This window comes from Haemaphysalis longicornis, unplaced genomic scaffold (genome assembly GCF_048455015.1).
Source record: "Haemaphysalis longicornis isolate Haplotype H1 unplaced genomic scaffold, Haemaphysalis longicornis Haplotype H1 scaffold_14, whole genome shotgun sequence".
Classification (NCBI taxonomy): domain Eukaryota; kingdom Metazoa; phylum Arthropoda; class Arachnida; order Ixodida; family Ixodidae; genus Haemaphysalis; species Haemaphysalis longicornis.
In genome coordinates, this window is record NW_027526245.1 from 41,298,730 (window position 1) to 41,370,818 (window position 72,089).

A 72,089-nucleotide genomic window follows, 5' to 3' on the forward strand; every position below is an offset into this window, starting at 1 on the left:
GCCAAGAAAGGCGAGAGTCACAGCCCCGAAAGACGACACATAAACAAACACACACACTCCAGTAGCTCTCACACTAAACAATGGGAAGAGAAAACATAATTCAATGGAACTGTAGAGGCCTTCTTAAAAATCTTGACGATGTATACGAAATACTGCATGCTAATCAGCCAAGTGTAATGTGGTGTTCAGGAAACACATTTGAATTCCAAGCACACAAATTTCTTGAATAGTTACATGGTCTTCAGAAAGGACACGGATGGCTGCACACACTCTTCTGGCGGTGTGGCCATAATTGCCCGGAAATCCTTAGCCTGCCACCCTGTCACTCTGAACACTATCCTTGAGGCTGTAGCAATACGCTTGATAATATTTAATAGGTTGTTAACGGTATGCTCCATATACATTCCTCCTGATGTTTCACTTTTAAGCTCTGACTTCGAGGCGCTGGTTGACCAGCTGCCCGAACCATACATCCTGACAGGCGACCTTAATGCTCACAACACTCTTTGGGGCTCTTCTCGCACGGATGCCCGAGCTCGCCTCATAGAGAAATTCCTTACATCTTCAGGAGCATGCCTTTTCAACAGTAAACAGCCTACATACCATAACATAGGACACAGCACATACTCATGTCTTGACTTGGCGATTGGCTCCGCAGTTTTCTTTCCTCTTCTCGAGTGGGGTGTGGGAACTGATCCATATGGCAGTGACCACTTCCCCACCTCACTTACATACATAGGTAAAGGCCCATGCAGTCCATCTTCCCATAAAAGGTTCAATGAAACGCGAGCTAACTGGAATACATTTACAGAGACATCCGAACTACACCACACATCCATAGGACACCTACACGTTGAAGAAGCTACCCAACTCCTCACGGCGCACATCCTCGACGCCGCCGAAAAGTCCATTCCCCACGTCTCTGGTGCCCCGCGCAACCAGCGGAGGCCGTGGTGGAATGAGGACTGTAGGCGGGCGCGAGAGGCCCAGAAGAAGGCGTGGGGTATCCTTCGTCGGTACCCCACGTCGGGCAACCTCCTCTTGTTCAAACGGGCCAAGGCATTAGGAAAACGTGTGCGCCGTGAGGCAAAACGAGAGAGTTGGCGTACATTCATAACATCAATAAACTCCTACACAGACACATGGAAAGTATGGACACGTATACGCAAACTCAAAGGACAACAGACACACAGCCTGCCCCCCGCACGGGGCACCTTGAGCAATCTTGGTGACGGTACTGGCGATACCGCGGACCCCGAGCCCCCAAACATACGCTGGATCCAACCGTGGCAATGTGTTTATAGGTGGAGGGTTAGAAACCACGAACGGTGGCCGTCGGAGCCTTGGTCAAGCTCCGGCCGATGGGCTCCCTGCCTGTCTACCAGGCAGGGAGCTCCGGGATCTCTTTGACTACCAGGGTAAGGTCAAAGGAGAAAGTACCCCCGTCTCCCTGCTTTCCAATGTATCATATGGCATCTTCAAAACCCCCCCCAGACGTGATCGGCCCCCGAAAAGGGGCCGCACCGAAGTTTCTTTTCCTCCTTTGCAATCGATCTCTTCCCCAAAGCCTGATAATTTCTCGCGGTTTCTGATCATGGAATCTGTTGACAAGACAAAGCCCATCACTTCCCAATCTGTGTTTCTAATCTCCAAGTTTCTTGAAAGCCTTATCGGAAAGTCGTATAAGGCTAAGAAACTCACAACGGGAGAAGTTTTGATAGAAGTAGAAAGCAAGCAACAATCCTCTAACCTCCTCAAGCAAACGCGCATGGTAGATGTTGACATCAAGATCACGCCCCATCGCAGCCTCAATAGCTGCCAGGGCGTGATCTCTGATCGGGATCTAATGAATGAGACTGAAGCAGATCTGCTCGAGGGCCTCCGAGATCAGGGCGTGACAGCAGTGAGGCGAATCACCATACGCCGAAATGATGAAATAATTCCAACTAAGCACATAATCTTGACACTTGACCGCTCTAGCCTTCCTGAGTCGGTCAATGCAGGTTTCTTGAGATGTCCAATCCGACCCTACGTGCCAAACCCACGCCGCTGTTTCAAGTGTCAGCGGTTTGGGCACGGCACAACGTCTTGTCGTGGTAAATTGACGTGCGCAAAATGTGCAGCACATGATCATCAAACTGACAACTGTAAATCCGAGAACTTCACCTGTGCCAACTGCCAGGGACCACACGCTGCCTATTCTAGGAGCTGTGAAAAGTTCAAACAAGAGAAACAAATCATTGCCTTGAAAGTCAACGAAAACATCACCTTCCCAGAGGCACGGAAGAGGTTCGCCTCCTTCCCTCTGGGCAGGTACGCCGACGCAGCTCGCCGGGGGGCGGAGCGGCGTCTGGTTTCGGCGAGGACCCAGTACCGCGAGTCGGACTTGGTCCCGCCCACGCCCCCCCCTGGGTTGCCTCTGGCGGCCCAACCCGCCACCGCACCGCCTGCTAAGTCAGCAGCGGCTGTGGTGGCATCCACGTCCGTTGGGGATGCTGCTGCACCCTCTGTTTCCTCCTCTCCACCGGCCCGAAGCACATGCGAGGGCCCGGAGGAGATGGAGCTGGAGGAAACTGCAGCAGTTCCCACCTCCGCCGCACCGCCTGTGCCACCCGGGGCGCTCCTGACGCCCTCGGCGGTCGCGGCCAAAACGAAGGGCACCGCAAAGGGTGCCAGGTCCGGGGGGTCCGGTACGCCGGGTACCCCTTCCAAATCAGATGATGACTTGGATGTGGGACCCTTCCTGTCTGCTTCGCAGCGGAAGGAACGGGTCCCTCCATCTAAACCTCCAGAGGAGGTAAAGAAACCCCGTCCAAGAGTCCAAGCCCCGAAAGACCCTACATAAATAGTCACACTCCAGTAGCTCTAATACATAATAATGGGAAGAGAAAATATCGTTCAATGGAACTGCAGAGGCCTAAATAATCTTGACGACGTCTATGAGATTCTGCATGCTAATCAGCCAAGTGTAATGTGTGTTCAGGAAACACACCTGAATTCCAAGAACACAAATTTCTTGAATAGTTACCTGGTATACAGAAAGGACAGGGTTGGCTGCACACACTCTTCTGGCGGTGTGGCCATAATCGCCCGCAAATCCTTAGCATGCCACCCTGTCACCTTGAACACTATCCTGGAGGCTGTGGCAATTCGAACGATAATATTTTATAGGTTGATAACGGTATGCTCCATATACATTCCTCCTGATGTTTCACTTTTAAGCTCTGACTTCGAGGCGCTGGTTGACCAGCTGCCCGAACCATACATCCTGACAGGCGACCTTAATGCTCACAACACTCTTTGGGGCTCTTCTCGCACGGATGCCCGAGGTCGCCTCATAGAGAAATTCCTTACATCTTCAGGAGCATGCCTTTTCAACAGTAAACAGCCTACATACCATAACATAGGAGACAACACATACTCATGTCTTGACTTGGCGATTGGCTCCGCAGTTCTCTTTCCTCTTCTCGAGTGGGGTGTGGGAACTGACCCATATGGCAGTGACCACTTCCCCACCTCACTTACATATATAGGTAAAGGCCCAAGCAGTTCCTCTTCCCATAATAGGTTCAATGAAGCCCGAGCTAACTGGAATACATTTACAAAGACATCCAAACTACACCACACATCCATAGGACATCTACACGTTGAAGAAGCTACCCAACTCCTCACGGCGCACATCCTCGACGCCGCCGAAAAGTCCATTCCCCACGTCTCTGGTGCCCCGCGCAACCAGCGGAGGCCGTGGTGGAATGAGGACTGTAGGCGGGCGCGAGAGGCCCAGAACAAGGCGTGGGGTATCCTTCGTCGGTACCCCACGTCGGGAAACCTCCTCTTGTTCAAACGGGCCAAGGCATTAGGAAAACGTGTGGGCCGTGAGGCAAAACGAGAGAGTTGGCGTACATTCATAACATCAATAAACTCCTACACAGACACACGGAAAGTATGGACACGTATACGCAAACTCAAAGGACAACAGACACACAGCCTGCCCCTGGTCAGTACAACAGGGGACACTCTGGAAGACCAGGCTGACACACTCGCACAACACTTCCAACACGTGTCAAGTTCAGCACACTACACGAACACTTTCTTGAAACATGAAGCCTCTTGTGAAAAGAAGTCCCTACACGACAACAACAAATCACAGACTTCGTACAACTCCCTGTTTTCACTACATGAGCTGAGGGCTGCTCTGAGCACGTGTAAACCCTCAGCTCCAGGCCCAGACAACATTACATATACAATGATACAGAACTTACACACAAACACTCTTGTAACACTTCTTCACCTTTTCAACAAGATATGGCTTTCGGGGCACATTCCAAAGTCTTGGAGGGATGCCATAGTTGTAGCATTCTTGAAAGAAGGGAAGGACCCTTCTTCTCCCGCTAGCTATCGACCCATTGCCCTGACCAGCTGCCTGTGCAAGCTTCTCGAGAAGATGATAAACCGGAGGCTCGTGTACTTTTTGGAGTATAACGGCCTTCTCGAGAGCTGCCAGGCAGGCTTCAGGGCGGGGCGATCCACGAATGATCAACTCGTAGCTCTTGAATCTTACATTAAGGATGCCTTCGTGCATAAACAGTATGTCGTGACTGTGTTCTTTGACCTCGAGAAGGCCTACGACACCGCTTGGCGCTACGGGATCCTCAGTGACCTGAAGTCATTCGGTGTGTCTGGTAATATGTTTAACACCCTTGCTAGCTATTTGTCGGAGAGAACCTTTTGCGTCAGAGTTGGTTCTGCACTGTCAAAGGTACACGTGCAAGAAAATGGCGTTCCGCAAGGCGGAGTTCTAAGCTGCACTCTCTTCATAGTAAAAATGAACTCCCTTGGGAAGTCACTGCCGCCTACAATTTCTTACTCCATGTATGTAGATGACGTGCAGATATCTTTTAAATCATGTAATATGTCCATCTGCGAACGTCAAGTCCAGCTCGGCGTCAATAAGCTTGCCGGCTGGGCAGACAAGAATGGTTTTAAAATTAATCCCGGAAAGAGCTCTTGTGTTGTATTCTCCAGGAAGCGTGGGGTCCACCCGGACCCAGACATCACTCTTGCGAATGTGCCAATTCCTGTAAACAAGGAGCACAAGTTTTTAGGCATTTTATTCGATGAAAAACTTACATTCATCCCTCATGTCAAACAGCTCAAATGTAAATGCCTAAAGGCAATGAATATTCTTAAGGTTCTCTCACATCTATCTTATGGGGCCGACAAACAACTCCTGCTGCGCCTGTACACAGCATTGGTGGGGTCCCGGCTCGACTACGGCAGTGTCGTGTATGGGTCGGCAACAAAGACCGCACTGAGAATGCTCGACCCAGTGCTGCATCTTGGCCTTCGCCTCTCATGCGGCGCTTTCCGCACTAGCCCTGTCGAAAGCCTTTATGTCGAGTGCGACAAGTGGTGTTTAGGGCATCAGCGGGAGTATGTTGACCTGCTGTATGCATCTAAGATTGTGTCCCTTACCAACCATCCTTTTAATCCCATCATGAACAATACATCAAACTTGCAACTCTTTTTAAATAGGCCATCTATTTCCTTACCTTTCTCTCTCAGAGTTAGGGAGGAGGCTTCTGCACTCACGGTCCCTCTTTCAGATACGCACAAGACACCCATCCATAATTTAATTCCACCATGGCATCTACATCCTATATCATGCGACCTATCATTCACATTAGTAGAAAAAAATAGGGTACCAAGGAGTGCAATTCTGCAGCACTTCCTGTTCCTGCAGGACAAGTACAGGCGCGCAGAATTCTATAGCGACGCGTCGAAAACTGGTTTTACTGTATCTTGTGCAGCACACGGACCAAATTTTACCGTAACTAAGACAATGAATTTTCATACCAGTATTTTCACGGCAGAAGCCTATGGCATATTACTCGTTTCAAACCACATCCTCGAACATAAGATTCCAAAGTCCATCGTCTACACAGATTCTCTAAGCGTTGTGCAGGCATTGTCATCAGGAAGGTCGTCAAAAAACTATGTAATCAATGTTCTTTTAAAGGTCATAATGACTGCATATGCTTCAGATTTAGAAATAACCATATGCTGGGTACCAGGTCACTGTGGGATCCCTGGCAATGAGACCGCTGATCAAATGGCTAGTGCTGCTGCTCTCATGACCACAGTTGACATAACAACAGTACCTTACACCGACCTAAAGACACACATCAGACGACAGCTTCGTAACACATGGCAACTACACTGGAGTCAACAAACAGACAACAAACTACACGTAACAAAACCGCAACTGGGACGCTACATAACTGACTCACACAACAGATACACTGAAGTTGCCCTGGCTAGGCTGCGGATAGGTCACACACATGTGACGCACTCCCACCTGCTCACTGGAACTTCGGGACCCACGTGTAGCAGGTGTGGAAAGGGCCTATCCGTAGTCCACATACTAATCACATGCAAGGCACTTGACACAACACGACACAAACATTTCCCTGAATTATACAGACGACACATTCCTTTGCACCCATCATACTTTTTAGCCGACGAACCCATGTTTTCTAGTCAACGTGTTTTTAAGTTTTTAGCTGAGGTAAACTTTCTGCAGCTCTTGTCATACCATGTGTAATCACCCTGGCCCTATACACCAGCCATCTCCATTGTCTTTTGTTTTGCATCACCTTTACTTTTAGTCAGATATTTTAGTATGTACGTCTCATCATAATTCAGTAACTTCTTCTTTGGCGCTCTTTGCCCATAGTCGGCCTTGCGCCAATAAAACCCAACCATCATCATCATCACACAGCCTGCCCCTGGTCAGTACAACAGGGGACACTCTTGAAGACCAGGCTGACACACTCGCACAACACTTCCAACATGTGTCCAGTTCAGCACACTACACGAACACTTTCCTGAAACATAAAGCCTCTTGTGAAAAGAAGTCCCTACACGACAACAACAAATCACAGACTTCGTACAACTCCCTGTTTTCACTACATGAGCTGAGGGCTGCTCTGAGCACGTGTAAACCCTCAGCTCCAGGCCCAGACAACATTACATATACAATGATACAGAACTTACACACAGACACTCTTGTAACACTTCTTCACCTTTTCAACAAGATATGGCTTTCGGGGCACATTCCAAAGTCTTGGAGGGATGCCATAGTTGTAGCATTCTTGAAAGAAGGGAAGGACCCTTCTTCTCCCGCTAGCTATCGACCCATTGCCCTGACCAGCTGCCTGTGCAAGCTTCTCGAGAAGATGATAAACCGGAGGCTCGTGTACTTTTTGGAGTATAACGGCCTTCTCGAGAGCTGCCAGGCAGGCTTCAGGGCGGGGCGATCCACGAATGATCAACTTGTGGCACTAGAGTCGTATATTAAGGATGCCTTTGTGCATAAACAGTTCTGTTTAACTGTGTTTTTCGACCTAGAAAAGGCCTATGACACCGCTTGGCGTTATGGGATCCTTACTGACCTGAAGTCATTCGGTGTTTCTGGTAATATGTTTAACACCCTTGCTAGCTATTTGTCGGAGAGAACCTTTCGCGTCAGAGTTGGTTCTGCACTGTCAAAGGTACACGTGCAAGAAAATGGCGTGCCGCAAGGCGGAGTTCTAAGCTGCACTCTCTTCATAGTAAAAATGAACTCCCTTGGGAAGGCACTGCCGCCTACACTTTCTTACTCCATGTATGTAGATGACGTGCAGATATCTTTTAAATCATGTAATATGTCCATCTGCGAACGTGAAGTCCAGCTCGGCATCAAGAAGCTTGCCGGCTGGGCAGACAAGAATGGTTTTAAAATTAATCCCAGAAAGAGCTCTTGTGTTGTATTCTCCGGGAAGCGTGGGGTCCACCCAGACCCAGACATCACTCTTGCGAATGTGCCAATTCCTGTGAACAAGGAGCACAAGTTTTTAGGCATTTTATTCGATGAAAAACTTACATTCATTCCTCATGTCAAACAGCTCAAATGTAAATGCCTAAAGGCAATGAATATTCTTAAGGTTCTCTCACATCAATCTTATGGGGCTGACAAACAACTCCTGCTGCGCCTGTACACGGCGTTGGTGGGGTCCCGGCTCGACTACGGCAGTGTCGTGTATGGGTCGGCGACAAAGACCGCACTGAGAATGCTCGACCCAGTGCTGCATCTTGGCCTTCGCCTCTCAAGCGGCGCTTTCCGCACTAGCCCTGTCGAAAGCCTTTATGTCGAGTGCGACAAATGGTGCCTAGGGCATCAGCGGGAGTATGTTGACCTGTTGTATGCATCCAAGATCGTGTCTCTGACCAACCATCCTTTTAATCCCATCATGAACGATACATCAAATTTACAACTCTTTTTAAATAGGCCATCTATTCCCTTACCATTCCCTTTCAGAGTTAGGGAGGAGGCTACTGCACTCAATGTCCCCCTTTCAGACACGCACAAGACACCCATTCATAATTTCATCGCACCATGGCATCTTCGTTCTGTATCATGCGACCTGTCATTCACTCTTGTAGAAAAAAATAGGGTACCCAGGAATGCAATTCTGCAGCACTTCCTGTTCCTGCAGGACAAGTACAGGTGCGCAGAATTCTATAGCGACGCGTCGAAAACTGGTTCTACGGTATCTTGTGCAGCGCACGGACCAAATTTTACCGTAACTAAGACAATGAATTTTCACAACAGTATTTACACGGCAGAAGCATATGGCATTTTACTCGTTTCAAACCACATCATCGAACATAAAATTCCCAAGTCCATTGTGTACACAGACTCTCAAAGCGTTGTACAGGCACTGTCATTAGGAAGGTCATCTAAAAACTATGTCATAAATGCTCTCTTCAAGGTACTAATGTCTGCTTATGCCTCAAATCTTGGAATAACTATATGCTGGGTACCAGGGCATTCTGGAATCCCTGGCAATGAGGCCGCCGACCAAATGGCTGGTGATGCTGCTCTCATGACTACAGTTGACGTTACAACAGTGCCTTACACCGACCTAAAGACACACATCAGACGACAGCTTCGTAACACATGGCAATTACACTGGAGTCAACAAACAGAAAAGAAACTACACGTAATAAAACCACAACTGGGACGCTACATAACTGACTCACACAACAGATACACTGAAGTCGCCCTGGCTAAGCTGCGGATAGGCCACACACATGTTACGCACTCCCACCTGCTCACTGGAACTTCGGGACCCACGTGTAGCAGGTGTGGAAAGGGCCTATCCGTAGTCCACATACTAATCACATGCAAGGCACTTGACACAACACGACACAAACATTTCCCTGAATTATACAGACGACACATTCCTTTGCACCCATCATACTTTTTAGCCGACGAACCAATGTTTTCTAGTCAACGTGTTTTTAAGTTTTTAGCTGAGGTAAACTTTCTGCAGCTCTTGTCATATCATGTGTAATCACCCTGGCCCTATACACCAGCCATCTCCATTGTCTTTTGTTTTGCATCACCTGTACTTTTAGTCGCATGTTTTAGTACGTACAGTCTCATCATAATTCAGTAACTTCTTCTTTGGCGCTCTTTGCCCATAGTCGGCCTTGCGCCAATAAAACCCAACTATCATCATCATCATTCCCTTACTTCAAGGTTTTCTGGTGCAACCGACAGATAAGGCTCTGCCTAAACAGCTCCACTGTTAAAAGAGAAAAGACACAGCACAGTGGCCAAGGCACGCTGCTGAGCTCAAAGACACACGTACGATTGTGCAACATGAAAAAAGCAGTATGTTGATATTGTGCTGTACATGGTAAAGATCCCTAGGTGGTCAATGTCCCCGCACGGGGCACCTTGAGTATTCATGGTGACGGTACTGGCGATACCGCGGACCCCGAGCCCCCAAACATAAGCTGGATCCAACCGTGGCGATGTGTTTATAGGTGGAGGGTTAGAAACCACGAACGGTGGCCGTCGGAGCCCAGGTCAAGCTCCGGCGGATGGGCTCCCTGTCTGTTTACCAGGCAGGGAGCTCCGGGACCTCTCAGGCTATCAGGGTAAGGTTTGAGAAGAAAGAACCCCCGTCCCCTGCTTCTATACTATGATGTATGGCATTCTCTAAACCCCCCCCCAAACGTGATCGGTCCCTGAAAAGGGGCCGCACCGAAGTATCTTTTCCATCCCTTCCAACAATCCACAGTCCGAAACCTGACAACTATCCTCGATTCTTGGTTATCGAGGCAGTTGACAAAACAAACCCTGTTTCTTTAATGTCCGTATTCCTGATCACTAAGTTCCTGGAAGGCATCCTCGGAAAATCGTTCGATGCTAAGAAACTCCGTACCGGAGAAGTCCTTGTCAATGTCAAGACGCAGCAACAAGCCACTAACCTCCTGTCGCAAACCTGCATGGCAGATCTGGCCATCCGAGTCACTCCCCATCGTAGCCTCAACAGCTCTCAGGGTGTGATCTCGGAGACCGATTTGTTGAATGAGACCGAAGCTGATCTGTTGGAAGGCCTGAAAGATCAGGGTGTAACTGCAGTCAGGCGTATCACCATCAGACGAGACAATAAGGAAATCCCCACAAAGCATATAATCCTGACATTCAACAAATCAAAACTTCCTGAGCACATCAATGCTGGCTTCATTAGGTGTGGTGTACGTCCGTACATACCTAACCCGCGCCGCTGCTACAAGTGCCAGCGATTCGGGCACGCTACAACTTCTTGTCGCGGCAAAACGACCTGCGCGAAATGCGCCGCACATGACCACCCTACTGAAAACTGTGACTCTACTACCTTCACCTGTGCAAACTGTCAGGGGCCGCACGCAGCATGGTCCCGCAGCTGTGAAAAGTTTCAATTAGAAAAGAAAATCATTAACATCAAGGTCACTGAAAACATCACCTTCCCAGAGGCGCGGAAGAGGTTCGCCTCTTTCCCTCTGGGGAGGTACGCCGACGCAGCTCGCCGGGGGGCGGAGCGGCGCCTGGTTTCTGCGGGGACCCAGTACCGCGAGTCGGACTTGGTCCCACCCCCGCCCCCCCCTGGGTTGCCTCAGGCAGCCCAACCCGCCTCCGCACCGCTCGCTGAGTCAGCAGCGGCTGTGGTGGCATCCACGTCCAGTGGGGATGCTGCTGCACCCACCGTTTCCACCTCTCCACCGGCCCGAAGCACGCGCGAGGGCCCGAACGAGATGGAGGCGGAGGCAATCGCAGCGACCCCCTCCCACGCCTCACTGCCTGTGCCATCTGGGGTGCTCCCCACGCCTTCGGCACTGGCAGCGCAGGCAAAGAACACCCGAAAGGGTACCATGTCAAGGGGGCCCAGTCCGCTGGGCACCCCCTTGCCTTCAGATGACGACATGGACGTCGAGCCCTTCCGGCTTCCATCGCAGCGGAAGGAACGGGCTGCGACGTCCAGGTCAGTAGAGAAGGTCAGAAAACCCCTTCCAAGAGTGCAAGCCCCGAAAGACCCTACATAAATAGTCACACTCCAGTAGCTCTGAACACATAATAATGGGAAGAGAAAATATTGTTCAATGGAACTGCAGAGGCCTTCTGAATAATCTTGACGACATTTATGAGATTCTGCATGCCAATCAGCCAAGTATAATGTGTGTCCAGGAAACACATCTGAATTCCAAACACACAAATTTCTTGAATAGTTACCTGGTATACAGGAAAGACAGGGATGGCTGCACACACTCTTCTGGGGGTGTGGCCATAATCACCCGGAAATCTTTAGCATGCCACCCTGTCACTTTAAACACTATCCTTGAGGCTGTAGCAATACGCTTAATAATATTTAATAGGTTGATAACGGTATGCTCCATATACATTCCTCCTGATGTTACACTTTTGAGCTCTGACTTCGAAGCGCTGGTTGACCAGCTGCCTGAACCATACATTCTAACAGGCGACCTTAATGCGCACAATTCTCTTTGGGGCTCTTCTCGAACGGATGCCCGAGGTCGCCTGATAGAGAGGTTTCTTACATCCTCTGGAGCATGCCTTTTCAACAATAAGCAGCCTACATATCATAACATAGCACACAACACATACTCATGTCTTGACTTGGCTATTGGCTCCGCAGTTCTCTTTCCTCTTCTCGAGTGGGGTGTGGGACCTGACCCATATGGCAGTGACCATTTCCCCACTTCATTAACGTATATAGGTAAAGGCCCGAGCAGTCCATCTTCCCATAATAGGTTCAATGAAGCACGAGCTAACTGGAACACATTTACAGAGACATCCAAACTACACCACACATCCATAGGACACCTACACGTTGAAGAAGCCACTCAACTCCTCACGGCGCACATCCTCGACGCCGCCGAAAAGTCCATTCCCCACGCCTCTGGTGCCCCGCGCAACCAGCGGAGGCCGTGGTGGAATGAGGACTGCAGGCGGGCGCGAGAGGCCCAGAACAAGGCGTGGGGTGTCCTTCGTCGGTACCCCACGTCGGGTAACCTCATTTTGTTCAAACGGGCCAAGGCGTTAGGAAAACGTGTGCGCCGTGAGGCGAAACGAGGGAGTTGGCACACCTTCTTGACATCCATTAATTCATACACGGACACACACAAAGTCTGGACACGTATACGCAAGCTCAAAGGACAAAAGACACACAGCCTGCCCCTGGTTAGCACAACAGGGGACACACTTCAAGACCAGGCTAACACGCTTGCACAACACATCGAACACGTGTCCAGTTCAGCACACTACACGAACACTTTCATGAAACACAAAACATCTGCAGAAAAAAAGCCCTTACACGACAAAGACAGATCAAAAACTTCTTACAACTCTGAATTCACTCTCTATGAGTTGAGGGCTGCCCTGAGCTCGTGCAAACCTTCAGCTCCAGGCGCAGATAAGATTACATACAACATGATGCAGCACCTACACCCAGACACTCTTGAAACACTCTTACACCTATACAATAAAATATGGCTTTCGGGGCACATTCCACGCTCTTGGAGGGAGGCCATAGTAGTGGCTTTCCTAAAGGAAGGGAAGGACCCTTCCTCTCCCGCCAGTTATCGTCCCATTGCCCTGACAAGCTGCCTGTGTAAGCTCTTCGAGAAGATGATAAACAGGAGACTTGTGTACTTCTTAGAGTACAATGGCCTTCTCGAGAGCTGCCAGGCGGGCTTTAGGGCGGGGCGATCTACCAACGATCAACTCGTTGCATTAGAGTCTTATATCAAAGATGCTTTCCTCCACAAGCAGTACTGTATGACAGTCTTCTTTGATCTTGAAAAGGCGTACGATACTGCGTGGCGGTACGGCATCCTTAGCGACTTGAAGTCCTTTGGCATGTCGGGTAACATGATAAACACGCTTTCCAGTTACATGTCCGAAAGGACGTTTCGCGTGCGACTTGGAACTGCACTCTCTAGCGTGCATGTGCAGGAAAATGGAGTGCCACAAGGTGGAGTTTTAAGTTGCACCCTTTTCATTGTGAAAATGAATTCCCTGAGGAAGGCATTGCCACCGTCGATTTCCTGCTCAATTTATGTAGACGACGTACAATTATCCTTTAAGTCTTGTAACCTGTCTGTCTGCGAGCGCCAAGTCCAGCTTGGTGTTAACAAGCTAGCTGGTTGGGCAGACAGGAACGGTTTTAAATTTAATCCAGGGAAGTGCACTTGTGTCTTGTTTTCCAAGAGGCGTGGCATCCGGCCGGATCCAGACATTCAACTCCACGGTGTCTCGATTCCTGTCAAAAAGGAACACAAGTTTTTAGGTATAATCTTTGACGAAAAGCTCACATTCATCCCACACATAAAACAACTAAAACATAAATGCTTAAAAACAATGAATATCCTGAAGGTTCTCTCGCACATCTCTTTTGGTGCTGACAAACAGCTTCTGTTGCGTGTTTTTGCCAGCCTGATAGGCTCACGATTGGACTATGGCAGCGTTGTCTATGGGTCAGCCACTAAAACATCCCTCAGAATGCTGGACCCTGTGCTTCATCTAGGGCTCCGCTTGTCCTGTGGTGCCTTTCGGACTAGTCCAGTAGAAAGCCTGTATGTAGAGTGCAATAAATGGAACCTGCAACGTCAGCGAGCATACACAGACCTTCTTTATGCTTTTAAAATTTCATCCATGCCTCACCATCCTTTTAAATCAGTTTTTCATGATACCTCCATGAGTGAACTCCTTTTAAATCGACCATCTTTCTCTGCGCCCTTCTCTTACAGAGTTAGAGAGGAAGCGTCAGAGCTTGCTGTCTCCTTTTTAGATACCATCCAAAGTTCTGTAACAGATCTCATAGCACCATGGCATCTCCGCCCTGTCTCATGCGACACATCATTCACACATGTAGATAAAAACCGAGCTCCCACATGTGCAATTCTGCAGCATTTCTTGTATTTGCAGCAGAAGTATGAGTGCTCTGAATTTTATACGGATGCCTCTAAGACTTCCACCTCTGTGTCCTGCGCGGCGCATGGGCCCGGCCTTAGTGTCACCAAAACTCTGAATAGTCATACTAGTATATTTACGGCAGAGGCTTACGGTGTACTTCTTGTTGTCAATCATATCCTTCAATGTCACATCCCAAGATCCATTATATATACAGACTCACTCAGTGTCGTGCGGGCGTTGTCGGCAACAAAGTCTTCAAGAAATCACGTTGTAAATCTAATAGTCAAGGGTATTATGTCTGTGTATGTCCACAAATTTGAACTAGTTCTTTGCTGGGTCCCTGGCCACTGTGGTATAGCCGGGAACGAAGCAGCGGACCGAATGGCTGCTGCTGCTACACTCACGAATACAGTAGACATAACCACATTACCCTACACCGACGTGAAACCACACATCAGACAACAACTTCGCAAAACATGGCAAACACACTGGAGTGAACAAACAGACAACAAGTTACACGTAATAAAACCACACTTGGGACCATACACCACCGACACACGTAATAGATACACTGAAGTCGCCTTGGCTAGATTACGGATAGGGCACACTCATGCAACGCACTCGCACCTTCTCACGGGGTCTCCAAGACCTCTGTGCAGCAGGTGCGGAGAGGCCCTATCCGTGATCCACATCCTTATACAATGTAAGGCACTTGACACAACACGACACAAATACTTCCCACAACTACACACGCGACATATTCCACCACACCTGTCATACTTCTTAGGAGATGAAGCCATGTTTTCAATAAAACGCGTTTTCGAGTTTCTTACCGACGTAAAATTTTTACATCTCATTTCTTATCATGCATGTTGACAACCTGGCCCTTTACACCAGTCATCATCTTCATTACGTTGTCTTTTACTTGGTTTATTTTTACTGAAATGTTCTACTTTTACTTCCATGCCACTTTCATTTAATCACTATTGTTTGGCGCTCTTTGCCCTTTGTCGGCCTTGCGCCATTAAACTCCAAACATCATCATCATAGGTGGTCAATGTTCATGGGCCTCCAATATGATGTGCCTTTTAGCCCAAGTGTGTAGCTTCCGCCCGTAAAACCCCAAATTCTTTTGCAAAACAGTCAAGTGAGTTTGCAAGCAGAAGTATGGTAAGAAGCTTGTGCCAGGGCATTGCCTGTTATCTTGTCTGAGTGAAGAGGTCACGGTGGCACCTAATCTTTGAAATGGCGAGGGTGCGAGAGAACAAAAACAAATTACCCTAAGCGGAAAAATTGCAATGATGGCTGGTGCCGAGGCTGTTAGTGTTGACACTAAATACATTTAGTGGTCTTCGATTCTGCATAAGTTTTTACGAGTGCCTTTCCATGTGCATGAGTTGACTGGTCACGTCTAGCTGGCCAGGTTGGACACGAGCTTCTTATTTTTGCAGCTCAGCACCTTTCTGAAATGCCGATATGATGTACCTTTTATCCCAAGTGTGTAGCTCCCGCCCGTAAAACCCCAAATTATTTTGCAAAACAGTCAACTGAGTTTGCAAGCAGAAGTATGTTAAACAGCGTTTTCATTTATAATTTGTCCAAACAGCTAGGCATGGTTCTTGCCAACCACCACTGCTTGCAGTCGTCAGTGCTCACACCCGCCGCGGTCGCTCAGTGGATAAGGCATTGTGCTGCTTGTTCACTCAGAGTCTTTCAAAAGGAGAGATATTCCTGCCACAAGAAGGCTCCAGTGCTGCACGTATGCGCTATCTAGGATACCGCTGACGCATGGTATGCTGTAGCGGAGTAACCAGCCTTGCCATTCTGAGGCTTTCCAGTTTTTTATCGTTTCGAGAGCCCTTGGTTGGTGGTTTACGCATTCTGACATTTTTATGGAGCACAGCCTTTGGGAGATGATTGCTACTGGTACACATTCTTGGTCACAGTAGTAGTCGCCGCTAGCCCCTAGCCATAGGTCAGTCATCTGCCTACTAACGCCGAGGAGAATACAGTGCATGTAGTCGTGAGACCATGCCCATGCAGGGCTGAAACCTGGCAGGTTGATCAACGGGGAGGCTCCTTTAACACCACGGACAGTGCCTCCTTCCACACAAGCGGCTCTCATGTCGGCCACAACTTCTGCATCCGTTCGGTCAGCATACGGTTTCCCCAAACTGTACTTCACAGTACCTAAACTAAAAGTGGCAAAAGCAAAGAGAAATTTATAAAGCACTGGGGGATATATCTGGATAAATAAAGTGGATACACTACTGTCTACATATTTTTACAGCATTACACAGGCCACAAACTTGAGATACAATCAGGTGTACTATTCAGAGCCATGCCAGGAATGTGCTGGCTTAAATGGACTGCAATGCAGAATTATATACGGATGAGTGTACCAAGATCATGGATATATACTACGTGCACATTGCATCCATTCACAAGGTGTTCCGATATTTCTTGCTAATAAAACGTAAAATGCACTATTTTACAAAAACTGTCATCCCGTAACAAAAAGACAAGTGAACCTTACAGCTGCAAACGTTCCATGAGCACTTGTTAATGGCAGAGACTTACCATCAACGTTTTTTTCCAGGATGGTAGGCCAGCTGCAGCCGAAGTAACCTTTATACTGCATCATGTTCTGCATTGATGTTTTTGCTGGGGCATCTGCACAGCAGCAAATGCAGAACACCTGAAAAAATAGGGGTTACAAAACATTTATACACCTTTGAACTGAGCACTATAAGATTTACATTGTAGGGCATCAAAAAATTTTACCTTTGAGCATATCTGCTCATCTCCAAATGTCCAGGCGACGCCTTTCTTGTTGAGCTCCCTCATCTGTGACAGAAATGCTTGGAGGAGCAGAGTCATATTAGGGTGCTCATTCCCGTACCAAAGCATCGGCATCAGTACATTCTTCCACCGCAGGCGGGGAGGCAGCTCATTAATGGTGACTTGTACGGGCCATATGCTGTACTTGGAGGACCTAAACACGGGGCTGCCGTCTGAATTTATAGGGTGTATTCACAGGCACTCGGCCGCGCGGCGGCGCTACCTGCGCGGCGGCGCCGACTCCATTTGTGCGGTTGAGTTGTTTCGCGACGGCGCAGTACGGCAGGGCGACTGACGTGGTTTTCTTCGCGCTGACTCGTTGTATTTGTTTATTTCTTGTGTTTGTTCGAACTACCGTGGCTGACGTTACATCCACGCGTGTCTCAAGTGTGATGCGGTGGTGTGTGGGACCACCGTATCGCCCACGTTTGCGGCGTGCTTGTGGATTGTGCGAGAGGGTGCCCCGCGTCGAGCTGAATGCGTGACCGTGCTTTCAACAGTTGCCTACCGCTATGAAGCTGAGTGATTATGCGAAGGTGCTGGGGGGAGACGATCGCGACAGATACGTTTACAAAATTAGAAGGTGCGGCGGCGACGACCCACTGACTTGGGGTGAGGAAGACTTGACCGATGACCTTCAACTGTTTCCCATTGTGGACGAAGCTGACATCAGAGACTACCTGGTTCACGGAACTAGCTTTATTACTAGGGAACAGTTGAAGGCCAAGATATCCTTGGACGCCCACAATTACCTCACCAGTGGCTTCCGCCGCATGGACAACGACGACTTCACACGCAAGCCAAGTAAATGTGCCAAACACCCACCTACTGTCCCCACACGAGACGAGATGCCAGTTTTTTATTCTGCTTTGAGCAAGTCAAAGCGTCGCCCTGCGCTCTTAGCCTTGCACCCAGATATTTCTGAGCCATATCTTCCTTTGGCCACCAAGTTTCCACAAGTACTACTGCAGAACCTGTACCAGGACGACTGCCCAGAGTCATTGAAGGAGGTTTTGGAGGAGTGCCTGAAGGTGTCCGAGCAGCTCGGGGCTGATGCCGAGGTAAGCCTGCAATTCTTTTATCCACCCTGTCTAGCTACAGGTCAAGAATGACAGAAACTAGGCACCGAATTGTGATTACATTCAAACCATGCAGTAGATTCCATAATGAGCACCTGACCTGGTTTACTCGTGACACTTTTCATTTCGAATTTGCTTCACTTGCCCATACAGTTGAAGCACAGTATGATTAGCTGCAGTAGCATTTCAGTTGGATTCTACTGTCAGGACAACGTAATGTTTTTTTTTTTTAAAAGCAGCTTTTGATGTGCTGTTACTGTAAACAGTCGATAAAGGATGGCATTTGCTGACAGGTGTGCGTGCTGGTGGAAAAGCAAACAAGGGCGCAAGCAGCGTCTACCAAATGGCACCACTTTCGGACTGGGCGCATCACGGCATTCAACGCAGGAGCAGTGCGTGCCACATTGATTGGGAAACCCTCACAGTCTCTTCTTAAGAAGATCGGCCACCCCGAGGACTGCAGATTTAGCTCGCAAGCTACAGACTGGGGGGAAAAATGAGCCAAAAGCTAGAGACGCCTATGTAGCAGCCATAGCAACCCAGCATGTGGACTTTCGCTGCAGTGCGTCAGGTTTGCACATAAGCCCCGAGTTCACATTCCTGGCTGCCACACCGGATGGGCTCATCGTTTGTGCTTGCTTTGGTGGTGGCGTGCTGGAGGTGAAGTGCCCGTTTTCTGCTAAGGACTCGTGCATCGAGCAGCTTTCACAAAAGAACACATCGTGTCTCATCCCTGAAGCTGGAGACGCAAGACTTTCAAGGAGTCATCATTACTACACCCAAGTGCAAATGCAGATGTTTGTTTGCAAGCGCAACTACTGTGACTGTTGTGTGGACAGTGGAGGACATGTTTGTTGAAAGGATCGCCCTGGATGAAAACTTCTGCTCCATGATGCTGGAGAAGTGCACTCTCTACTTTCAAAAAGTGCTTACTGCTTCCCGAACTCCGCTTCGGCTACTGGAGCAAAACCTCTCGGGCTGCACAGGCGCAGCTCGATGCTGTAGTGATGCAGGGCGACACCCTGAAGAGGAGCTGTACTGCTACTGTGGGGAGCCTGAACATGGTGATATGGTGCAATGTGACGGCAAGCGATGCGAGAGGAAATGGTTCCACTTTGCTTGTGTAGGACTAAAGAGGCCACCAAAGGCCAGAAAATGGTTAAGCAAAGAATGTAGGCAACAAGGCTCGCAGTGAAGTTGACCGAATGAGGCCAAAACATGAACTTTATTGTGGAATGTGCTTGTATACAATTTAGGCGACAGTTTAATGTTGGTCAATTAGCAGAAGCAAATATGCAAAGTTAGGCAGCCATACTTCTTTTTCGTTCCTAATCAAAGGGCACAACAGAGTCGCACACATTTGTCAGGGCAGCACTGACGAACACGATTCTATCAAGTGTAGTCACCTTCTTTCCGTGAACTTCTTTGACGTGCAGTAGATCGAGGGGAACAGTGCTTTTAAGTAATGATTACTTGTTTCGCAGTACTCCAATTACCCGCTCTACGTGAATGTTCACATTTGCCAGCTTTTGTGTAGCCTCAGTAGAATACGCAGACAGCTGTGCTTTCCCTTTCGTGAAAGCTGGAATCTCCAGCTTTGCTCCACACATGCCAACAGCATCCACTATCGTGAAGCCTCGGTCGGCTAGGACAGAGTCCCCAGGCAACAAGTTCTTAAGTATGCCACACGACTCAGTGAGTAGCTTATCGCTTGTGCGGCCGCACCACCCTCTAGAAATGTATGTAATTACTCCTTGTGGAGCAATCCCTATCAAGTACTTCACCGTATTGTGGTGATTGTACGCGGACCATGTCAGTGAATGTGGCTCCATTGAAGACGGCCTGTCCAAAAAAATCTCGAAGCAGTCGAGAATTACTGCAACTTTGTTGCCAAAGGTGCTTTTGAAGGCCATTGGCATCGTTTTCTGAAGCTCCTCCCTTTCGGGCCACGAAACTAGCTCTGTGAGCCTAGTGAAGGCTGCGTCAAGCCACCTGTCTATGATACGCGTCACGGTGGCCTGCGAGACATGGAATCTGGAAAACAGAAGTAATGAAAATCATTACGCTTGATGCACTACATATCATTGTAAGGATGGCCACGGCTAAAAGGTGAAGCTAACTGCTGGGTGTACATGCAATGCAAGCTCCAAAGTGTTTTATGATCACTGCTTAAAGCGCATTTCTATAAATGATAAGTGTAGCTAAAAATCAGCTGAGTCATAAACACTAAAGCTTTAAATGATAACCATTGCAGTGGTGAAGGTAGCAGGAAGTAGGCAGAGAAGCGTAGCAGCAGAAAAAAATGGTCCATGCACATATGAGAAATGGAACCTTAAGCTATGTCTTCTAAATGCAAGTTTAGCCTCAACCACATCAAGAAAACAACCATTTCTTGAAACTTTGGTAGGCAGCTCCGGCTAGTGTGGTGCACATCTGGTTCTATGAGGTCATATACTGCCTTTAAAACCTCATAATTTGGCAGCCCTGTATAAAAGGCTACCATGCCTTCATTGAGTTTTAGTATGCCCTCGGCCAGGTTTTTCTCTGCAAGTTGCTTCTTTAGCGTGTCAACCTCTGATTGTAGGCGGCCGTTCTCTTGTTCAAGGGATGCGATGCGAGCTGCCTGGTCTGATGCATCTTCTTCACCTTCAAGCCCTGCATGGTCAACTTGATGGATGTCACGTTCCACTGCACTACAAACCTTGCAAAATGATTGTTTAATAAACAGACACTCTGAGACTGCTCGTGAAAATCTTACCATCTGGTGCAGCCATCCCTGTTTCATTGTCTGATAGCTCCCAGAAAGACGAATGCCAGCTGAAAAAAAAGTATTGTCAAGCTATGTGGTGCTACGCAGCAAGATGTCATAATTGGTAAACACTTCTGGGCTTACTTGTGTTGGCCCAAGATTGTGTTGCCAGTGGTCCCACACAGCACGGCCTGCTAGCAGCTGAAGTGTAAGTGGAAAGGCATGCTGTCATAGTAACTCAATGCTGTTCCACTGCTGTAATGTAGTAGTCAATGTGAACAACGGGTAACATACCTTCATGCTGGGCTGCTGGCTCTTCTTGGCATGAAGACTGCTCAGCAGCTAAAAAAAAAAGAAACCGAAGATGAACAACTTGCCGCGTGAGCTCATCACTGTTAAATGTAGCAGCCTGAAAACTTCAACTACAGGTGATGAAACGCACTTTCGTATCGGTCAGTCTCTTCCTCCTCGTACAACAGGCCGTTAGTGCCTAAAAAAAGTAGTAAAGTGATTGATCCAAGGTGCTCACTAGGCTACGGTCATACCTAGAGAACCTCCACTGGCGACTGGCATCACGTTCGTGTCTTGGGGACCCAGTACGTGACATTGACGCAGGGGTGAGACAGCTGCGCATACTGCGCATATTTGATACGAATTTGTTTTTCTGCGCCAGACTGCTCCAAAAGCTTGAAAAGTGCAAAAATTGTGCCAGACTGCTCCAAAAGAGTCCGAGAGCCAAGGATTATAACCCTCCCGTCAGTTTCGTCGGAGAAAAAGGCTTACTGACGGCATAATTTTCCAGCACCCCCAAGGTGATGCTGTTTGTAAAAGTTTAATTGATTGATAAGATAATTCATTAAGAAACCTGCATAAAAGTGTCCCCGAGAGAATTTTATCGAAAGTCACAATGTCGCCTGCAACGCAGCGCAAGGAACGCGTCCCGACGCCAAAGCCTCCCGACAAGCCAAAAAAGGCGAGAGTCACAGCCCCGAAAGACGACACATAAACAAACACACACACTCCAGTAGCTCTCACACTAAATAATGGGAAGAGAAAACATAATTCAATGGAACTGTAGAGGCCTTCTTAAAAATCTTGACGATGTATAAGAACTACTGCATGCTAATCAGCCAAGTGTAATGTGTGTTCAGGAAACACATTTGAATTCCAAGCACACAAATTTCTTGAATACTTACATGGTCTTCAGAAAGGACAGGGATGGCTGCACACACTCTTCTGGCGGTGTGGCCATAATTGCCCGGAAATCTTTAGCATGCCACCCTGTCACTCTGAACACTGTCCTTGAGGCTGTAGCAATACGCTTGATAATATTTAATAGGTTGATAACGGTATGCTCCATATACATTCCTCCTGATGTTTCACTTTCAAGCTCTGACGTCGAGGCGCTGGTTGACCAGCTGCCCGAACCGTACATTCTAACAGGCGACCTTAATGCTCACAATTCTCTTTGGGGCTCTTCTCGTACGGATGCCCGAGGTCGCCTGATAGAGAAATTCCTTACATCTTCTGGAGCATGCCTTTTCAACAGTAAACAGCCTACATACCATAACATAGGACACAACACATACTCATGTCTTGACTTGGCGATTGGCTCAGCAGTTCTCTTTCCTCTCCTCGAGTGGGGTGTGGGCACTGACCCATACGGTAGTGACCACTTCCCCACCTCACTCACATACATAGGTAAAGGCCCATGCAGTCCATCTTCCCATAATAGGTTCAATGAAGCACGAGCTAACTGGAATACATTTACAGAGACATCCAAACTACACCACACATCCATAGGACACCTACACGTCCAAGAAGCTACCCAACTGCTCACGGCGCACATCCTCGACGCCGCCGAAAAGTCCATTCCCCACGCCTCTGGTGCCCCGCGCAACCAGCGGAGGCCGTGGTGGAATGAGGACTGTAGGCGGGCGCGAGAGGCCCAGAACAAGGCGTGGGGTGTCCTTCGTCGGTACCCCACGTCGGGTAACCTCATTTTGTTCAAACGGGCCAAGGCGTTAGGAAAACGTGTGCGCCGTGAGGCAAAACGAGAGAGTTGGCGTTCCTTCATAACATCAATAAACTCCTACACAGACACACGGAAAGTATGGACAAGAATACGGAAACTCAAAGGACAGCAAACACACAGCCTGCCTCTGGTCAGCACAACAGGGGACACACTGGAAGACCAGGCTGACACCCTCGCACAACACTTCCAACACGTGTCCAGTTCAGCACACTACACAAACACTTTCATGAAATACAAACAAACGGCCGAAAAGAAACCTATACTAGATAACAATAGGTCAACATCTTCTTATAACTCAGAGTTTTCACTGCATGAGCTGAGGGCTGCTTTGAGCACGTGTAAACCCTCAGCTCCAGGCCCAGACAACATCACATACACAATGATACAACACCTGCACGCAGACACTCTTCTAACACTCTTACACCTATATAACAAGATATGGCTTTCGGGGCACATTCCAAACTCTTGGAAGAAGGCTATAGTTGTTGCTTTTCTGAAAGAGGGAAAGGACCCGTCGTCCCCCTCAAGCTACCGTCCTATAGCCCTGACGAGCTGCCTGTGCAAGCTCTTCGAGAAGATGGTAAATCGCAGGCTCGTGTACTTCCTCGAGTACAACGGTCTTCTCGAGGGCTGCCAGGCAGGCTTTAGGGTGGGGCGATCGACGAACGATCAACTGGTAGCTCTTATTTCGTACATCAAGGATGCCTTCGCGCATAAGCAGTATTGTTTAACTGTGTTTTTCGACCTTGAGAAGGCATACGACACCGCTTGGCGTTATGGGATCCTTAGTGACCTCAAGTCAATCGGTGTTTCGGGTAACATGTTGAACACTCTTGTTAGTTACTTGTCAGACAGAACGTTTAGAGTAAGAGTTGGTTGTGCACTCTCAAAGGTTCACGTGCAAGAAAATGGCGTGCCACAGGGTGGCGTGTTGAGCTGCACTCTCTTTATAGTAAAAATGAACTCTCTTGGTAAGGCACTGCCACCCACAATCTCTTATTCCATGTATGTAGATGACGTCCAGATATCCTATAAATCATGTAATATGTCAATCTGCGAACGTCAAGTCCAGCTTGGTGTCAAGAAACTTGCCGGCTGGGCAGACAACAATGGTTTTAAATTGAATCCTGCAAAAAGTTCCTGCGTTGTGTTCTCCAGGAAGCGTGGGGTCCATCCGGACCCAGACATTCATCTTAATGGCATGTCGCTTCCTGTGAACAAGGAGCACAAGTTCTTAGGTGTGGTGTTTGATCACAAACTCACATTCATTCCCCACATCAAGGAACTTAAAAATAAATGTCTCAAAACAATGAATATACTTAAGGTTCTTTCCCACCAATCCTATGGTTCCGACAAAGAACTCTTGCTTCGCTTGTATACTGCTTTGGTTGGGTCTCGTTTGGACTATGGCAGTGTGGTATATGGGTCGGCGACTAAGACAGCCTTGCGAATTCTTGACCCAGTGCTACACTTGGGCCTTCGTCTTTCGTCGGGTGCTTTTCGCACTAGCCCTGCTGAGAGTCTTTATGTCGAATGTAAAAAGTGGAGCCTTGAGAACCAACGAACATACATGGACTTGCTTTATGCTTTTAAAATTTCATCGCTGAATAATCATCCTTTTTATCCTGTCTTTAATGATACATCAACATCTCTGCTCTTTGTAAATCGCCCATCCGTTCCTCTGCCCTTTTCACTTAGAGTGAGAGAGCGAGCCTCGGATCTAAGTGCTTCGTTTTTAGACGAGTACAGGTCATCCTTTTCTAATAGTTTACCGCCTTGGCAAGTTCGCCCTGTGTCGTGCGACCTTTCTTTTATGAGACTTGACAAAAATCGTGTACCACGAGCTGCAATACTGCAGCACTTTCGCTCTTTGCAGTTTAAATACACATGTGCAGAATTTTATAGTGACGCTTCTAAAACCTCCACTATGGTGTCGTGCGCTGCTCATGGTCCAAAGTTTAATGCAGCCAGAACCATGAGCGTGCACACAACAGTTTTTTCAGCAGAAGCGTATGGAATTTTACTGATTGTACGACACATTCTTGAAAATCAAATTCCCAATTCCATCATCTATACAGATTCTTTGAGTGTTGTTCGTGCACTGTCATCGCATACACCCCCGAAAAACCACATAGTTAATCTTGTATTTAACACTATCATGTCCGTGTATGCACAAAAGCATAAGCTGGTCCTCTGCTGGGTCCCAGGACATGCAGGGATCGCTGGGAATGAGTTGGCAGACGAGAGGGCCGCGCTGCTGCACTCAGGAACACTGTAGATATTACAGCGATACCCTACACAGACCTCAAGCCACACATAAGACAACACCTGCGCAGAACGTGGCAAACACACTGGGACGAACAGACAGACAACAAACTACATGTAATAAAGCCACACTTGGGACGGTATACATCTGACTCTCACAACAGACACACGGAAGTCGCCTTGGGTAGGCTGCGGATAGGGCACACCCATGCGACGCACTCGTATCTGCTGACGGGATCTTGTAGACCCCAGTGCAGCAGGTGCGGAGAAGCCCTATCCGTAGTGCACATTCTAATCACATGCAAGGCACTTCACACAACACGACACAAACACTTCAGAGAACTCTACAGACAACATATCCCACTACATCCATCGTTGTTTCTAGGTGACGAAGCCATTGTTTCCGTGAAACGTGTTTTTGAGTATTTGTCGGACGTCAAGTTTTTAAACCTCATTTCCTATCACGCATCATGAAATCTGGCCCTATACACCAGCCATGCTCATTGTCGTTTTGTGATTTTACTTTTGTTTTTGTTGATTTTACTTAGTGTTTAAGGTATCACCTCTCATATACGACTATTGTTTTGGCGCTCTTTGCCCCAGTTGGCCTTGCGCCATAAACATCAAACCATCATCATCAAGTCACAATGTCGGGTTGCAGATGTTATATTCTGTGCGTTTTTAAAGTTTCCCCATCGAAAAGCATTCCAAAGTCCTGTAGAAAAAATACTTATGTGTATTGAGGCGTCAAACTAATTGTGCAAGTTGATTAACAAACGGCAATTTTTGGAACGCCGTATCTCCGGAACGACATTACTGGGCGCCGCAATCTTGGTGTGGTGAAGATGTGAAAACGTGGCCGTCGGGCGAAGCAGTTGCTTTTGGTTCAGGCAGAGTGCTTTTTGCCTATTTCTACCTTGGTTTTAGTTACCGCGATGGCCGGGTTTACATTTAGTCGTTTGATCTGTTGCGGGACTCCGAAGACGGGAGTTCGTCAAAAACATGGCGCCCTCCAATTCACCGTGTTTCGGCCTTGAGCGTGAGGTGTGGTACGTGCTTGGACTTATTTCGGAGTCATTGCGGTGTTATAAAATGCCAAGTTATTGCAGCTTTTGGCAGCGAGCTTGCGAGCGGTGGGATTGGGATGGTCGACACTGCAGAGGGGGCAGCGCAGGCTACATCGCCGCAAAATGTTCAAGCAGTGTCCGATATCAGGACGGGCTATTATTTCACACTACTAATAATGGTTCGTTTATCTGAAGTGAAATGTAATGCCCAGAGGGAGGCGGCTAAACATACCAACGTTACTCAAATTACGATCGTAGGGAACATGCACCTTGGGGATTGAAGTGGGAGGGCTGGTGGGGTGCGACGACTGTCACCTCGCTTTGCGCAACATGTGCCGAAAAGCCGAGTATGGGATTACCAAAAAAAATTACACCATCTTCCCACGTGGGAACCCTGAGGAGATGCAAAGCCGTGTAAACTCGTGCAAATTCGAGATGCTTTGTATCCCCTCAGGGTTCCCACGTGGGAGGATGGAGTAATTTTTTTTGCTTTTCGCCTCCATCAGAAACGCGGCCGCCGCGGCCTGGAAATGAACCCGCGACCTCGTGCTCAGCAGCGGAACGCCTTAGCCACTGAGCCACCGCGGCGGGTCACTGCCAGAAGCGTTGGCGTCTATTTTCAGCTCATCGGACGGCGCAGACCGAAGCAGCAACTGAAGGGAGCGGCGGGGCGAACCTGGTTTATCTGAAGTGGCGAGGAGGAGGGGAGAAGAGAAGAAGCGCGCACAGCTGTTGGGGAGAGGAGAGTGACGCTATCACAGCTGGATTGGAGAGGGGGAGAGGAGGAGCAGCGCACACAGGTGGTGTGGAGGGGAGACAGTGACGTTATCACAGCTGGCATGGAGAGGAGCTGAGGTGCGGACGGACGCCGGAAGGACAACGGACATAGTCCCGAGCAAGAGATGCTTTGCATCTAAAATAACAATTTCGGCATTCACATGGTAATACGATTGCTTAATTTCTCGATTCGATATTTTCAACCGAACTCTACGCTATCTATTCATAGAGCTTAAGAATTAAAAATGGTTTTTAAAAAAAGTAGTGCAGTTCGTACCTTGTGATACTCTGGTAGAAACAGCTTTATTGAAAGTCTGTTTCAGTGTTATGTAGGTTCAAAGCCGATTAAAAAGTGCACTTTTCCCCTGTGAGTTGCCAAAAATTTGATTTTTTAAGCTCCTAAGGTGACATAATAAATGTCGTTCTTCTGCTCCAAATCAAGGTTCCTCTGCTCCGAAATTGAGATTTCGCTGCTCCAAAAACTGCTCCCAGATCTGATTCAGCTGTCTCACCCCTGTTGACGTGAAACTTCTGCTTCGGACCTCGCACGAGCCCTGTTCTGGCAACGCTTGTATCTGGGCAGATATTATCCCAGCCGTTTAGGTTTCATTAGATCGTTACTGTTACAGCGGCAGAAAACAAAGCACTTTCGTACCTGTCCCCAGCTTCGTTTTTGTCGATCATGGTCGACATGTAGCTGAGGTTGAGGCTGGGCGCCCATTCGGACTTCATCTCGTCCATGAAGTACGCTGGCCGACCTAAACAGAGAATATTTCAAGTACTATTGCGCAAACGGCGAAGCGAGAGATGAAAGAATTGATTCCGCATCATCCTCACCTGTAACGAAGTGCGCGCCACAGACTCGGTAATGAGTCGCTTCATCATCGATGTCTTCCCGGCGAATTTGTTGCAGCCAGAGCGCTCTTCTTCCGGACAAAACGTTTGCCGTTTTTGAGCACTACCCCAGCCTTGGCTTAGGTATGCCAAAAAAACCGATGCGCTTGAAATTCTCGTCGTCCGGTCCGTTGCGCGTCCGGTTGCTGCAGCCGTAAACCGCACAGTTCACCAGTTCGAGGCGGAAACTGCTAACTACTTAGGCCAAGGCGTTAGCAAACCCACGACACGACAGACCCTTCGCCTAATCACTCAGCTTCATAGCGGAAGGCAACTGTTGAAAGCACGGTAACGCGTTCAGCTCGACGAGGGGCACACACTCGCACAATCCACAAGCACGGTGGTCTCGCACACCATTGCATCACACTTGAGACACGCGTGAATGTAACGTCAGCCGCGGCAGTTCGAAGAAACACAAGAAACAAACAAATCCAGCGAGCCCGCGTGAAGCAAACCACGCTAGTCGCCCTGCCGTACGTGCGCCGTCGCAAAACTCAACCGCACAAATGGAGTCGGCGCCGCCACGCAGGTAGCGCCGCCGCGCGGCCGAGTGCCTGTGAATACACCCTATAGGCTCCGCGCAGTCAAGTTTGCGAGCGAGCGCAGCGCCATCTACTGCGCCTCCGCGCAACACTGGGTAGGCCGTGCCGCACCGTCCTGGCCGGCCGCCTGCTCTGGGCACTGTGCACGCACCCTTGCAAAAGCGTCTATTAAGTGCTTAGGTGTGCTCATGTTTGCGGAATACGCTACGACGGCGACAGGATGGAGTGTTATCGACCGAGAGGCTTTAGAAGAAACAACGCAGAAGGAAAGCTACCGCCTTCGCTGCCCTGATTCGTCCGAGTTGGGAGGGCTGGTCACAGCCTCATAGGCGGCACATGTTTCCGTGAAATTTTTAGAAAATACAATGGCGATGACTACCAAGCAGATTGCATGCTGCTGTCAAAGTAAAGTATATCGGTTTGCCAGCTGTTAATACTCATAAGCTTACAACAAATTTCTCCTTAGCGAGTACGCGCTCATTGGCAGTATTTGCACGAAGGTTGGTTTATCTGCATCATGCATGCGCCTTCCACGGCCTTTATAATGAAAATTCATGCGGCACGTAACACGCAGCCGCGTTTTAATTGTAAGAGAACTTATTGATGGCTGCAACATTTCACCCATTTCTTGGAAATATATGATTGCCTTTAAACAAAGTAGCGCCATTTGTTTGAAAAGAAAGCTGTCAAAAAGTCGAAATACCTACGCCAGTACAAGGTGTAAAAGCAACGCATGTGGGATTTTTGCGCTGCAGATAGATACTGTTCAACAAAACAAAGTCGTTTTAACGGGGCTCAGAACAGCAACTTCAGAGAACAATAAGAAATAAGCGGAGTTTATGATAATTCTAATATTTGGAGGCCCTGCTTACCCTTTCAAAAGGAAGAGATAGTATTAAATCGTTCACGGGCATTTCCTGGAGGGCTTGGAGCGAAACCCGTGTACGCTGTGAATTATTCACGGAAAAGGAGAGGGAAGGCACAGAGGTTGAAGTCTTCCTTTCGCTCCTGAGGCGATCCTGCTTGACCTTGTGCACGGAGCAAGAAAACGTGTTCGCTGCGTGATCTCGGGGTGGGACGAACTGGCACCAGCGGAAACGAACTGCAGGGGCGAGGAGCAGGACGCATTCTGGGAATGTTTGGTGATAATTCCAGCCGTGACATTGAAAATCGTCGTCAGGTTCGTTTCCCGGCCGCAGCAGTCGCTTTATGATAGAGGCGAAAAGCGAAAATGCCCGTGTGTACGAGATTTCGGCTCACGTTAAAGATCCCTAGGTGTCCAAAATGAATCCCGATCCCTCCACTACGGCGCGCCTCATCGCCTGTCTGGCGTCGGCGCGTTGAACCGCACAATCAATCAATTGAAAATCTCCGGCAGTTGGTGCGCAGTTCTCGTGCTTCCCACTCGCCTGATCCATATTGGAGCCCGCGTATTTAAGGTAATTATACTTGCTTTGAAGTCAATGCTACTAGCACGTAGCGCAGCGTACAGACCGCACTACACCCAAACAATCGATCCTGTGAGACGGAGCACCGTCCTCGCGAAACCACAGCGGTCCGCGATTTCAAGTATGCCAACAAAACGGCTTCTTTCCAGTGCTGTGAACAGTTCATTAATTTGTGCTTTCTAGCAGAAACACAAATTCACTGAAAAAACTGGGTGGAAACGTGAAAACGTGCGCACGAAATGCTCCACATGCGTGGCACTGGGAAGTCAATATCGCTTGCCCCCCTCCCCGTACGCGTAGTCAACAGTTCAATCCTTCAGTTTATTCCTAGCCCTGCGCGGTACAATTACTGTAGAATGTTGTAATTAATTTAAAACTTAAAAATTGCCTGTACAGCATTTCATCCGCTGCCGCCAAGCAGGAGCGCAACCGAAACCCGAGCACGCTGGCGAGCGGTGGCCGTCCCAGTATTATTCATATACCCCGATGGCGGCGCTGGGTGTCGCGGCTCAATGTCGCCCTCTGTTCACTGCACGGCGCCTATAGTTAGTGTAAGGTCATGAACACCTATGTTTTCTTTCTTCTCCGCGCACAACACGATAGCGGTGACCGTCGGTGATGTCACGCATGTTGGTCACGGGTTCGGTGTTTACTCTCGCTAATGAAGCCATTACCGCCGACATAACTGTCTTGCTTGAAAGGACTGCTGCGAGCTGCTTATGGAATGGCAAACCAACAAAAAAGCTGCCTGTATGGACAAGGTCACGTCCTCATATGACTTGTGACACACTGCACATTCCACTTGCAGCTGTTGCCGCTCCTGAACGGCTCCCGTTGTCTCCGCGAGGATCACTTTGCACTCCACGCAGTAAAAATTAAAAACAATCTCTGAGAGGTTTACACCGCAGAGCTTCTTGAAAAGGTATTTGCTTTCGGGAAACACCTTTTTGCCAAAGAGCTTGTTGAACAGCTTTTGGACAGCCTCGATCGCTGCCCACGACAGTCCGAACTTAATGGCAACATCCAAAAGCATAAGGCGTCACCACGGGTCAGCGGCTGCGAATCTGCTGATAGCGTGGCCAATCCTTCGCAGTCAAACAAGTCACTCAGTCTCGGGCCAGCATTTTCACTGCTCGGCTCGTTGCCCAGTTCATCGGGAAGCGGCGACGTTGGCGGCGTCACGGACTCGTCTGAAACCTACTCGTCCTCACTGAACAGCTCCCACTCAGGACACTCCTCATCACTGAACAGCTCTCGCGAAGGACACTTCTCATCACTGAACAGCTCCCCCAGATGTCGTTCTGGCTCTTAACTCTGGTCCGTCTGTTTTGTGGGTCGCACGTCACTTGGGCTAGATGCTGCAGGCAGCCTTATCGTTTGGCGGCATTGAGCCGAAGTAGAGGGTCGATGGGAAATTTCTTCCTCGTTGGCTAGGCGCCATCTCGTTGACTTTGGTAAAGGGACGGTCTAATCTGGATCGAGATACGTTTTTCGTCTCTTTGGCGGAGCCATGCCGAAGCAATTTCTGGGTCAACTAATCGCACGAAAAAACTTTCTCGAGCACCGCGCAAAGGAGGCAAGACGCCATAAGAGATGCCATCATAGCAGGAGCAGGAGGGAGCCAATGTCGCCGTCGATGCCGTCGATAGGTTACCTTGAACTGCACAGCAGCTCTGCATCTTTGGCAATTTATTCAGCAGTTTTAGGCCATTCGAGAGCAAATATTTTATAACGTGTACATTAAACTGATGCTTTTTGAATAAAGAAGGAAAGGCGTCATCTTCTATTTATTTTACGTATGGATTTTGTTCTCTGACCAGCCCAATATCAAGCCAAACAGAGACGATGCCAACATGGCGCCTTCTACAGGCTAGCATAAAGTTTTTCTTCCCTCCATGCCTTCTAGCTAGTAGTCGTAGAGAGCGTGGACAGACGTTCGAGAAAAGCATAAGCCATTTACAGCGCTTTTTGGTGACCCATATTTCATAACCCAGTGCTTTCAGCAATGTTGTTTCCGTGAATTTGTGGACACGCCACGCTTTGTTCGCGCTTGTCCGTTTTGTGCAAGATGCCGATAATCGGCTGACTCTTATACACGTCGAGGACATTGTTAAATTCAACCCGAACAATGAAGATGACTTTGACAGCCGCATTACATATTCTGCCTACTGACACGACGATGGTGGCGAGAACAACGGAGTTTACGTGACCCAGATTCTGAAGTTGGCAGGTAAGTTCACCTTTGTTTTGTTTCACGCGTGTGTGTGTTTAGAAGGAGGCCTTGTCGGGCGCGCACTTTTCCTCCGATATGCGGATCGCTGGCTGGCAGTCGCCTCAAACAATATAAAAAAACCTTCAGCTTACTGCTCGCAGGATGGTATGATTTGTATCGCTGCACACATTGATTTCCTCCTTTTCGACACCTCGTGGTTCTTTAGTGCGTGCAAACAATGAGGAAAGGGCCAAGGACGTTTGCGGCTGACCACGCTGCGAGCACATTGCAACGTGAGGGAGTTCATCATCGATCGGTTACCAATTAAGTGGAATTACCCGCTTGCGCTATACTGCAACCGCACGTTTTTTGCACAGGCTACCTCTTTTTAACGTCATGATCAATTCCTTAAATTTCTACGCATTGTTTTTCTTTGCTGGGGTGCAATGGTAAGCGTGGCTGTCGGCTCAGGACAAAGCATTGATCTGCACTTTAGGAATTCACTTTTTCAAATTAGTTAATCAAATTATTTCAGTTATATCAATATTTTGAGAGGTTGGGGTGGGGTGGTACGTTTGAGGTCGCTGTTGTCACAGCATGGATAACCACGCACAGGTGCTCCAAATGTTAAAAGGAGCACAAGAGCGGTGGCCGGAGCCGGCCAAACTGCATGCCAGCGCTGTGAATAGATGCGCCGCAGATAGCGAGATTGTTTGACCACATCCGGCTGGTCCATCTCTACGTCCTGACGCCCGCCTTATCGCCCAATGCGCTTTGTCCCGTGTACAGTCGCGGGCGATTTGAAGGTAATCGCGTGAGCTTCGACCGATAAAGACGATAACGCCCCCGCGCGGTATTTTTCGGTGTGCCTGGGACCTAGTATATATATTCTCCTCTCCCTCGGTCGCTGTTCCTTCAGGCAGTCATCACTCCCACGGCTAGTAAACCACCGCTTTGTGGTGATTTTGCGTGGTTGTAATCACTTGTGGGCTTTCTTCTTGGTTATTGTGAGCACCGATAGCACCCATTGTTATAAACGCCCAGTATTTCTCGACAATGCATTTGTCCGCACCTTTTCGAGAACTGCTGTGAGGTACGAGTGGGATGTCATCACTGCATTCGCGATAAAAAAAGAGGAAGGGGTTTCTGGTTTTGCTAAGGGAGTGAGGACCGCTTTAATAATCAGCTACGGAGGGAGAGAAGAATGCGCAGACAAGGAACCAGGCGCACTAAAACAAGCTGCGCGGGTGCGTTATTGTCGTGGTTGGTCTATGCTAGCGCGATTACCTTCAAATCGCACGCGACTGTACTTGGTTGTCTGCATAGTCGTAGCACTTTTCCCAACATGTATATTTACATAACCTTTCAAATTTTGTTGAAATATTAAATGATTCTTTAAAATGTTTCGCTACAGCCACAAAGGAGCTCATGAACGAGAAAATGCGTTCGAAAAGAGTGGCTATACCCAAGCTGAACGCATCAGATGTTTCCGACGTCGACACTGACAAGGATTTTGAGGAGGACGCTTCTTCTGCTCGGAAGCATCTGAGAGCAGTAATTTTTTTCTTAATTTTCTTTTTTTTCCCTTTGTGAGTGCACTGGTTAAATTAATCATGGCCAACCGCTTTTCTGCATGAAAAGTGCGTTAAATAATATCTAGCTGTTTGTATGCAGGAGGAGGAAAAAAGCTCAAGAACAGAGCTGCTGCCAAGCAGATTCAATTTCAAGAAGTGTTACGGGAACACACTCCCCTACACACGCAGCATGCACTTGAGGCCAATACTACTGTCAGCAAGCAGGCAGCATCTGGAAAAGTATTTCAAACATTTCTTTCTGCTAAAGATGAAGTAACTAAATTCACTAATTATCTCCAGGCGAACTTGAGAAGCCAGACAGTCCCACAGCCTGGCACTGATAGTGTGCGGGCAACCTCTGCATTGCTGAAGTGCCTACTGCACCATGCAGCTACAATGAGAAGGTATATATCAACTCGATCATGTTTGATTGTGCCTGTGCCTGCTTAGGCTACGTTCGTGTTTCTACTGATATTTCTTTTTAATCATTACTTGGATGTTATCTTTAAAAAAGAAACCACTGCTTGTAAAACAGTAGAATGAATGGGGACTGCTTCTGCTGTCATTAGTTTCCATAAATACAAAAGAATGGTTACAACTTCTCCACCAAGAAAAGTTTTGTTTGAAACCACTCAATATATTTTGAATTTCTGGAGCTCTCAATTCCTTCTCACACATTCAATAGAAATTTAAACAACTTTACATTTTCTCGCGTGGTTTAGGATAGCGAAAAAATGGAGTTTATGAGGTACAGTTATTTTACTCAGCCCTCTGGGAGCAATGTAGGCAAGTGCAGTGTCTGTGTTTGTAACTTTTTTGTATGTGCAGAGAAAAAAACGGCCAAGGCTCTCCCCAGACACAAGCACAAGCTCGGATGACTGTCTCATTTCATCGGCTGAGCTTCAGAATGCACAGAAAGAAGCCGAATTTTGGAAGAAACAGTTTCGACTCCAACAAAACCATACTGCAACTTTGAGGGACCGTATATGGTTTCTAGAAAAAACATTGGAGACGCAGTTGACGGCATGTTAGGCCTTTCTTTACTTTTTATGGCGTTGTTTTGTGTAGCTGCTGATTGCAAAGGAGAAGTTTGAACCTTTCACATTTTTAGATATTTGTGTCAACTGAACCTCAATTCTCTTTTCAGTGCACAACACGATTGCTGACTTTAAAAAAAGCCAAATTGGTGAGCATATTCAACTGCATGAAAAATTATTCTATCTTGCGAGCTGTCTGCAGTACGGCTGAACGTACAAGGCATGGAGCCTGTTCTACCTGCACAGTAGGGCAGTAAAAATATCTTTCGATGGTTCTGAGGACAATTGTCGCTATGCGACAGCCTGCCTTTGTAGAATGTCACTGGCTGTTAGCCGTGCTGCATTGGTATATTGGTCAAGCATAATGTGGCATATGCAGTGCTGCCAACAAGTTGTTGGATGAACTTAGACATACTTTGCGGAGTACCTGCCCTACTGCACACAAACATGCTAGTATTCAATGTTTTGACTGACCCAAAGCATTGCTTTTGGTTTTCGTAATAGCTAATGGTTGCTCATGTTGCTGTGTACATTGTATACCCTGTGTAAAAATACTGGCCTTGTTGTCAGGCTTGCATGCAATAATTGAGGGCTGTTATTATTGGATTCAATTTCAATTTGCAGCTGTGGATCCCCCAGAGGCTCCAGTTAATGGCCACCACAATGATGTCGGCAGTGAAGATTGCCACCAGGCTGACTTGGGGACACCTCCAAACAATCAAATGGAGGGTGGTGCAGGTAGAAACATATCAAATAGTATATTTCATTTCATTCCTCTTTTTATTTCTCTTATGATTTTTTTTTGTTGCTGCAGCGGCCTCCCCTCCCATTGAAGGCGCAGTGAACCCTGGGCCTGACGAGGAGCCTGCGGCATTTTGTGCAACAAGCGATGGACGCGTAAGTTTAACTTTTCTTCCAGTGTTATAAAAATAATGTCATGTCTCATGTAAAAACTGTTGATTTGAAGAACAACAGTATGCTGCAATGTCAAATAAGTAGGGCATGCCAACAATTTGATTCTTGAAAAAAAGTGAGTTACTGTAGTCTGTTTTTTGCTTAATGGTGACAGTCAACTTTAACGAGCAACTGTAGTGGTCATCCTTCTCGCCCTTGAAAAACTGAAAAAAGCATTCATTGTGGCCATGACGTCTGAACAGACGGCTGCACTGGTCTTTCTTTGTCCTTCTCCACATCCTCACTCAGAGCGACTCATTCTGTGATTCTGAACTGAGATATGATGCCCTCATCTGCCAGTGCATCCCACACCCCTGTATTTTTTTGCCTGTACATTGATGTAGACTGCAAAGAACACGTCTTGAAAAGCATCCGCCATGGACGTTTTAGATTGGCTTAATGCAATCTTAAAGTAGATTTCGGCGCCCAAGAAAGGTCTCCAGGGGGTCAAAATTAATCGGGAGCCCTCCACTGCTGCGCACCTTATCGCCTGCATTGTGTCGGCGCGTTAAACCCTACAATCGATCAATGAATGCTATCTTGGCGTCTCTCTTCGAGAGGGAAAAATGACAAAACACACAAGGAATCTACTTGTGTTTGAATTAACAGAGCATATACATAGAATTCTATAAAGCTAGTCTGGACCAAATCGTACAATTCGAATTATTCACAGATTTGAATAACTGATGTTCGAATTCACAGGTTTTTGCTGTATACTTCCCTAAAGACAATTACTCTAGCCTTGCTATTGCGCCTACTGGGTGTAATACTATTATGACAGTGCTTGCCCTTTTTCGAATCTCTTTTTATTCCAGTTCCACCTATGTGGCAAAGTATTTGCCACAAAAGAGCAGGCAGACAAACTTTTTAAAAATAAAAGGCCCTCCATCCTAGTGAGGGATGCCGCTCACGTGATTTGGGGCCCGCCTAATTGGCGGAGCGCAGTGTAAACGGAAGGCTGGCCCCCTGTAAAAACGTCAACCAAGGAAGTAGCGCCTCAACAGCTGACACCGGCAAAGTTGAATGTTGTTTACGGTAAGTGCTGCTTTATAATTTGAGCGAGTATAATAATTTAGATTCTTCTTTTTCAGCATGCCTGGATCACAGGGGCAAACTGAAAAAAGCGAGATCACTGTGGCAGCATCCAGTGTCCCCCGCATCCTGAGCGAGAAGATCCAAGATGTTAAAAAAAAGCTGAAGCTTGCAAAAGCCTAAACAACGCCAAAGTTCCTTGCACTGTCGGCAAGATTCTAGTCAAGTCAGCAAGTCGGCACGAGCAGTAAATAAAAAATTTAAAATAGTGCTTCCACGAGTTCTGGGACATTTCAGCTTGCACGACAGCAGAATTGCTTAGTGCAAGCTAAAAGCTTATTTATTTATTAGCCCTTAGTGTACAATGAATGCTACTACTTTAGTTATCCAGCAGTCTTGCAAAAAAATTGAATTGGGAAGCACGTCCGTTTTTCTTGTACCTGTAGCACATCGATTTAGCAGAATTTATGAAAATCCGAGTTGAGAATGTAACGCAAGCCCCCAACATATAGCTGGAAATGCAGTTGGAGATTAAACCAGACTTCACAGATTTCCACCCAAAAATTCAACCGGGAATTTTGCATTCCCAGCTGGATTATGAAACTGGAAATCTCTCCCAGCTGGGAAATTTCCCAGCTGGAAGAGCAAATTTCCAGCTAGAAATTCTGGACGGGAATTTCGCATTCCCAGCTGGATTAAGGAACCCGAAATCTCTCCCAGCTGGAAAATTTCCGAGCTGGAAGAGCAAATGTCCAGCTAGAAATTCTGGATGGGAAGTTTGCATTCTCAGCTGGATTATGGGTCTGGAAATCTCTCCCAGCTGGAAAATTTCCAAGCTGGGAGAGATTTCCGGTTCCATAATCCAGCTGGGAATAGAAATTTTCTTCATGTGGGCAGTGTTCCTTGTTAGGCAAGGACTTCTTCATGGGCAGATCCATCACTTCCATTCCATCTACTGACACTTCCGTTATTTTCTTCGATTTGAATCCTGAGCACCCCTTTGTAGGTGAACCTCTAATAGCAATTCCACTGCTTGTGGCCACATTTTCCTTGGCAATGTTTTCGGCTTCACCGAGCAGAGAAAGTATGCCAACATCCCATTCAAGAGATGGAAAGAGTACTGCAGAGCCAATAGCCAAGTCGAGGTGTGAATAAGTGTTGTGTCTTATAATATGATATGTAGGCTTGTTTTTATCGAATAGGCATGCTCCCGAAGCTGTTAGATATTTTTCGATAAGGCGACCTGGGGCATCCGTGCGGGCAGAGCCCCAAAGAGAGTTATGTGCGTTGATGTCGCCTAAGACAATGAAAGGTGCGGGTAGCTGATCTACAAGGCCCTCGAAATCCGAGCTCGAGAGCTGGAAATCGGGAGGGATGTAAACGGAGCATAGTGTTATTAGCCTATTGAAAATTATGGTACGAATGGCGACAGCCTCAAGGACGGTCTGTAACTGGGTAGTGTGACGCGCCAAGGACTTTCGGGCAATGATGGCCACACCCCCGAAAGATGTACCACCACCATCCCTGTCCTTCCTAAATACCAGGTAACTATTCAAGAAATTTGTATGTTTGGAATTTAAATGGGTTTCTTGTAGGCATAGGACACTTGGCGGATTGGAGTGCAGTATCTCGTACACATCGTCAAGATTTTTAAGTAGGCCTCTACAGTTCCATTGTATTATGTTTTCTCTTCCCATTATTTAGTGTGAGAGCTACAGGAGTGTGTATGTGTATGTGTCGTCTTTCGGGGCTGTGACTCTTGGATTGGTCTTTTTGGGCCTTTCTGTAGGCTTGGACGTCGGAGGCCGCTCCTTGCGCTGCGTTGCAGGCAAGAACGGCACGACGTCCATCTCGTCGTCCGATGTCCTGGGTGTGCCCGTCGAACCGGGTCCCCCGGACTTGTCCCCCCTTCGGGAGCCCTTCGTTTGAGCCGCCACCGCCGCGGGTGTCGGGGGCACCAGAAGTGGCACGGGCGGTGCGGCACGGTGGGAGCCGATGCGCGGCCCCCGGTGTCCATCCCCTCGGCACCCCCCAACGCAATGGAGGACGGGGAGCAGGGGCGGGAGCGCCATCGGTTCCAACAGAGACGGTTGGAACCACAACCGCTGCAGCCTCCGCAACCGGCGTGGTGCGGGGTTGGGCTGCATGAGGCAACCCAGGGGGGGGGCGGGGGCTGGACCAAGTCCGACTCGCGGTACTGGGCCCCAGCCGAAACCAGACGCCGCTCCGCCCCCCTGCGAGCTGCGTCGGTGTACCTCCCCAGGGAGAAAGAGGCGAACCTCTTTCGCGCCTCTGGGAAGGTGATGTTCTCAGTGATATTGATGTTGATGATCTTTTTCTCTGTTTAAAATTTTTCACATTTGGGGGAGTACGCTGCATGCGGCCCCCCGCAGTTGACACAAGTGAGGGTGTCGGATGGGCAGTTGTCGCTGGGGTGATCGTACGCCGCGCATTTTGCACAAGTCGTTCGGCCACGGCAAGAGTTTAAACCATGCCCGAACCGCTGGCACTTGAAGCAGCGGCGCGGGTTCGGAATGTGAGGACGAATGGAGCAACGAATGAAGCCGGCATTTATATATTGTGGAAGTGCCGAGCGGTCAAAGGTCAGGATAATGTGTTTGGTGGGGATTATCTTGTCGTCCCTGCGCATCGTGATGCGCCGCACAGCTGTGACGCCCTGATCCTTTAAACCTTCCAGAATGTCGGCATCTGTTTCCGTCAGGAGATTTGTCTGAGAAATCACACCCTGAGAGCTGTTTAGGAACCTGCGGGGCGTGACCCTGATGTCCAGATCTTGGATGCGGGTTCGTGCACGAGTGCGGGCTTGTTCTTCGGCACTGAGTTCTACAAGGATTTCTCCGGTCCTAAGCTTTTTAGCTTGATATTTGCCACCTAAGGTGCTTTGCAGAAATTTAGAAATCAAGAATACGGACATGAAAGCGACAGGTCTTGCTGAGTCAGCTGACTCAATCACAAGAAAACGAGCATAGTTATTCACGGTTGTTGATAAGACATTTGTTGGAAGAGGTGGGAACGAAACTTCGGTGCGGCCCCTTTTCGGGTGCCGATCATGTTTGGGGGAAGGGGGGTTTGAAAAATGCCATATGATACATTGGAAAGCAGGGAGACGGGGGTACTTTCTTCTTTGACCTTACCCTGGTAGTCAAAGAGGTCCCGGAGCTCCCTGCCTGGTAGACAGGCAGGAAGCCCATCGGCCGGAGCTTGACCAAGGCTCCGACGGCCACCGTTCACGGCTTCTAACCTTTCACCTTTCAACTTCTAGCCACGGTAGGTGACAGCTTAAGTATGGGGGGCACGGGGTACGCGGTGTCGCCACTCACCGTCACCAAGATTACTCAAGGTGCCCCGTGCAGGGTAGGTATAATCTTTGACGAAAAGCTCACATTCGTGTCACACATAAAACAACTAAAACATAAATGCTTAAAAACAATGAATATCCTGAAGGTTCTGTCGCACATCTCTTTTGATGCTGACAAACAACTTCTTTTACGTGTTTTTACCAGCTTGATAGGTTCACGATTGGACTATGGTAGCGTTGTCTATGGGTCAACCACTAAAACATCCCTCAGAATGCTAGACCCTGTGCTTCATCTAGGGCTCTGCTTGGCGTGTGGTGCTTTCCGGACTAGTCCAGTTGAAAGCCTTTATGTAGAGTGCAACAAATGGAACTTACAACGTCAGCGAGCATACACAGACCTCCTCTATGCTTTTAAAATTTCATCCATGCCTCAACATCCTTTTAAATCAGTTTTTCATGATACCTCCATGACTGAACTCCTTTTAAATCGACCATCGTTCTCTGCGCCCTTCTCTTACAGAGTTAGAGAGGAAGCGTCAGAGCTTGCTGTCTCCTTTTTAGATACCATCCAAAGTTCTGTAACAGATCTCATAGCACCATGGCATCTCTGCCCTGTATCATGCGACACATCTTTTACACATCTAGATAAAAAGCGAGCTTTTTATCTAGAAAAAAAGGTGCCCCGCACGGGGCACCTTGAGCAATCTTGGTGACGGTACTGGCGATACCGCGGACCCCGAGCCCCCAAACATAAGCTGGATCCAACCGTGGCGATGTGTTTATAGGTGGAGGGTTAGAAACCACGAACGGTGGCCGTCGGAGCCCAGGTCAAGCTCCGGCGGATGGGCTCCCTGTCTGTTCACCAGGCAGGGAGCTCCGGGACCTCTTTGGCTACCAGGGTACGGTCAAAGAAGAAAGTACCCCCGTCTCCCTGCTTTCCAATGTATCATATGGCATTTTCCAAACCCCCCCCCAAACGTGATCGGCCCCCGAAAAGAAGCCGCACCGAAGCTTCATTCCCACCCTTGCCAACAATTGCATCCCAAAAGCCAGATAACTATCCGCGCTTCTTAATTGTTGAATCTCTTGACAAGTCAAATCCTATCTCCTCCCAGTCAGTGTTCCTTATCACCAAATTCCTTGAAGGCATCCTGGGCAAGTCTTTCAAAGCCAAGAAACTGAGAACCGGCGAAGTCCTGGTCGAGGTGAACACTCACCAGCAAGCCACAAGCCTCCTTACCCAGAATCGCATGGCAGATCTGGACATCAGAGTCACACCCCACCGTAGCCTCAATTGCTCTCAGGGTGTGATTTCTGAGCCAGATCTGATAAATGAGACAGAAGCCGATCTGCTCGAAGGTCTGAAAGGCGAGGGCGTGACGGCAGTGAGGCGCATCACCATGCGGCGAGATAATAAGCAAATCATGACAAAGCATATAATCTTAACATTTGACCGTTCCTCACTCCCCGAATCCATCAAAGCAGGTTTCATTCATTGTTCTGTCCGGCCGTACATCCCGAACCCGCGGCGCTGTTTCAAGTGCCAACGGTTTGGGCATGGCACCACCTCCTGTCGTGGAAAAACAACGTGTGCGAAATGTTCATCGCAAGATCATGAGACAGATAACTGCCAGGCTGAACAATTAATGTGCAGCAACTGTCATGGACCTCATGCTGCGTACTCCCGCACGTGTGAAATGATCCAGAAAGAAAAAAAGATAATCAACATCAAGGTAACAGAAAACATCACTTTCCCAGAGGCGCGGAAGAGGTTCGCCTCTTTCCCTCTGGGGAGGTACGCCGACGCAGCTCGCCGGGGGGCGGAGCGGCGTCTGGTTTCTGCGGGGACCCAGTACCGCGAGTCGGACTTGGTCCCGAGTCCGCCCCCCCTGGGTTGCCTCAGGCAGCCCAACCCGCCTCCGCACCGCTCGCTGAGCCAGCAGTGGCTGTGGGAGCAACCACGTCTGGTGGAAGCGATGTTGCATCCTCCACTTCCACTCCAGCGTCCCAAGCCACAGGCGAGGGTGCAGAAGAGATGGACTTGGGGGAGCCAGCGGCAGCTCCCACCCCCACCGAACCGCCTGCGCCATCCGAGGCGTTCCTGAATCCCTCGGTGGTTGCGGGCAAGGAAAAGCGCGCCCCAAAGGGTTCGCGGTCCAAGGAGCCTGATCCCTCAGGCGCTCCGAGGACATCCGAGGATGAAATGGACGTCGGTCCGTTCTTGTCTGCGGTGCACCGCAAGGAACGCGTCCCGACGCCAAAGCCTCCCGACAAGCCAAAAAAGACGAGAGTCACAGCCCCGAAAGACGACACATCAACAACACAGTCCAGTAGCTACGAACACTTCATAATGGGAAGAGAGAACATAGTACAATGGAACTGCAGTGGCCTTCTGAATAATCTTGACGACGTGTATGAGATTCTGCATAGCAATCAGCCAAGTGTAATGTGTGTTCAGGAAACACATTTGAATTCTAAACACACAAATTTCTTGAATAGTTACCTGGTATACAGGAAAGACAGGGATGGCTGCACACACTCTTCTGGCGGTGTGGCCATAATCGTCCGGAAATCATTAGCATGCCACCCTGTCACTTTAAACACTATCCTTGAGGCTGTAGCAATACGCTTAATAATATTTAATAGGTTGATAACGGTATGCTCCATATACATTCCTCCTGATGTTACACTTTTGAGTTCTGACTTCGAGGCGCTGGTTGACCAGCTGCCCTAACCATACATTCTAACAGGCGACCTTAATGCTCACAATTCTCTTTGGGGCTCTTCTCGTACGGATGCCCGAGGTCGCCTGATAGAGAAGTTTCTTACATCCTCTGGAGCATGCCTTTTCAACAATAAACAGCCTACATACCATAACATAGGTCACAACACATACTCACATCTTGACCTGGCTATTGGCTCTGCAATTCTCTTTCCATGTCTTGAGTGGGGTGTGGGCACGGACCCATATGGTAGTGACCATTTCCCCACTTCATTAACGTATATAGGTACAGGCCCGAGCAGTCCATCTTCCCATAAAAGGTTTAATGAAGCAAGAGCTAACTGGAATACATTTACAGAGACATCCAAACTACACCACACATTCATAAGACACCTACACGTTGAAGAAGCTACCCAACTGCTCACGGCGCACATCCTCGACGCCGCCGAAAAGTCCATTCCCCACGCCTCTGGTGCCCCGCGCAACCAGCGGAGGCCGTGGTGGAATGAGGACTGCAGGCGGGCGCGAGAGGCCCAGAACAAGGCGTGGGGTGTCCTTCGTCGGTACCCCACGTCGGGTAACCTCATTTTGTTCAAACGGGCCAAGGCGTTAGGAAAACGTGTGCGCCGTGAGGCAAAACGAGAGAGTTGGCACACCTTCTTGACATCCATTAATTCATACACAGACACACAGAAAGTCTGGACACGTATACGCAAGCTCAAAGGACAACAGACACACAGCCTGGCCCTGGTTAGCACAACAGGGGACACACTGGAAGACCAGGCTAACACACTTGCACAACACTTCCAACACGTGTCTAGTTCAGCACACTATACAAACACTTTCATGAAACACAAAACATCTGCAGAAAAAAAGCCCTTACACGACAAAGACAAATCAAAAACTTCTTACAACTCTGAATTCACTCTCTATGAGTTGAGGGCTGCCCTGAGCACGTGCAAACCTTCAGCTCCAGGCGCAGATAAGATTACATACACCATGATACAGCACCTACACCCAGACACTCTTGAAACACTCTTACACCTATATAATAAAATATGGCTTTCGGGGCACATCCCACGCTCTTGGAGGGAGGCCATAGTAGTGGCTGTCCTAAAGGAAGGGAAGGACCCTTCCTCTCCTGCCAGTTATCGCCCCATTGCCCTGACAAGCTGCCTGTGTAAGCTCTTCGAGAAGATGATAAACAGGAGACTTGTGTACTTCTTAGAGTACAATGGTCTTCTCGAGAGCTGCCAGGCAGGCTTCCGGGCGGGGCGATCTACCAACGATCAACTGGTTGCATTAGAGTCTTATATCAAAGATGCTCTCCTCCACAAGCAGTACTGTATGACAGTCTTCTTTGATCTTGAAAAGGCGTACGATACTGCTTGGCGGTATGGCATCCTTAGCGACTTGAAGTCCTTTGGCATGTCGGGTAACATGATGAACACGCTTGCCAGTTACCTGTCTGAAAGAACGTTTCGCGTGCGAGTTGGAACTGCACTCTCTAGGGTTCATGTGCAGGAAAACGGCGTGCCACAAGGTGGAGTTTTAAGTTGCACCCTTTTTATTGTAAAAATGAATTCTCTTCGGAAGGCATTGCCACCGTCGATTTCATGTTCAATTTATGTAGACGACGTACAATTATCTTTTAAGTCTTGTAACTTGTCTGTCTGCGAGCGGCAAGTCCAGCTTGGTGTGAACAAGCTTGCCGGCTGGGCAGATAGCAACGGTTTTAAATTTAATCCGGGAAAGTGCACTTGTGTTCTGTTTTCCAGGAGGTGTGGTATCCGGCCGGATCCTGACATTCAACTCAATGGTGTCTTGATTCCTGTCAAAAAGGAACACAAGTGTTTAGGCATAACCTTTGACGAAAAGCTTACATTCATTTCGCACGTAAAACAGCTAAAACATAAATGCCTAAAAACAATGAATATCCTTAAGGTTCTGTCGCACATCTCTTTTGGTGCTGACAAACAACTTCTTTTACGTGTTTTTACCAGCTTGATAGGTTCATGATTGGACTATGGTAGTGTTGTTTATGGGTCAGCAAGTAAAACATCCCTGAAAATGCTGGACCCTGTGCTTCATCTAGGGCTCCGCTTGGCGTGTGGCGCCTTCCGGACTAGTCCAGTTGAAAGCCTGTATGTCGAGTGCAACAAATGGAACCTACAACGTCAGCGAGCATACACAGACCTTCTTTATGCTTTTAAAATTTCATCCATGCCTCACCATCCTTTTAAATCAGTTTTTTATGATAGATCCATGAGTGAACTCCTTTTAAATCGACCATCTTTCTCTGCGCCCTTCTCTTACAGAGTTAGAGAGGAAGCGTCAGAGCTTTCTGTCTCCTTTTCAGACACCATACAAAGTTCTCAAACAGATTTTATAGCACCATGGCACCTCCGCCCTGTATCATGCGACACATCTTTCGCACAGGTAGATAAAAACCGAGCTCCCACATGTGCAGTTCTGCAGCACTTCTTGTATTTGCAGCAGAAGTACCAATGTTCTGAATTTTATACGGACGCCTCTAAAACTTCCACCTCGGTGTCCTGCGCGGGGCATGGGCCCGGCCTTAGTGTCACGAGAACTCTTAACAGTAACACAAGTATCTTTACGGCAGAGGCTTATGGTGTACTTCTGGTTGTTAATCATATCCTTCAAAGCCACATCCCACAATTCATTATATATACAGATTCTCTCAGTGTTGTGCGGGCGTTGTCGTCAACAAAGTCTTCAAAAAATCACGTTATAAATTTAATAGTCAAGGGTATTATGTCTGTGTATGTACGCAAATTTGAACTTGTTCTTTGCTGGGTCCCTGGCAACTGTGGTATGGCCGGGAACGAAGCAACGGACCGAATGGCTGCTGCTGCTACACTCTTGAATACAGTAGACATAACCACATTACCCTACACCGACGTGAAACCACACATCAGACAACAACTTCGCAAAACATGGCAAACACACTGGAGTGAACAGACAGACAACAAGTTACACGTAATAAAACCTCACTTGGGACCGTACACCTCCGACACACGGAACAGATACATAGAAGTCGCCTTGGCTAGATTACGGATAGGGCACACGCACGCAACGCACTCGCACCTGCTAACTGGATCTCCAAGACCTCTGTGCAGCAGGTGCGGAGAGGCCCTATCCGTGATCCACATCCTCATAAAATGTAAGGCACTCGACATTACACGACGAAAATACTTCCCACAACTACACACACGACATATTCCACCACACCCGTCATACTTCTTAGGAGACGAAGCCCTGTTTTCAATCAAACGTGTTTTCGAGTTTCTCACCGACGTAAAATTTTTACGTCTCATTTCTTATCATGCATGTTGACAACCTGGCCCTCTACACCAGTCATTTTCATTACGTTGTGTTTTACTTTCTTTATTTTTACTGAAATGTTCTTTTACTTCCATGTCACTTTCATGTAATCACTTTTGTTTGGCGCTCTTTGCCCTTAGTCGGCCTTGCGCCATTAAACTCTAAACATCATCATCATCATTCACACATGTAGATAAAAACCGAGCTCCCACATGTGCAATTCTGCAGCACTTCTTGTATTTGCAGCAGAAGTATCACTGTTCTGAATTTTACATGGATGCCTCTAAAATCTACTCCTCCGTGTCCTGCGCGGCGCATGGGCCCGGCCTTAGTGTCACGAGAACTCCTAGCAGTAATACAAGTATCTTTATGGCAGAGGCTTATGGTGTAGTTGTTGTCAATCATATACTTCAAAGTCACATCCCACAATGCATTACCTATACAGATTCCGTCAGTGTTGTGCGGACATTGTCAACAAAGTCTTCAAAAAATCACGTTGTAAATCTTATCATCAAAGGAATTATGTCTGTGTATGTCCACAAATTTGAACTCGTCCTTTGCTGGGTCCCTGGGCACTGTGGTATAGCCGGGAATGAAGCAGCAGATCGAATGGCTGCTGCTGCTACACTCTTGAATACAGTAGACATAGCCACATTACGCTACACCGACGTGAAACCACACATCAGACAACAAGTTTGCAAAACATGGTAGGCACACTGGAGCGAACAAACAGACAAGTTACACGTAATGAAACCACTCTTAGGACCATACACCACCGACACACGTAATAGATACACTGAGGTCGCCTTGGCTAGATTGCGGATAGGGCACAGACATGCAACGCACTCGCACCTGCTCACTGGATCTCCAAACCTCTGTGCAGCAGGTGCGGAGAGGCCCTATCCGTGATCCACATCCTCATACAATGTAAGGCACTCGACATTGCACGATGCAAACACTTCCCACAACTACACACACGATATATTTCACCACACCCGTCATACTTCTTAGGAGACGATGCCATGTTCTCTGTTCAGCGCACCTTTAAGTTCCTATCTGAAGTTCATTTCTTACAACTCATCTCATACCACCCATAGTTTTACCCCTGGTCCTATACACCAGCCACCTTATTTATCTTTTAACCACTCATTTTCTTCACCCTGGCCCTTTACACCAGCCGTGCTCATAGTCATTAACTGATTTTATTCGTTTTCCTCCTCATGAAATAACTGTGTATTTGGCGCTCTTTGCCAATGTCGGCCTTGCGCCATTAAACTTAAACCATCATCATTAAGGGGTGCAGCATTTTGGACCTCTCAAAGCCTCTTGAACCAGTAGATGTCATATGAGATATTTCGGATGGAGAAATAGTTCGTTGCGTCAAGAATGGATGCTGGGCACAATATAAACCTGACAACAAATGCTGATGTCACGCCACTTTTTAAATCAAGTGGCACTTTAATATGGCCAATCGAGTTTTTAGTGAATGAACTGCCCGCTGAACAAAGAATAGACAAGCGTGTGCTAGCTGTCTTCTGGTTTGGAAGAAAAAAACAGAGGTGGGGCTCTTTCAGGGCGCATTTGTGGAGTCTATGAATGACTTAAGTACGAATGGATTCATGCTCGAACATGAAGGGGAGAGGAAGCTCTTCAAAGCACTCTGGATTTGTTGCGCGGTAGACTCTGTAGCAAGAGCTCCAGTGCAGGGCCTTACAGAGTTCAGTGGCTGCAATTGGTGCCTACAAGTTGGGGAAAGCTCTGCTGGGGCCCTGAGGTACCCAGTACACGAAGAAGAGCTTCTGGACAAGTCAGAAGAGCAAATGGTTTCACAAATGGAAATTGCCTCAGAGCAAGGAGAGCCTGAAGTGGCATCATGACTGTTTCAGCACTTCTTAACTTGCAGCAATTTCACATAGTCTGGGGTTTTATCCCGGACTACATGCATTGCATCATGTTGGGAGTGACAAGACAATTCCTAAAAATGTGGCTAATTGGGAAGCATGAAGGTGCCATAGGCCATAAACTAGTTGCAATCACTCCTCCTCGGGAAGTGAAGCGTGTGCCGAGAATCGCAAAGGACCAAAGGTGATTGAAGTTGGAGGAATACGAGAACTGACTCGTATGCTATAGCGTGCCAGTACTCGAAGGCCTTTTGGACAGGGCTGGCATTGCACACTGGGCATGTTTTGTTGAGGCCGTCCACGTTCTGATAAAGCGAGAAATCATTGCCTCGGACATAGCACGAGCCGAGGAGCTCCTTGTTGAGTTTCATGTTAGTGCCGAACACCTGTATGACAAGGTGTGCATGACGTTCAACGTGCACCAGCCGCTGCACATAGGAGTGTGCGTCAATAGGGACCATTCGGGGCCCATTCAGCCTATCCCTGTGAATCAGGCAACAGGAAATTGAAAAGTGTTGTGAAGTCCTTCAATGGGGTTCCTCACGAAATTTGCCGTACACTGCAAATAGAGAATGTTGTGGATAACCTGCTTCAAGTGACAACTGAGGAAATAGCCAGTGACTATTGCGCTTCCCTTGACACTGCGGTGACACAGAAAACAAATGCTGTGGCAGGGGTTCGTTTTTTTTGGAAGAGGTGTTCCATATTGTCCTGACAATTATGTCAACCTCGCGAACTCTGTGCAGTATGGACGCATGCGTACTCACCACCTGCAAGTATGCTGTAGGGAAGAAAACTAACAGCTCTGCTGTTCAACTTGCTGATGGTTCCTATGCTGACATTGAGAAGATCATCTGCCAGAGCAACATTAGGGCCCCGCACGGGGCACCTTGAGTATTCATGGTGACGGTGTTGGCGACACCGCGGACCCCGAGCCCCCAACATAAACTGTAACCTACCGTGGTGATGTGTTTAAAGGTGAAGGGTAGAAGCCTCAAATGGTGGCCGTCGGAGCCTTGGTCAAGCTCCGGCGGATGGGCTCCCTGTCTGTTTACCAGGCAGGGAGCTCCGGGACCTCTCAGGCTATCAGGGTAAGGTTTGAGAAGAAAGTACCCCCGTCCCCTGCTTCTATACTATGATGTATGGCATTCTCTAAACCCCCCCCCTCAAACGTGATCGGTCCCTGAAAAGGGGCCGCACCGAAGTATATTTTCCTTCATTGCCATCTTTGACATTTCCTGAACCAGATAATTTTTCTCGATTTCTTGTCATGGAATCCATCAATCCAACCCACCCTCTTGCATCTCAGTCAGTCTTCTTGATTGCCAAGTATCTTGAAGCCATAGTAGGAAAATCATATAAGTGTAAAAAACAAAAGTCTGGTGAACTCCTAATTGAAATAAATGACAAGCAGCAGTCTGCAAAGCTTCTTGCTCAGACTAGACTGGCTGATCTCGACATCCGGGTCACACCCCATCGGAGCCTCAACAGCTTGCAGGGTGTGATATCCGAGACAGACCTCCTGAACGAAACGGATGCGGATCTCCTTGCCGGCTTGAAGGATCAGGGCGTCACTGCCGTGAGACGCATCACTATCAGCAGAGACGACAGGGAGATTCCCACCAAGCACATTATTTTGACCTTTGACCGCGCAGTTCTCCCACAACATATATATGCAGGTTTTATACGGTGCTCAATACGTCCGCACATCCCGAACCCGTGGCGCTGTTTTAAGTGCCAGCGGTTCGGGCACGGTACGAAGTCTTGCCGTGGCCGAACGACGTGTGCGAAATGCGCGGCGCACGATCATCCTAGTGACAACTGCCAATCCGATACCCTCACTTGTGTAAACTGCGGGGGACCGCATGCAGCGTACTCCCGCAAGTGCGAAAAGTTCCAACTCTAAATAAGATAATCAACATCAAGGTAACCGAGAACAGCACCTTCCCGGAGGCGAGAAAGAGGTTCGCCTCTTTCCCTCTGGGGAGGTACGCTGACGCGGCTCGCCGGGGGGCGGAGCGGCGTCTGGTGTCCACAGGGACCCAGTTCAGCGAGTCTGACCTGGTCCCGCCCCCGCCCCCCGCTCGGTTGCCTCACGCAGCCCAACCCGGCACCACGCCGCTTGCTGAGGCAGCAGCGGTTGTGGCGCAAACCACTCCTGTCGGGACCGGTGCCGCTCCCGCCTCTGTCTCCTCGTCGTCCAGTGCGTTGGAGGGTACCGAGGTGATGGACACCACGGGCCCCGCACCGGCTCCCACCGCCACCGCACCGCCTTTGCCACCTCTGGCGCTTACGACGGTGGCGGCTCAAACGAAAGGCTCCCGAAGGGGGGCCAAGTCCGGGGGGCCTGGTCCGTCGGGCACCCCTCGGACATCCGACGACGAGATGGATGTTGGGCCGTTCCTGCCTGCAACGCAGCGCAAGGAGCGGCCACCGACTTCCAAGCCTACAGAAAGGCCCAAAAAGCCCAATCCAAGAGTAACAGCCCCGAAAGACGACACATGAGCACACACGAACACACACATTCCAGTCATTCTTAAATATAAATAATGGGAACAGAAAATATCATCCAATGGAACTGTGGAGGCCTCCTTAAAAATCTTGACGATGTGTATGAGATTCTGCATGCCAGTCAGCCAAGTATTGTGTGTCTCCAGGAAACCCACCTCAACTCTAAACAAACAACTTTCTTAAACAGGTACATGGTATTCAGAAAGTACAGGGTTGGCTGCACCCACTCTTCAGGAGGTGTGGCCATTATCGCCCGGAAATTATTAGCATGCCACCCTGTCACTTTAAACACTATCCTCGAGGCTGTAGCGATCCGTACCATAATGTTTAATAGGTTGATAACGGTATGCTCCATTTACATCTCTCCTGATTTTGCACTTGTGAGCTCTGATTTCGAGGCACTGGTTGACCAGCTGCCCGAACCATACATACTAACAGGCGACCTTAATGCGCACAACTCTCTTTGGGGCTCCACCCGAACAGATGCCCGAGGTCGCCTGATAGAGAAGTTCCTTACATCCTCCGGAGCATGCCTTTTCAACAAAAAACAGCCTACATACCATAACTTAGGACACAATACATACTCGCATCTTGACTTGGCCATTGGTTCCGCAGTTCTCTTTCCATGTCGAGTGGGGTGTGGGCACAGACCCATATGCTAGTGACCATTTCCCCACTTTATTAACGTATATAGGTATAGACCCGAGCAGTCCATCTTCCCATAAAAGGTTTAATGAATCACAAGCAAACTGGAGCACATTCACACAAACATCTCAACTACACCACACATCCATAAAACACCTACACGTGGAGGAAGCCGCCCAACTCGTCACGGCGCACATCCTCGACGCCGCCGAAAAGTCCATTCCCCAGGCCTCCAGTTTGTGCCGCACCCCAAGGAGGCCCTGGTGGAACGAGGACTGCAGGCGGGCGCGAGAGGCCCAGAACAAGGCGTGGGGTGTCCTTCGCCGGTATCCCACGTCAGACAACCTCATTTCTTTTAAACGGGCAAATGCTTTTGGGAAGCGAGTGTGTCGTGAGGCGAAAAGGGAGATTTGGCGCACCTTCCTCACTTCCATCAATTCATACACTGATACACACAAAGGCTGGACACGAATACGAAAACTAAAAGGACAACAGACACACAGCCTGCCCCTGGTTAGTACAACAGGGGACACACTGGAAGACCAGGCTAACACACTTGCACAACACTTCGAACACGTGTCCAGTTCAGCACACTACACAAACACTTTCATGAAACACAAAACATCTGTAGAAAAGAAGTCCCTACGTGATAACAACAAGTCGCACACTTCTTACATTTCTTGTTTTTCAATTCATGTGCTGAAGGTTGCTCTGAGCACATGTAAGATGTCAGCTCCAGGTGGAGACAAAATCACATACACCATGATACAACACCTACACCCAGACACTCTTGAAACACTCCTACATCTATACAACAACATATGGCTTTCGGGGCACATTCCTCGCTCTTGGAGGGAGGCCATAGTTGTGGCTTTCCTAAACGAAGGGAAGGACCCTTCCTCTCCCGCCAGTTATCGCCCCATTGCCCTGACAAGCTGCCTGTGTAAGCTCTTCGAGAAGATGATAAACAGGAGACTCGTGTACTTCTTAGAGTACAATGGTCTTCTATAGAGCTGCCAGGCGGGCTTTAGGGCGGGGCGATCTACGAACGATCAACTCGTTGCGTTAGAGTCATATATTATAGATGCTTACCTCCATAAGCAGTACTGTATGACGGTATTCTTTGATCTTGAAAAGGCGTACGACACTGCTTGGCGGTACGGCATCCTCAGCGACTTGAAGTCCTTTGGCATGTCGGGTAACATCATGAACACGCTTGCCAGTTACCTGTCTGAAAGAACGTTTCGCGTGCGAGTTGGAACTGCACTCTCTAGAGTTCATGTGCAGGAAAACGGTGTGCCACAAGGTGGAGTTTTGAGTTGCACTTTGTTTATTGTAAAAATGAACTCTCTTCGGAAGGCGCTGCCACCAACCATTTCCTGCTCAATCTATGTAGACGACGTGCAGTTATCCTTTAAGTCTTGTAACCTGTCTATCTGCGAGCGCCAAGTCCAGCTTGGTGTTAACAAGCTAGCTGGCTGGGCAGATAGCAACGGTTTTAAATTTAATCCAGTGAAGTGTACTTGTGTTTTGTTTTCGAAAAGGCGTGGCATTCGGCCGGATCCAGACATCAAACTCAATGGTGTCTCAATCCCAGTCAGAAATGAAAACAAGTTTTTAGGTGTAGTCCTTGACGAAAAGCTCTCGTTCATTCCACATATAAAACAACTTAAACACAAATGCTTAAAGGCCATGAATATACTGAAGGTTCTCTCCCACTCTTCATATGGTGCTGACAAACAACTTCTTTTACGTGTTTTTACTAGCCTGATAGGTTCACGATTGGACTATGGAAGTGTTGTTTATGGGTCAGCAAGTAAGACATCCCTCAAAATGCTGGACCCAGTGCTTCATCTGAGGCTCCGGCTGGCATGTGGAGCTTTCCGAACAAGCCCGGTCGAAAGCCTCTATGTGGAGTGTAATAAGTGGAACCTACAACGTCAGCGAGCATACACAGACCTCCTTTATGCTTTTAAAATTTCATCCATGCTTCGCCATCCTTTTAAATCAGTTTTTCATGATACCTCCATGACTGAACTCCTTTTAAATCGACCATCGTTCTCTGCGCCCTTCTCTTACAGAGTTAGAGAGGAAGCGTCAGAGCTTGCTGTCTCCTTTTTAGATACCATCCAAAGTTCTGTAACAGATTTCATAGAACCATGGCATCTCCGCCCTGTCTCATGCGACACATCCTTCACACATGTAGATAAAAACCGAGCTCCCACATGTGCAATTCTGCAGCACTTCTTGTATTTGCAGCAGAAGTATCAATTTTCTGAATTTTATACGGACGCCTCTAAAACTGCCACCTCTGTGTCCTGCGCGGCGCATGGGCCCGGCCTTAATGTCACTAAAACTCTTAACAGTAATACGAGTATCTTTACGGCAGAGGCTTATGGTGTACTTCTTGTTGTTAATCATATCCTTCAAAGTCACATCCCACAATCAATTATATATACAGACTCCCTCAGTGTCGTGCGGGCGTTGTCGTCAACAAAGTCTTCAAAAAATCACGTTGTAAATCTAATAGTCAAGGGTATTATGTCTGTGTATGTCCACAAATTTGAACTAGTCCTTTGCTGGGTCCCTGGCCACTGTGGTATAGCCGGGAACGAAGCAGCGGATCGAATGGCTGCTGCTGCTACACTCTTGAATACAGTAGACATAACCACATTACCCTACACCGACGTGAAACTACACATCAGACAACACCTTCGCACAACATGGCAAGCGCACTGGAATCAACAGACTGACAACAAACTACACATTATAAAGCCACTCTTGGGAGCATACACCACTGATACTCACAACAGACACAACGAAGTTACCCTGGCTCGATTACGGATAGGCCACACGCATGCAACACATTCCCACCTGCTCACGGGATCTCCAAGACCCCTGTGTAGCAGGTGCGGGGAGGGCATATCCGTAGTTCACATACTAATAACATGCAAGGCACTTCACATAACACGACACAAACACTTCAGAGAACTCTACAGACAAAATATCCCACTACATTCATCGCTATTTCTAGGTGACGATGCCAGTGTTTCTATGAAACGTGTGTTTGATTATTTGTCAGATGTTAAGTTTTTAATCCTTATCTCATATCACGCATAATCAAATCTGGCCCTATACACCAGCCATCACCATTACCTTTAATTGATTTTACTTTGTCCGATTTACATGTTTTTATACCTACCTTTTTGTGGTAATCACTTCGCTTCATTATATAACTTCTTCTCTGGCGCTCTTTGCCCTCGTTGGCCTTGCGCCATGAAACACCAACCATCATCATCGGCAACATTAGGGGGTATGTCGTAGTGAATCGCCAGAAGTGCACTCCTGTGAAGAACAGTCGTGTCACAATGACATTTGCTCAGCGTTGCAAAAGAAGCACCAACATATGACTTGCTCGCAATTTCTGAAATTTTCAACATTTCTGTTTTAATCAAAGTAGACAAAATGTTCACATTTCTCCTGTACCTAGCTCTCTCACCATGTGAGTTTCTTGCATGCTAATGCATTCATCAATGTAATGATAAATGCATGGTTAGAGTAGCGGCTTATGGGGATCGATTCGGCACCCTATATTTAATCTTTTTTTATCTGCTTAACACCTCTTGAAATTGGCTGTGTGAAGTTTTCTATTTTAGTGTAATTATATTTTTGTCAGACTAACTTCTAAAATGTTGTGCATTTGTTGTAGATTGATGGATTACATGATTTAACGCACCATCGCAAAGCAGGGGATAAGGCGCGCTGTAGTGGATGGCCCCGGATTAATTTTGACCACCTGGGGATCTTTAACATGTGCCTAAATCTCGTACACACAGGCGGTTTTGGTTTTCGCTTCCATCAGAAAAGCGGCCGCCACGGCCGGAAATTGAACCCGCGACGTCGTGCTCAGCAGCAAGTCTTAGCCACTGAGCCACCACGGTGGGTGTGCATTTGTTGTATCTTTCAGTCATCTCTTCAGGCATGCGGCCAAAGTTTGTTGTGTGCCGATTTTACTTGCATACGGTGTTTTTAATCAGCTTTAAAAGCCTTGTATATTGTATTTTTGATCCACTTAATTCGAGTTTTGTGAGAATGCGACACTAGCTGTGAAGTTTTCCGTATAGCTTGCACCTATTGAGATTCATTTCTTCGTTTCTTGTTTGTATCTTGCTTTTTGCTGAATACATGATTTTGCACGAAACAAATTTGTCACTTATTTCGCACCCTTTGTTTGATATTCTGATCTGTAAACATTTCTTAAGATGCGCTTCATCACCTGTATAAAATTTTATTTTAGTGTTATATTTTTAATTTGACTACGAAAACATTGTGTCTGTATTTTTATCTGTTTACGTGGAGTCTCTTCAGATGTGTGCATTGCCTATATAAAGTTGATTGTGCTCATATTGCATGGTTTTTAATGTGGTTCAGAAAACCAGTTTAGGGATTCTTCTCGTCACTTCACGTGGCGACCATATCGGCTATAGGCTTCGGACAGGGAAGTTTGCCGCGCGAGCGCAGCGCCAGCCGCGACAGACACGCGCAACTCCGGGTCGGTCCCGCCGCACCGACCACCTTCAGCGCCAGTGAACGCAACTTAGCAAAAAACGTTTGTTATAACGTTATTTGCGCGTATATGTACTACATAGTGCAACAAAGTCATGTAAAATGTTATGCAGTCAGGGGAAGGCTCCAAATAAAACGGGGCACTGATAAAATGCTGTCGCCTCGCTGCCGAGCCGTAGGCTAGCACAACTGGGAAGCATGTGTTCAAGGCTCTGCATTCTCCGCCGGATTCTTCTTCTCTGTCTTTTTTTTTCGCAGATACCGAGCATGGTTACTAAATTTTGAAAGCCCCACAATTAGCGAGCGGATTACATGCTGCCGTGGTGTACGATCAGCTTATTAGTAGGCTGGTTAGCAGGCGGTTAATTGCGCTCTGAGTTTGGTAACAATGAGGGCCCCCAAGCACAATTATATATAGCATTCTAGCTTTATCACCCAGTGGTTCTACTCTGCTTCATCTAATATTCCACGTGCTTATACCGCCGAATTAAATACATATAACCACATATGGGGCGCGGACACTTCTAGGCGTTAATGTTCGCAAATGTTTCGCGAGCATTTGGATAGCATAAAATCACCGCCTCTTCTTGCAAAAGAAACAATGAAATTGTTGTCTAAGCCACTGAAAAGCAAAGAAAAATAGAGCTAAGACGTGCCGCAATCAAAGTTGGAACAATATGTACACAGCAAAAAAAAATTCGCGTTCGGGGAGGAGGAGCAGGACAAACTTTATTTATCCCATCCGTTGTGATTGCGGTCACTCCGGACCAGTGAGGGGTGTACTCAGGGAACTAAATTTTTTCTCCCGTGACTTTTGTTGCAAAAGTGTTGACGGTAATAAAAGCGCTACTATTCGTTCCTAACGGAGGTCTCCTGCCGAACCCGTTGGCGTGAAGAAAAAAAAAATGCCCGAATATGAATATTCCGTAATTTATTCCGATACGCCTATTAGATGTTCTGCTTACCCCTCCCCCATCCCATCCCTGCCCAAAGGAATTTCTTGTGATAGCGTTCTCGTGATGAGATTCTTTTTTGGGGGCGTGTTTACATGTATGCAACTAGCGTACTGGGCTACAACTGGAAGCCCAAAAGTTTCTCGGTGAAGCGGGCACTTATTAACGTCCGCACTTTCGCTATACCCCAACAAACGTGAATTTCATAGTGTTACATGTATGGAGCATCACATTCGGATCAAAGACCTATATGTAACTCCCGTGTGGTCGAGTTAGTAGTTCTGCAGTCGCATGCAAGTGCACTCACATGGATGGAATACCCCGCGCGGAAACATCGCGCAACGTGGGATATATTTGCAGGCAAAGCCTCCTCTTTTGTGGAGTGAACAATATAAATTACGTTTTTTTTTGAAGCGAAACATGCTGATCTTGAGAAAGGTTTGCCCCGCAGGCAGGCTGTACAAGCGTTTCTCTTCTGGGCATCACGGGTATGCGGCCTTCATATGCCTTCTCATCCGCGAGTTCAACCGAATAAATCCTTCTCCATTCACATGCACTATGTGGCAGGATTACTTTACAATCTCTTACTTCGTTTTAAGCCCGAAAGGGGCGACTAATATGCTTAATCCGCGCTGCAAAAAGAAGAGCGCCCCCGAGCCAGCAGCGTACCGGCTTGCGGGGACCGACCCAGTGTTGCGCATACTGCCGAAGGGGGCACTGGGCGTCGCGGGCTCCGTGTCGCCCTCTGGGCGCTGTCCGGAGCCTATATAGTTTCTTTTGTGCATGTGTGCATACCTCGAACCTACTGTTGTGGAGACTGTACAATAATGGGGTTTAACACATGGAAGCAACACCTGGGCTATGACGTGTGCTGTATTGGAGCGCTACAGATTGATTTGGACCCGTTGAATTGTTAATGTGTGTTCTAATCTCAACACTTGAGAGTTGTTTTTCGTCTTGCATCAGGAAAACGGCCGCCGGGGCTAGGATTGAACCCGTATTGTAATGCTAAGCTGTACAATATGCCTTAGCCACGGAGTTGGCTGATATGTTTGTATGTACTGTCTTTTTTGATCGCATGATTATGCACAAAATGGGTTTAGAAAATAAATTTTGATTTCCTCATAACTGCTTCTGGTCATTAATCATCGAACATGACTCAAAACAGCAAGCAGCTGTGTATTAAGATCTACATAAACACTAAATACAGTTTTTATGTCTTGGAATAATGAACAACGTCCCAGAGCTGCATAATGCATAGATCAGTCTTTTTTTATTGGCTGTTGGTATTGGTAGCTGCCTTCCAATTGGCCGGTTGAGTTTCTTCCCTACCAATTGGTTGATTTCTTCCACTTGGTGAAGACACCAAATGGGAGAATTTGTTTTTTCCTTCCAAATGGTTGCTTTCTCCCAATTGGTGAAGATTCCAAATGGCCCGTTTGGTATTATTCTCCACCAAATGGTTTCTGTCTTCCATTTGGAAAGACCACAATTGGGCCAATTGGTTATTCTCTTCTCTGTCCCAAATGGATTTGTTTTTCCAAATTGGGATCCAGGCCACTTCCATTTAGCCCAATTGGAAAAGACTTTCCATTTGGGCCAAATGGTAAGTTCAATTGTTTTTTTCGCCTTGGGGAAGGAGGAAAACAAAGCGTGGGCAGCCTTAGAAGGTACCCAACAAGTGAAAATGTTATTGCTTTTAAATGTGCAAAAGCGAAGGGTAGGCATATAAGATGTGCGGCCAAAACTGACAGTTCGAAGACATTTCTTACATAAATTAACTCGTACACTCACACACACAAAGTTTGGAAGAGAATTAGCGCAATACAAGGACGTACCACAAACACCCTTCCACTTGTCAGTAATGCTGGAGGCGCGCGTGAGGATCAAGCCAATGCTCTTGGTGAGCACTTTGAAGGTGTCTCCAGTTCTGCACACTACACCACACAATTCCTACAACACAAAAACTTCATCGAACCGCAGCCACTACGAAAGAGGAAAGCAGAACGAAAGGGCTACAACAGCCCATTCACTAAGCACGAGTTAGCTGTTGCGCTTGCTACCTGTGGTAAAAGTACCCCAGGGGCTGACAAAATTACATACAAAATGGTGGAACATGTCCATGAAGATACACAGGAAACCATACTCTTCTTATTCAATAAAATATGGCAAGCTGGACGTCTTCCAAAATCCTGGAAAGAGGCCATTGTTGTCCCGATATTAAAAGAAGGAAAGGACTCTTCTTTAGAGGGCAGCTATAGGTCAATTTCATTAACGAGCTCTTTGTGTAAGCTTTTAGAAAAAATCATAAAGAGGCGCTTAATGTATTTTTTTGAATATAATGGAATTTTAGATAGTTGTCAGTCTGGCTTCCACTTAGGTAGGTTCACAACCGAGAGTGTTGTAGCGTTGGAACTTATATAAGAGACGCATTTGTACATAAACAGCACTGTGTCTCTATCTTGTTTGATCTAGAGAAAGCCTATGATACCGCATGGCGTTATAGCATTTTACTTGAGGTTGCCACGTGTGGTATCTGCGGCAGTATGTTGAATATCCTGGAGGATTACCTTACTAATAGAACCTTTCGAGTGCGGCTTGGCACAGTTATCAATAGTATTCACCCGAGAAAATCTTGTGCCTCAGGGAGGTGTTCTTAGTTGCACACATTTTATTGTTCAAATGAATAATTGAAAGAATGTTTTACCCCGCTCACTTTTTATTCTGTATGTGGACGACGTGCAGATAAGTTTCAAGTCTTCCAATATGTCCATTTGCGAGAGACAGATCCAACTGAGAGTGAATAGTCTTTGGAGGTGGGCGGATCAAAACGGTTTTAAATTTAATGAAGACAAATACACCTGCGTCCTCTTTTCAAAACTACAAGGCATGCGACCAGATCCGTTTGTCACCCTAGACGGAAAACAAATTACAGTGAAAAAAAAGCAGAAGTTCTTGGGCATTCTGCTGGATGAGAAGTTAAGCTGCATACGCCACATCCAAAAACTAAGAATAAAATGCATTAAGGCACTTTACATTCTAAAGGTTCTCACACGCCAGTCATACGGAACTGACAGGGCTTGCGTATTGAAAATTTTCAATAGCCTTATCTTATCGAGGCTTGACTATGGCAGTGTTATTTATCAATCAGCCTCGAAGTCCGCTCTCAAACTCCTTGACCCAGTGTACCACCTGGGCCTTCGATTGGCGACTGGTGCTTTCTGAACAAGTCCGATAGAAAGCCTGTATGTAGAATCAGATATGTGGTCACTAGAGAGTCAGCGTGCCTACGCAGCCTTACTATACGCAGTCAAAACTACTTCATTCCAGGAACACCCCTCAGACATCTTAATAAATGATACACAGACTATGGGTCTGTTCCTAAAACGACCCTCAAACAGATTTTGTAGCACCATGGCATCTCCGCCCTGTCTCATGCGACACATCATTCACACATGTAGATAAAAACCGAGCTCCCACATGTGCAATTCTGCAGCATTTCTTGTATTTGCAGCAGAAGTATGAGTGCTCTGAATTTTATACGGACGCCTCTAAGACTTCCACCTCGGTGTCCTGCGCGGCGCATGGGCCCGGCCTTAGTGTCACTAGAACTTTTAACACTAATACAAGTATCTTTACGGCAGAGGCCTATGGTATACTTCTGGTTGTTAATCATATCCTTCAAAGCCACATCCCACAATCCATTATATATACAGATTCTCTCAGTGTTGTGCGGGCGTTGTCGTCAACAAAGTCCTCAAAAAATCACGTTATAAATTTAATAGTCAAGGGTATTATGTCTCTGTATGTACGCAAATCTGAACTGGTTCTTTGCTGGGTCCCTGGCCACTGTGGTATAGCCGGGAACGAAGCAGCGGATCGAATGGCTGCTGCTGCTACACTCTCGAATGCAGTAGACATAACCACATTACCCTACACCGACGTGAAACCACACATCAGGCAACAGCTTCGCAAAATATGGCAAACACACTGGAGTGAACAGACAGACAACAAGTTACACGTAATAAAACCACACTTGGGACCATACACCACCGACACACGCAATAGATACACTGAAGTCGCCTTGGCCAGATTACGGATAGGGCACACTCATGCAACACACTCGCACCTTCTCACTGGGTCTCCAAGACCTCTGTGCAGCAGGTGCGGAGAGGCCCTATCCGTGATGCACATCCTCATACAATGTAAGGCACTCGACACTACACGGCGCAAACACTTTCCTCAACTACACACACGACATATTCCACCACACCCGTCATACTTCTTAGGAGACGATGCCATGTTTTCTGTTCAACGCACCTTTCAGTTCCTATCAGAAGTTCACTTTTTACAACTCATCTCATACCACCCATAGTTTTACCCCTGGTCCTATACACCAGCCACCTTATTTATTTTTTAACCACTCTTGTTCTTCACCCTGGCCCTTTATACCAGCCGTGCTCATAGCTTTTACCTGATTTTATTTCTTGTTCTCTCCTCATCAAATCACTTTGTGTTTGGCGCTCTTTGCCCATGCCGGCCTTGCGCCAATAAAACCAAACCATCATCATCATCATCTTGCGCAACCCTATGTAATGTCTGTAAACACTTTGGCATCCCCCCGCACGGGGCACCTTGAGCAATCTTGGTGACGGTACTGGCGATACCGCGAAACCCGAGCCCCCAAACATAAGCTGGATCCAACCGTGGCGATGTGTTTATAGGTGGAGGGTTAGAAACCACGAACGGTGGCCGTCGGAGCCCAGGTCAAGCTCCGGCGGATGGGCTCCCTGTCTGTTCACCAGGCAGGGAGCTCCGGGACCTCTTTGGCTACCAGGGTAAGGTCAAAGAAGAAAGTACCCCAGTCTCCCTGCTTTTATACTATGCTATAAGGCATTTTCAAACCCCCCCCCAAACGTGATCGGTCCCTGAAAAGGGGCCGCACCGAAGTATCTTTTCCCCAATTGCCATCTTTAACATTTCCTGAACCGGATAATTTTTCTCGATTTCTTGTGATGGAATCGCTCAATCCAACCCACCCTCTAGCATCTCAGTCAGTCTTCTTGACCGCCAAGTATCTTGAAGCCATAGTAGGAAAATCATATAAGTGCAAAAAACAAAGGTCCGGTGAACTCCTCATCGAAATAAATGACAAGCAGCAGTCCACGAAGCTTCTAGCTCAGACTAGACTGGCTGATCTAGACATCCGGGTCACACCCCATCGGAGCCTCAACAGCTTGCAGGGTGTGATATCCGAGACAGACCTCCTGAACGAAACGGATGCGGATCTCCTTGCCGGCTTGAAGGATCAGGGCGTCACTGCCGTGAGACGCATCACTATCCGCAGAGACGACAAGGAGATTCCCACCAAACACATTGTCTTGACTTTCGACCGCGCAGTTCTTCCACAACACATCAATGCAGGTTTTATCCGTTGCTCCATCCGTCCGTACATCCCGAATCCGCGGCGCTGTTTTAAGTGCCAGCGGTTCGGGCTCGGTACAACCTCTTGCCGTGGCCCAACAACGTGTGCGAAATGCGCGGCGCACGATCATCCGACTGACAACTGTCCATCCGAAACCCTCACTTGTGTGAACTGCGGCGGTCCGCATGCAGCGTACTCCCGCAAGTGCGAAAAATTTCAAATTGAAAAAAAGATAATTAACATCAAGGTCACAGAGAACATCACCTTCCCAGAGGCGCGAAAGAGGTTCGCCTCTTTCCCTCTGGGGAGGTACGCCGACGCGGCTCGCCGGGGGGCGGAGCGGCGTCTGGTTTCCACAGGGACCCAGTTCAGCGAGTCTGACCTGGTCCCTCCGCCGCCCCCCTCTGGGTTGCCTTTGGCAGCCCAACCCTCCACCACGCCGCTTGCTAAAGCAGCAGCGGTTGTGGTGGCAACCTCTTCCGTCGGGACCGGTGCCGCTCCCGCCTCTGTCTCCCCGTCCTCCAGTGCGTTGGAGGGTACCGAGGTGATGGACACCACGGGCCCCGCACCGGTTCTCACCGCCACCGCACCGCCCGTGCCACCTCTGGCGCCCCGGACGCCCTCAGCGGTGGCGGCTCAAACGAAGGGCTCCCGAGGGGGGGCCAAGTCCGGGGGGCCCGGTCCGTCGGGCACCCCTCGGACATCCGACGACGACATGGATGTCGGGCCGTTCCTGCCTGCAACGCAGCGCAAGGAACGCGTCCCGACGCCAAAGCCTCCCGACAAGCCAAAAAAGGCGAGATTCACAGCCCCGAAAGACGACACATAAACAAACACACACACTCCAGTAGCTCTCACACTAAATAATGGGAAGAGAAAACGTAATTCAATGGAACTGTAGAGGCCTTCTTAAAAATCTTGACGATGTATACGAACTACTGCATGCTAATCAGCCAAGTATAATGTGTGTTCAGGAAACACATTTGAATTCCAAGCACACAAATTTCTTGAATAGTTACATGGTCTTCAAAAAGGATAGGGATGGCTGCACACACTCTTCTGGCGGTGTGGCCATAATTGCCCGGAAATCCTTAGCCTGCCACCCTGTCACTCTGAACACTATCCTTGAGGCTGTAGCAATACGCTTGATAATATTTAATAGGTTGATAACGGTATGCTCCATATACATTCCTCCTGATGTTTCACTTTTAAGCTCTGACTTCGAGGCGCTGGTTGACCAGCTGCCCGAACCATACATCCTGACAGGCGACCTTAATGCTCACAACACTCTTTGGGGCTCTTCTCGCACGGATGCCCGAGGTCGCCTTATAGAGAAATTCCTTACATCTTCAGGAGCATGCCTTTTCAACAATAAACAGCCTACATACCATAGCATAGGACACAACACATACTCATGTCTTGACTTGGCGATCGGCTCCGCAGTTCTCTTTCCTCTCCTCGAGTGGGCTGTGGGCACTGACCCATACGGTAGTGACCACTTCCCCACCTCACTCACATACATAGGTAAAGGCCCATGCAGTCCATCTTCCCATAATAGGTTCAATGAAGCACGAGCTAACTGGAACACATTTACAGAGACATCCAAACTACACCACACATCCATAGGACACCTACACGTTGAAGAAGCCACCCAACTCCTCACGGCGCACATCCTCGACGCCGCCGAAAAGTCCATTCCCCACGTCTCTGGTGCCCCGCGCAACCAGCGGAGGCCGTGGTGGAATGAGGACTGCAGGCGGGCGCGAGAGGCCCAGAACAAGGCGTGGGGTATCCTTCGTCGGTACCCCACGTCGGGAAACCTCCTCTTGTTCAAACGGGCCAAGGCATTAGGAAAACGTGTGCGCCGTGAGGCAAAACGAGAGAGTTGGCACACCTTCTTGACATCCAATAATTCATACACAGACACACACAAAGTCTGGACACGTATACGCAAGCTCAAAGAACAACAGACACACAGCCTGCCCCTGGTTAGCACAACAGGGGACACACTTGAAGACCAGGCTAACACGCTTGCACAACACTTCGAACACGTGTCCAGTTCAGCACACTACACGAACACTTTTATGAAACACAAAACATCTGTAGAAAAAAAGCCCTTACACGACAAAGACCGATCAAAAACTTCCTACAACTCTGAATTCACTCTCTGAGTTGAGGGCTGCCCTGAGCACATGCAAACCTTCAGCTCCAGGCGCAGATAAGATTACATACACCATGATACAGCACCTACACCCAGACACTCTTGAAACACTGTTACACCTATACAACAAAATATGGCTTTCGGGGCACATTCCACGCTCTTGGAGGGAGGTCATAGTAGTGGCTTTCCTAAAGGAAGGGAAGGACCCTTCCTCTCCCGCCAGTTATCGCCCCATTGCCCTGACAAGCTGCCTGTGTAAGCTCTTCGAGAAGATGATAAACAGGAGACTCGTGTACTTCTTAGAGTACAACGGTCTTCTCGAGAGCTGCCAGGCGGGCTTCAGGGCTGGGCGATCTACGAACGATCAACTCGTTGCATTAGAGTCTTATATCAAAGATGCTTTCCTCCACAAGCAGTACTGTATGACAGTCTTCTTTGATCTTGAAAAGGCGTACGATACTGCTTGGCGGTACGGCATCCTTAGCGACTTGAAGTCCTTTGGAATGTCGGGTAACATGTGGAACACGCTTGCCAGTTACCTCTCTGAAAGAACGTTTCGCGTGCGAGTTGGAACAGCACTCTTTAGGGTTCATGTGCAGGAAAACGGTGTTCCGCAAGGTGGAGTTTTGAGTTGCACGTTGTTTATTGTAAAAATGAACTCTCTTCGGAAGGCTCTGCCACCAACCATTTCCTGCTCAATCTATGTAGACGACGTGCAGTTATCCTTTAAGTCTTGTAACCTGTCTATCTGCGAGCGCCAAGTCCAGCTTGGTGTTAACAAGCTAGCTAGCTGGGCAGATAGCAACGGGTTTAAATTTAATCCAGTGAAGTGTACTTGTGTTTTGTTTTCGAAAAGGCGCGGCATTCGGCCGGATCCAGACATCAAACTCAATGGTGTCTCAATTCCAGTCAGAAATGAACACAAGTTTTTAGGTGTAGTCCTTGAAGAAAAGCTCTCGTTCATTCCACACATAAAACAACTTAAACATAAATGCTTAAAGGCCATGAATATACTCAAGGTTCTCTCCCACTCTTCATATGGGGCTGACAAACAACTTCTTTTACGTGTTTTTACCTGCCTGATAGGTTCGCGATGAGACTATGGAAGCGTTGTTTATGGGTCAGCAAGTAAGACATCCCTCAAAATGCTGGACCCAGTGCTTCATCTGGGGCTGCGGTTGGCATGTGGCGCCTTCCGGACTAGCCCGGTCGAAAGCCTCTATGTGGAGTGTAATAAGTGGAACGTACAACGTCAGCGAGCATACACAGATCTCCTTTTTGCTTTTTAAATTTCATCTATGCCACACCATCCTTTTAAATCGGCTTTTTATGATACGTCTATGACTGCACTACTCCTAAACCGACCATCGTTCTCTGCGTCCTTCTCTTACAGAGTTAGAGAGGAAGCGTCAGAGCTTTCTGTCTCCTTTTTAGACACCATACAAAGTTCTCAAACAGATTTTATAGCACCATGGCATCTCCGCCCTGTATCATGCGACACATCCTTCACACATGTAGATAAAAACCGAGCTCCCACATGTGCAATTCTGCAGCACTTCTTGTATTTGCAGCAGAAGTATCAATTTTCTGAATTTTATACGGACGCCTCTAAAACTGCCACCTCTGTGTCCTGCGCGGCGCATGGGCCCGGCCTTAATGTCACTAAAACTCTTAACAGTAATACGAGTATCTTTACGGCAGAGGCTTATGGTGTACTTCTTGTTGTTAATCATATCCTTCAAAGTCACATCCCACAATCGATTATATATACAGACTCCCTCAGTGTCGTGCGGGCGTTGTCGTCAACAAAGTCTTCAAAAAATCACGTTGTAAATCTAATAGTCAAGGGTATTATGTCTGTGTATGTCCACAAATTTGAACTAGTCCTTTGCTGGGTCCCTGGCCACTGTGGTATAGCCGGGAACGAAGCAGCGGATCGAATGGCCGCCGCTGCTACACTCTCGAATACAGTAGACATAACCACATTACCCTACACCGACGTGAAACCACACATCAGACAACAACTTCGCAAAACATGGCAAACACACTGGAGCGAACAAACCGATAACAAGTTACACGTAATAAAACCACACTTGGGACCATACACCACCGACACACGCAATGGATACACTGAAGTCGCCTTGGCTAGATTATGGATAGGGCACACTCACGCAACGCACTCGCACCTGCTCACTGGATCTCCAAGACCTCTGTGCAGCAGGTGCGGAGAGGCCCTATCCGTGATTCGCATCCTCATAGAATGTAAGGCACTCGACACTACACGACGCAAACACTTCCCTCAACTACACACACGACATATTCCACCACACCCATCATACTTCTTAGGAGATGATGCCATGTTTTCTGTTCAGCGCACCTTTAAGTTCCTATCAGAAGTTCACTTTTTACAACTCATCTCATACCACCCATAGCTTTACCCCTGGTCCTATACACCAGCCACCTTATTTATTTTTTGACCGCTCTTGTTCTTCACCCTGGCCCTTTACACCAGCCGTACTCATAGTTTTTAACTGATTTTATTTCGTGTTGTCTGCTCATGAAATAACTTTCTGTTTGGCGCTCTTTGCCCGTGTCGGCCTTGCGCCAATAAAATCAAACCATCATCATCATCATCACTTTGGCATCCGACATGGAAATTTCATTTTAAGACTTACAAAACCACCTGTAATGTCCTTGCACCATGGAAACGGTTGCCGGTTGCATGTGACATTTGATTTGCTAATATAGACAAGAACAAAGCTCCCTGTGCTTTAATACACCAATACTTTTTAATCATTCAACACAAATACCAAAGTACAGAATTTTACACAGACGCATCTAATACCAACTCTGCTGTTTGTTGTGCTGTTTGTGGACCCCATTACTCAGCCTCGAAGGCACTCAATCCTAACAGCAGCACATTCAAAGGCGACGCCCATGGTATTTTAATGGCTGTAGAACACATAACACAACGCCAAATACACCGCTCAGTCATATACACAGATTCCTTGAATGTAGTGACAGCCCTGCATTCTGCGAAGGCTCACAAAAATTCAGTGCTTACCTTTCTCTTAAACACCATCATGTCAGCCTAGGTTCTGGGCCTGGAAATCACAATCTGCTGGGTACCTGGACATTGCGGAATAGCCGGAAATGAGGCTGCTGACAGGGAAGCAACTGCTGCAGTTCTCCGGCATGATGTGGACATTACATCTGTACCGTACTTGGACCTCAAAGCACTCATCAAAAGAAAACTCCGTAAAATCTGGCAGAATCGTGGGGATAAGCAGACAGAAAACAAGCTCCTACAATCAAACCAACAATAGGCAGACACTCCAGGAAAGCTACACAGATCCGTTGAGGTGGCACTTCGTCGACTAAGGATTGGGCAGACATATGGCACACACGAACATCTCTTAACTGGTACACCACGTTCAAATTGTGCTAGATGTGGATAGGCTTTCTGTACAGCATGTACTAATTGAGTGTAGAGAACTTGAACCAGAAAGACGCAGCCACTTCGCAGATTTATATACAAAACATATACCACTACGCCGAGGACACTTTCTATCAGACGAAGCTAATGTCCCACTCAAAAATGTGTTAGCTTACCTTGAAGATGTTGATTTTTTAAAAGAAATCTACTGTGTATAACCGACGCCTGCCTTCAATGAGCAGGACAGTGCTGGAGGCTTCTAATGTGATGCTCAGGGGCCTCGCCTTTTTTTGCGTTTGCAAAACTAGCTCCCCGAGGCACCCTGTTTTTTAAGGCTTCAGGTACTCGTGCTTTCTGAACTGTTTTATATCCACTTGTCATCACTAACCATTGGCCCTATACACCAATTTTAGACAAGCACTTCTAACTGAAACACCAGCACTTCTCTTGGCGCTCTTTGGCCTAGTAGCCCTTGCGCCATTAAACCACACCGTCATCAGTGTTCTCTGGGACTATGGCCGTCCAGTTTACCCCTTGCGTTTCGCTGCCTTGCTGACCTAGCTGCGCCTGCAATCAATTATCACAAGACCCTGTTGCGTTACCACAGCGGATAACTAGTTCAGTACTGCCGTTAGGTCCACTGGCGCTGTTTCTCCCGTGCGTGTTACGGTTGATCCCCCGGCCTGCAGTTTGCTCAGTGGAGGGGTGTCCGCTTCAATGTTTTTCCCCGCGGTTGAGGCCGCTTCTAGTGGCACGCGAAATTCATGAACTAGGGGGTCTAGCCCCTCGTTTTGTAACGCCTCGTCTAGGCGTTCGGTGAGGTCCTTTTTTTACCAGACATGCTCAGCCCTCGTGCTTCCACTTCAAATTTCAGCTCGGCAACATTAGGCGCGCTAAGCTTCTTTGCAAGCGTTGGCACGCTCCAGACTTGGTTGAAAGTTTTACTCACGCGGTTTCGGGGTGCTGAGTTCCGCGGGGTGAACCAAGGCTCGTTACGTTCATATTAAGGACATTATACAGAAAAGAATACGTTAGTCGCCAATGAGGGATACAGGTTCTCGAGCCCCAAAGCACCCGGCGAGAAAGCACCACCGCAGTTTCAGGAAATATAGCAATGGCTTTGTCGCTTTAGCTTAACAAAACTGAGTAATATAACAAACTGTGGTCTTTGGCTGGGCGAGTACATGATTAAACACTCAGGGTTTGCTTGGGAAGTCATGGCGGGTGATAGTGTACTGCAGTCTGGAAGCAGGCGGCCGGGAGGACGTCGCTGGGGGACACTAGACGCCTTACTGCTTTGCTCGTTCACGCATGCAATCTGCCACCACACACTTCCGCGGCCGCCGCCCCCCTCACGCCCCGCACACCGCGCACCACAACCATCTTATCCCACCGCACATGCGCAGGGTTTCGCTGTTGGGTGATGCGCGCGTTTGAGCCCGCATGCTCGGCCCCTGTCTTCATGAACTGTCGCCGCGTGTGCACCGATTCGCTCTGTGTCGTGCGCGCTGTAGACGCACGCGCACTGCAATCAGCGCACGGGCCTACAATTTAGAAATTAACAAACTGGTTATTAAGTGCGAATGCACTTTATAAGCGACCCCAAACCATCCACCGCCGGCGGTGGCGGCGGCGGCGGCGTCTGCAGTGCTCCTCTATATTTAAAAAAGAAACAGCATCCGGCGCCAGGTTTCGATCCGAGGACTTTGCGGCCGCAGCGCGACGCGCTACCGACTAAGCCACGGACGCCACGCTGATATCAGTGTGAGTAACGCGCCTTATATCTTTAACGCATTCAAACTACGTCGTCAGCGGCGTGCGTTGGCGACTCAGCGGCGTTATAGCGGCTTGATAACTGCGTGGTGTACACGTGATACTACAAACCCGATGGAAGAGATGGAAGAGAAGGCGGCGAGGCGGTGGGCTGCGAGGGCCGAGCGCAAGCGCCGCAAGCGGGCCGACAACCGTGCATTCGCACTTTTTATTATGCTTTTTTGTTTTGATGCATTTCTACCACATGTGCCCGACAGTGACCAAGAAATTATCAAGGAATATCCTAGTAAGGTGGCATATAACGCAGTGGCAAATTTGTAATAGGTATGTGCAAAGAACGTAATGTCAGTGTAGTAAACAGAATAAATTTGAGGGACAAATTTATTTATTTATTTACGTAGTTTTCTGATTTACTGCCATCCTTTCAAAAAGGTCTTAGGCAGGAGCCGGCAGAACAAATAAAAGAATACGAAAAAATGCACATCATATATGCACAGACAGGGTCAGCATCCACAAAGAAATCACAATGAGTGGGAACAAAAAAATATGGGATTGCGCAATCAACAAAGTGAACAGCCGGTACTATCAGTATCTGCGAAATTTTTGCAGATAATTTTTAAACAGTCCATTTCCGAAGGTTCAATTCCAGACGATTGGAAACTTGGGAAGGTTGTACGGGTTTTTAAGTCCGGCAAGCGATCTGACCCATTTAACTATCGCCCCATTTCACTAACGTGCATCGCTTGCAAACTTCTGGAACATATGATATATTCACATGTTGGTCGTCGCCTCGATGATCCCTGTTTCTTTTTCATAAGCAGCATGGTTTTCGTTCAGGGTTCTCATGCGAATACAACTTTTCCAATTTATGACTGATCTTCATATCAACCTTGATTCATCATTTCAGACTGATGTAATTTTCGTTGACTTTTCAAAGGCCTTCCCGCGCCATGGCCCTGCTGAGAACACCTCTTTCATCTTCTCTTCTTTACTCGCTCACGATGATGATCTGCCCGTTGGCAATCGATCTTCTTCCTTTTCACAACATCCTCCCACCCGCGACAGTGACGCATCTACGAATAAAAAAGACTTGAGGAGAAACAACACGCCAGAAAAAGACAATTCTAGTCAGTTCAGTAGCCTGGTTCGAGTCCTTCTAGCCGTTCGGTAACGGTTCATCAGTAGCTTAATTTTCCATCGGTGCCTTGACGTCTGATGCTGCTTCCTAATGACGGTCTTCGTTAGGATCGGCGATGAAGGTACCGAAGCACTCTGTTGTGTTGCAGGGAAGAAAGTTCGGGCTGTCTGGCTTCGTCTCTCACATCGTCTTGGTCGGAATCGCACTTGTCTCGACCAAACCTCCCGTGCCTGAACACGCCTTGTAAACGTGGAGGAGCTAGTTTCCTTCCGCCTGACGCAATTGGACCGTAGCTTAGTCGAAGGTCCACAAACTCTGCGTCTCGTCTTTAGTTGGGCAGTCCTTTTCTGTTTCCTATGCTTGTCGCGAAGTCTTCGCCTCTTGCGCCGGTTCATGTCGGTGTTCATGGCATCAGTGTTCGTGATGAGATGCATTGAAACAACGGGCTTCTGATGATTGGGATGGGACTCTGGAGGTTGTGTTAAGCGTTCTTCACTCTGTACAGAATCCATCCGTGATCCCAGAGTAGCATTTGTGGACGCGCTCATGCTTTTTACTGGCAGTGGGATGATTTCCGCCGTTGCCGTATTCGTTATGAGTAATGGGTCTTCGCACTCAGATACTTCATTACGGGAAGCTGTAGAGGTAATAAACGACCTACATGATGTTTGGACGGGTGCGACTTGAGTGGGTTCCAAATTCATGACGCGCTGCGTGATTATCTTCTTCCGCATCAAGCTCATCTTCGATATCTTATCAGTAAGCAGCCACTTCGCACTGGAAATCATATATAAGTACTTGTTAGATTCTTCGTAATCCTTTTCGTAATCCTCAATATCTAGGAGATATCGTATCTATCTGTCAAGATTATTTATGTTGTCCAGCACTTGGGTAAAAAATTGGAGGAGGATTTCAAGCGTACTTATTCTCGGTGTTGGGGATTCCACAAGGTTGTCTGTTGTTCTGACGAGTTTGGTTATCTTCGCACGGAGAGTGTCCCTCAGCTCTTTCAGTTCACGCACGGCCTCCTTGTGCTCAGTAGGCTGAAGGTCCACAGGGAGGGTCTTCTGTATACGGTGCTGCTGCTGGGCACTACCGGGTTCCCAGCGGTCGGTGCGGTGTGTCGAGCAGCCAGCCATGGGGGGCGCCGTTTGAGGGCAAGGCCCACGGGATCAGGACATCAAACGTTTTCCCGGGCCTCGCGTGCCTCGAAGTCACTGTGCGCCGTCATCTCATGTCCACAAGGCCGTTCCTCCCGGGTTTCGGCACCAAAAATATTCAGGAACTAGACCCGCGCCATGGCTCTGCTGAGAACACCTCTTTCATCTTCTCTTCACTAGAGCTTCTGGCCTGCGTGATTGGAGCACGACTCGTACG

General features: G+C 48.0%; 1 long non-coding RNA gene and 1 pseudogene across 1 annotated transcript; one reads left to right on the forward strand and one right to left on the reverse strand.

The window, feature by feature from the left end:
* Window positions 1-19,317: 19,317 nt before the first annotated feature.
* On the reverse strand, window positions 19,318-21,013 carry LOC144164870 (uncharacterized; annotated as a pseudogene).
* A 14,347-nt stretch (window positions 21,014-35,360) lies between these two features.
* LOC144165057 (uncharacterized) lies at window positions 35,361-36,780 on the forward strand. Its single transcript, XR_013321327.1, has 3 exons — window positions 35,361-35,566; window positions 35,643-35,725; window positions 36,598-36,780. It is a non-coding gene; the product is annotated as an uncharacterized LOC144165057 (long non-coding RNA).
* The last annotated feature ends 35,309 nt before the right edge of the window (window positions 36,781-72,089 follow it).